Below are 72,089 nucleotides of genomic sequence, written 5' to 3'. Positions count from 1 at the left end.
TGAGAGCAAAAAGCTCTGCAGAGATGCAGGTGAGGGGGGCCACAGATGTATTTAGGCCAGCAGAGGCTTAGAGTTGATCCTCATCTCCTCTACCTCCTTATCTGGTAGGCAAAGAAATGGAGGCCCAGGATGGCAGGGACCTGATCAGGGCAATGTAACTGCTTAGGAGAGAGCTTTCTCCTCACCCAGACCAGGGCTCTGCTACAGCGTCTACTTTCTCTGAAGTCCCCTAATACTCACTAGGGCCCCTATCCGAGCCCCAGCCCTTCACACCGAAAGCACTTGTCTCCTCTTAGGTAGATGGAGAGCCCCTTAAGAGAACTGCCCTCTTCTCACCTGGCACATAGTAGAAGCTGAGAGAGTACCTGATAAATGGTGATTGAATGGACGAATGTCATAGGCTGGGCAGAATGGCTTGCACTATTTAAATCATTGCTTCTTAAATACAAGCAACAGGGCTTAGCTGGACCCAACTACAGGAAAAAAATTGTCTTCATTTAAAAAGTAATGTTAACAAGTGAAAAACGAGATTTGAATTTCCTTTCCAAATATTCGAGGAGAATTAAGATCATGCCCTTTTGCTTCTTTGGCTCCTCTTACCCTCTCAGCCATGCCTCACCCTCAGCCCCACAGTCCTATTCTCCGGGACACTCATATCCCAGTCTGGCAAGTGGGATTGGGGGAGCTGGGCTGAGTAAAGGACTTATTTCCTGGCTGTCTCTCTGACTCTCTTTCAATGGTTAGGCTGGACCTGTCCACTTGGCCTTGAACCGGAAAGAGGAAGTAAGCAGCTTAGAGGCACCGTGGGGAACAAGAGCGAAATTATTCCAGGCTTCTATGAAGCATTGTCTTGTAAGGCTCCTGAAGGAGCTAGGACCCCCTGCTTATCCACCCCTGAGGAAACAGCTTCCCAAGGAGGGTGAGAAGTGTGGGTGAAAAAGCAGCTATATACTCAACCTGACAAACTCGGGGGAGGCCTGCATGGTGGGCCTTACAAACCCAGAGACCAAAGTAACCACAAAGGATAGTCTGAATGTGAAAATTCCTAACTAAAAGTAGGTCACAGTAGGTAGTCACTTCCTAGGCCTGTATCTTCCTTGACAAAGGTCAATCTTTAACTTTGAAATTATCGATTGTCTTTGTGCATCTGAGATAACATACCTTTGAAATGTCAAGGTAATTTTCTTTTCCAGGTCCCTCAAAGGTACAGTCTCCAGCACCATGTCTTATTGCTATATTAGGCAGTTAGACAAAATGAGCAGAGTAGGAACTACAGGTCAGGGGCACAGGGTCACCAGGGTTGAAAGCCCTGTGTACCTAGCAACAGGCAAGACTGGGGAAACAAGTATTGTAGGGTGGGACCTTGCCCCGGAGTGACCGTTCTTCCTGTAGCATATCATTGGTCATGAGGTTTAGACCCCCCTGACCTTTAATATAGGGGATCATGTGCTTCGGATCCTCCCCTGCCCTTTCCTCCTCCAGCGCATCGTCAGTCCTGTGGTAGACCCCCTTAGTGGAGGAAGAAGGGACCGGGAAAATAGCTTCATCAGAGCCATGACATGACCACTCCCTTAAGCGTTAAGCCCTCAGGACAATGAGGTTCCGGCCTACATCAAATAATCTTAAGAACAAAGCCTCTGGTCTATTGACGAGAGAGACAGAGTTTTGGTTAAACTAAAGATCAAATCTGGGCCTCATTTGTATTTTTAGCAAAACCAGGTGAAGCGTTGCCATGGCTGACATCAGGACCAGATGCAATGACTAATGACACTCTCCCTAGTGCCAACCAATCAGTGGAGAGCATGCCCTGAAAGTGCACACCTAAGAGGCTGATGAATACTCTACTGAGATCCTTCCCTGAGACCTCCCCTAAAATCCCCACCTTTGGAAAACAGGTACAATCCCTCAAGACAAAGGACCCAGCGTTCTCTCTCTCTCTCTCTCTCTCTGACCCATGCCTTACCTTTCCCCTTTCTTCCCCTTGCTTTCTTTCTCCTAAGTTCCAAGAGCCCTTCTTTTGCCTCTGTAACTTGTTTTACTGAGTCCATGCAGCCTAGCTGGCTCACTTCTTCTACTGATGTGGCATTCTAAATAAATATTCTCTTAGAGTTCTTGGCTCTGAATTCTCTCTGAGCCAAATTCAAGGACTAAGGTCTAACTTCGTCAGCTGTAACATCTGGTGCCATTCATCATTAATATTATCTTCTCTGCATAACACCACTATGTCTGTCTGTAAATGTTAACTATCCTGTACCCATCAATGTAAAAGAAGTATTTGTCTCTCCCTGTTGTGTTTTAGCTAGTCTTAGAGATTTTGCTGCTTTGCTTTCTCCTGCCTCCCTAATCTACCACCAATGAATTTCATGTAATCTTTCTTATGTCTCTTATTTTGATTCTAATGTATAACATAAGCTGCAAAACCATTATTCTCCAGAGCATTTTTCAATTCATTGAGATCTTGCTTCCTGGCAATTGTCAGTCTGAATTAAATAAACATTTATAAGACATTTTCTTAGGCTGGATTTTCTTTTGTCAGCAGAAGGGAGAGGAGGGAAAGGAGGAAGGGGTCAAGACCCCTGCCACGTTGCCAGTACTCTCCCTTTTGCATGTCTTAACCCTCTGCTTCAGTTCTGACACTTTCAGCACTGCTGTGGTAAGTTCTACAGGAAACAGGAAACATGGTTTAGCAGACATCCACTTTCGACTCAGTAGAGCAGTGGGACGTACTGCTATAGCCACACAATGGAACGAAGCTTTGCATACTGTGCCCACACCAGAGTGCTTGCCCCAGAGACTCTGTGTGGTTGGCAGCTATTTGGTACCTTGTGGGCATGTGTATATTTTTCTGACTTCTCAGGAAATGACCTTTACAGGTATTAAAAGCGAGAGTACTTCACACTGGCAGGGCAGCTCAGCTGGTTAGAGTGTTGTCCCAATACTCCGAAGTCGCAAGTTTGATCTTAGGTCAACCCATGAAGCATCAGGAAGCAACCCATGAATGCGTAAATAAATGAAACAACAAGTTGATGTTTCTCTCACTCCCATCAATAAAAACCACCCCCAAATCTTAAAATACCAAGAGTACTTCAAGTTCTTTTGTGAGCCATTTTGGCAGTGTTAAAAGCTGAAAACCAGTCCTAGGAACAGATGCTGGTTTAGAGTTTCACCCCTCAAAAGGTGGGCCCTGCATTGTTCACCTAACAGGTAGAAGTTTCTGTTGGGGAAGAGGAAAGGGTCAACTCTGAGCAGCTCTGGGACTGCGGCAGGCACAGTGTTCATGCACAAGCACACAGCAGAGCTGTGGGGGAGGGGGATCGTGTATCTTCCTGAAGATGACAGACACGAGCTTTGGCCTGGGGCCTGCAATTCTTATCCTTGAAAAACACATTTTACAGATTGCTGGCAAAAACAGCCAACCCAGATTAAGCTGCCAGACCTAACTATTTTTTATTTCCTTCTACTCCTCTGGAAAGAATAGGAGAAAAGATTTTCTAGGATGCTTCTTCCCTGGTCTTCCCAGGTCTTCCCAGAAAGAGATGAGAGGCACTGGGAAAGCCTAAAGCTCCCTCAGTGGTATGGAGCCTTCAGGAAGCCCAGTGTCAAACCTCAGGACAGTTTAATAACAAGGAAGTATTTGCATTTCAGAAATATCCTTCAGTTTCTAATAGGATGCCTTCAAATGGCATTTTCCTGAGGACATTTAAGTATTTATTTACAGATTGTTAACTTATTGTCAGAGAAGCTTAAGGGTAGAAATTCTGAGCAGACATTTTGGGAGTGCCCTGTGATGATCGAGCAGAAAGAAAGATAAAGTGCTTTTGAAATGATAATGTGAAGTTCTAGGGACAAGTATTTGTTTCATAGACACCATCTTACCATTTCCAGGGTAAGGTGAAGCCCGCATGTCTCTCTCTAGTGATTATATAATTGATATCTTGGTGACTGACAATCCTCAACTGTACCTACAAAACTTTTTTCTAGAAACCACCAATTAAATTGGATCATCAAGAAACAGATTTCTGTAAGGGGGATTATATATTTTTTCATGAGAACAAGGTTATAAACTTGGGAGTTACATTCCTGATTAGGGACTTAACATCAAATACATCAGATTTGATTAAAATGATAGGGGACTCAAGAGTTGGAAAATTTTAGCTTAAGGCAAAAAGTTATAAGTCTAGCAAGTAATGTATATGTTAAAGCTTTTGTTTCAGAAACTACAGATAAGGCCTGTCTTGGCTCCTGGGAAAGCAGCTGACTTCCTGGGGCACTGCTGAAGATTACCACCTGGGGACAACTGGAGGCATCCTGGCCTTTGTGTTCCAGGGAGAGACAGATGACCACCACCCCTGGGAACAGCTAACTGCCCAGGACAGGAATGTTGCAGTTCCTTTCACCTTATCCTCCCTGAATCTCAAAGCCCTCACTGCACCTTGTTTATTCCTTGCTATAAAAATATTGGCCTGGAAAGAAAAGACAAGATGGTCTGTTAGGGTATGAACCCACTATCTTCTCAGATCGCTGGCCATCTGAATAAAGTGCCCAAAAAGATTCTATCGCTGTCATTGCTTATTGGGTTTGGTAGTGACAGGCATCCCAAATGCCAGTATCTTTTCTGGTTTCAAAATGACTTCTGTCACATATGCCAAAATAAAATTGCTCTAAACTCCATGGTCATTATAAATAGTACAACCATACTCCAGTACAATCCAGTGGGTGTAAAGGCACTGAATACATTCCAGTAGTCTCCTGTCACCACCCTCTGGCCTGCTGACTCTTGTTTGACTATTGACTGTTGATATATGAGGTCTGTCTGGAAAAAGTCCAGCCATTGTTAATATAATGAGAATAGTTTGGACGACATCTATGTAACCTGGCAGCCAAGGAGAGTGGACTGGAATGTGTATGCATGAACAATAACAACTTCAGTGGGGGCAGTAGACGCTGTTGAGTGAGCATGTGGACTGTGTGGCTGTCACATTCAAAATGACTGAGCAAGTAGAGCAACAAGTACACATCAAATTTTGCATTAAGCTTGAACATTCCTCCATAGAAATTATTCGGATGATTCAGAAGGCTATAACTATGGGCAACTGGTGATGGCAGCTTCATCATGAAAATGCACCTACTCATGCATCACATCTTGTACAGAATATTTTGGTGAGACATCAAATCATCCAGATGACTCAGTCCCCCTACAACCCAGATGTAGTGCCCTGTGACTTCTGGCTTTTCCCAAAACTAAAATCACCTTTGAAAGGGAAGAGATTTCAGGCCATCAATGAGATCCAGGAAAATACCGAGGGGCAGCTGATGGTGACTGAGAGAACTGTGTGAGGTCCCAAGATACCTACTTTGAAGGGGACTAAGGTGTCATTGTCCTATGTACAATGTTTCTTGTATCTTGTATCTTCTTCAATAAATGTCTCTAATTTTCACATCACATGCTGGATACTCTCTGGACAGACCTCATCATACACTATGTCATCACACTAACCAGAAGGTAGGGAAGGCAGATATTAGTCCCTGAGTTCAGCAGATGAGGAAATTGTTCTATGCTCACCACCAGTAGGAATTGTGGCTCTTAATGCCAAAGTTTGATAAAAAGGAAAGGAACTATTTAGTTAAAAGTTATACAGATTTAGGTAGATGGTGGGATTCTACCATTAAATCTCACTCCCTTTAGAAACGAAGATACACCCACAAACACATAGTCTTGCCCTCTCCCCTTTGCCAAGTCAGGCCAGTCTCAGAGTATGCCAGTCAGAAGTACTGCCTTCCATAAAAAAAATAAAAAAACAAAAACAAAAACAACAGAAGTCTGCAGCTTACTTCTCTCATTTCCTCCCAGTAATCCATGCTTCACTGTGCAGGTCTCTTGAGGTTCCCAGCACTATCAGCTGTGTCGCTGTGATATCCAGTTCTTCATCAAAAATCACGTGGCACCTTCTTATGGCCTGCCAGCAAGAGTTCTTTCACCCCTTTTCTTCCCACATGGTCCCACATTGTCCTACACTGCCTCCCATTTTCCCCATCCCACATTGTGGCCTGCCTTTTTGTTCAAATACCAGACTGGAAGCTCTTCTATAACCCCATTTCCGACTCCTCCCACAATCAGCTACACCTGCTAGCACTCCCATATTCTCTGCCTTTCTTGGCTGCCATAGTTAGTCTGGGCAGGCATGGACCCCATGGTGTAGGAAGAACCATTTCTAAACTCTCATGCAGACACTCTAATGGGCGGGGGGGGGGGGACTACCTTCCAGATACATCATGGGTCAAAGTCATGTTCATCTCCCTGGCTCTGTGCAGGCTCTGAAGCTAGCCTGCTATTATTGATACACAAAATACCTCTCAACCCCTGTGCTACTGCTTTTACCAGGCAACTAGGGAAGCTTGTGGGGGGCCCTGGAACCTCACAGAGCATCCCATTACAGAAAGAGGTTCATAAGTTCACAGTTAGCTGGAACCACAGCAGGGACTCCTGATACGGGTCTTCTTTCTGCTGCTAAGTCCAATCAGTCTCTACTGTACCAATGTCCCCTTGAAGCACAGCCTGTGAGATGGCAGACACTGTATGTGCTTGTCTCATATCTCAGGGGACACTGCTTTAAATGTACACACATTCCAGCCTCCTAGATGTCTTTTTTGGGTTGTTGTTTCTAAATCAAATGTATTTCTATGTTTTTATGTGGAAACTGAGGGCTGTATACATTTATTTTATTCTGTGTACACAGAAGAAAAGTGTGAAGTGTTACAATATAAATGAGACCTAAAATGCTGAAACTTAAACATTTACTTTGCAGTATTCTTATTTGTTTTTTGGGTTTTTTTTAGAATTTAAATGAGACTTTTGGAACCAGATTTTTAAGAAAAGCTAAAAACTGTCCCTGAAGAGCCTGAGCTGACACCTTCTTGTTTCTTTCCTTACATGCCTAGCCCTGGTTTTCCAAATCCTTCTCCTGACCTCAGAGCTCTGGGAAGTGACACCACAGTGGCCCCAGTTTGTTGACAAGAACAGCAATACTTCACTTCATACTGCATCAGAAGGCTACAAAAGTATGTTCCAGGTCATGAAACGAGACTTCTGAAAGGAGCTGCTTGCTGCATTTGGGTAGTGGGTTTAAGGAAATTTTCTTTTATAACTTTCACACACTTCTTAAAAAATTGTGAAGAGTAAGAAATTTTTACCTTCCTTTCTACGTTCTTCTGGCGAGCCTAGTGATTCAACATTAGATACACTCACAAGAGACAATAATCAAATTGAATAACATACATATTTATGGGCACCCACCCCCAAAACACACACACACAAGAGAGTCAGAGACCCCCACATACAGAAAGGTAAAATGAGAAATAAAAGATATTCTGAGCCCAGGAATGGGGTCGGGTTCCTGGGACTTCAGAGGGGAGAAAGGTTATTTACAGGACAAAAAAAAAAAAAAAAAGTGCAGATACTCAATAATGAGATGTTTGCCCTACCATATGGATACGTCATAAAAAGTTATTTCTGGTAATAACTTTTATTATGGGCAAGGACCCTAATTTAGATTCTTTAAGGAAGAGGTAAAAGTTTCTCTTTGTTTTCCAGGATCTCTGTTGCCTTCAGACCAAAATAATCTACATGACAAAGTAGCACATCTTCAGGGGTTTGTTCTGAACTCCTTCAATGTTACAAATAAATTTCAAATGCACAGGATGAAATTATTTGAATTTCTTGATTCATGGCATCCTCCCACCATTGATCAAAGCAGGACCTTATTTGTCTTCATGTTTGTTTTATTTGCTAATAGATAAATACTGAAACCAATACCCAACTAAGAGCTACTATCATTTTCACTTGACCTCAGGACACCCTATCTATCCAAGCTCTCTCCCTTTCACATAGGTTACTCGTCTTTAGAATTTACTCTTTATCTTCACCTGAGGACACGCTTATGATTTTAGAGAGAGGGAAAGGGAGAGAGAGAGGGAGAGAAACATTGTTGTGAGAGAAATATCAGTTGGTTGCCTCTCACACATGCCCTTACTGGGAACTGAACCCACAACCTAGGCATGTGTCCTAAGTGTGAATCAAACCAGTGACCTTTTGGTTCATAGGACAACACTCGAACCAACTGAGCCACACTGGCCAGGGTTCCTCTCTTAAATTTGATGTCTGTTATTCCTTTGCTTTTTAAAAATGTTTTACTGGATCCTTTTGTAGCTCATAAGCATGATAGGGTATTCACACTCTTGTGTAATATGTGCCTCCCACAAACTTTGTTACGACATCAGCCCATCTGACATGAAAAATTTTTTCAATGTTTTACCAAATATGCTTTGCATATAACAATACGTAATTACTTATGATTTGTTTGGTTAATAAAATTAATATCATACTATGGTTAGTTTTCTGTATCCTGTTCTTTTTACTCAACATTGTTTTTGAGACATCTTGTGGTTAACAAAACAGTAGTTCATTATTTTCACATCTGTATTATAATCCATTGTGTGACTCTACCAAATTTTATTTATATTTTCTTCTGCCAATAGGTATTTCTTGTTATGAAAGTCTCCTATTTCATATTACACAGGCACTAATGTTTCTTTTGGATCTCTACCAAGATGTGACATTAATGGGTCTTAAAGCATGAATAACTTTATAATATAATGACAAATTATTTTCCAAAGTGATTCCATTAATTTACACTCCTCCCAACAATCTGATCACATTGATTCACATTTCCTATAAACTTAATGTTGTCAGACTTATTCATTTTTTTTCAATATTAGCAATAATAATGTTTTATATTTGTTTTTAAATGTAATCTTTATTGTAACTTTTTATTACCATTTAGTCCCCTTAAACCCAGTTCCTTCCAGCAATCACCATGCTGCTGTCCATGTCCATGAGTCTTTTTTCCTTTTTGCTCAGTCCCTCCACTCCCTAACTTCTCTGCCCAATAGCTGTCAGCCTGCTCTCTATCTATGTGTCTTTCCCCATTTTCCTTGTTAGTTCAATTTTGTCTATTAGATTCCACACATGAGTGAAATCATATGGTATTTGTCTTTCTCTGACTGGCTTATTTCACTTAGCATATGTTCTCCAGGTCCATCCATACTATCACAAAGGGTAAAACTTTCTTCTTTTTAAAAGCTGAGTAGTATTCTACTGGTAAATGTTCTATAGTTGTTTTAACCACTCATCTGTTGATGGACACTTGGGCTGCTTCCATGTCTTGGCAATTATAAATAATCCTCAACAAAAAACATAGGGGTGTTTATGTTCTTTCAAATTAGTACTTTGGGTTTCTTCAGGCATATTCCCAGAAGTAGGATTGCTGGGTCGAAAGGAAGATCCACTTTTAATTTTTTGAGGTATCTCTCATACTGTTTTCTGAAGTGGCTACACCAATCTGCGTTCCCACCAAGAGTACAAAAGGGTTCCCCTTTCTCCACATCCTCCCTCCCCAGCACTTGTAGTTTGTTGATTTGTTGATGATAGCTATTCTGACAGGTGTGAGATAATATCACATTGTGGTTTTAATTTGTATTTCTCTGATGATTAGTGATGAACATCTTTTCATATGCCTATCAGCCATCTGTATGTCCTTTTTGGAGAAGTGTTTATTCAGGTCCCTTGCTCATTTTTTAATTGGGCTATTTGTTTTTTTGGTGTTGAGTTTTCTAAGTTCTTTATAAATTTAGATATTAACCCCTTTTCAGATATATCGGTGAATATGTTTTGCATTCTATGGGTTGTCTTTTTATTTTGTTGATGATTTTTTTAATGGGCAAAAACTTTTAATTTGATGTAGTCCCATGTATTTATTTTTCTCTTGTTTCCCTTGTCTGGGGAGATAAAATTTTATGTCTGATAAAATATTGTTATGAGCAATGCCTGAGGTTTTGATGACTTTTCTTCTACTATTTTTATGGTTTCAGGTCTAACATTTAACTCTTCGATCCATTTTGAATTTACTTGAGTATGGTATGAGAAGGTGGTCTAGTTCCATTTTTCTGCATGTATCTGTCCAATTTTCCCAACCCTACTTGTTGAATAAACTGTCTTTAGCCTATTATATGTACTTGTTTCTTCTACTGAATTCTAATTGACTGTAAAGGTGTGGGTTTATTTCTGGGCTCTCCATTCTGTTCCATTGATCTACATGTCTGTTTTTATGCCAGTGCCATGCTGTTTTGATTACTATTGCCTTATATGATAGTTTCATATTAGGCAGCATGACTCCTTGAACTTTGTTCTTCTGACTCAGGACCTCTGTTGCTATGTGGGGCCTTTTGTGGTTCCATATAAACTTTTGATATATTTGTTATAGTTTTGTGAAATACATCATTGGAGTCTTGATAGAAATGACATTGAACCTATAGATTGCTTTGAGTAGTATGAACATTTTAATGATGTTAATTCTTCCTATCTAAGAACATGAGATGTGCTTCCACTTATTTGTATCTTCTATTTCTTTCTTCAAGTCTTATAATTACTCAAGTACAAGTCTTTTACATTCTTGGTTAGGTTTATTCCTAGGTATTTCATTCTTTTTGAGCAATTGTGAATGGGATTGTTTTCTTAATTTCCTTTTTCGTTAGTTCATTATGGGCATATAAAAATGCAACTAATATTCTGGGTATTAATTTTGTATCCTGCTAATTTGCTGAATTCATTTATCAGTTCTAGCAGTTTCTTGGTAGAATTGAGTAGAATCATGGGGTTCTTTTTTTTAAGGACTTTATTTATTTATCTTCAGAGGGGAAGGGAAGGAGAGAGGGAGAGAGGGAGAGAAATATCAATGTGTGGTTGCCTCTCGTATGTCCTCCAATGGGAACTGGCCTACAACCCAGGCATGTGCCCTGACTAGGAATTGAGCCATGGTTGTTTGGTCCACAGGCCCGAGCTCAATCCACTGAGCTACACCAGCCAGGACATGGGGTTCTTTATGTACAGTACCATGTCATTTGAAAATAATGACAATTTTACTTCTTCCTTTCCAATTTGGATGCCTTTTATTTCCTTTTCTTGTCTGATTGCTGTGGCTAAAACTAACAATACTATATTCAATAGAAGTGGTCAAAGTGGACAACCTTGTCTTGCTCCTTAGTGGAAAATGTTTTAGTTTTTGCCCATTGAGTATGATGTTGGCTGTAGGTCTCTCATATATGGCCTTTATTATATTGAGGAATACTCCCTCTATTCCCACTTTGCTGAGTGCTTTTATCACAAATGGGTGCTGTACCTTATAAAATGCTTTTTCTGCATCTATTGATATGATCATGTAAGTTTTGTCTTTGCTTTTTGTTTATGTGATGTAATACATTTACTGATTTGTGAATATTGAACCATCCTTGCATCCCTGGAATGAATCCCACTTTGTCTTGGTGTATGATCTTTTTAATGTATTGTTGGATGCAGTTTGCCAATATTTTGTTGAGGATTTTAGTGTCTATGTTTATCAGTAATATTGGCCTGAAGTTTTCCTTCTTTGTTGTATCTTTATCTGGTTTTGGGATTAAGATGATGTTGGGTTCATAAAAAGAGTTTGGAAGTCTTCCATCATTTTGGATTTTTTGGAAGTCTGTGAAAGATAGGGGTTGGCTCTTCCTTAAATGCTTTGTAGAATTCTCCTGTGAAACCATCTGGTCCAGGGCTTTTGTGTGTCAGGAGTTTTTTGATTACTGCTTCAATTTCATTTGCTGTTATTGGTCTGTTCAGGCTTTCTGCTTCTTCTTTATTAAGTTTTGGAAGGTTATATTTTTCTAGAAATTTGTCCATTTCACCTAGGTTTTCAAATTTCTTGGCATATAGTTCTTCATAGTAATTTATTACAATTCTTTGTATTTCTGTGGTGTCAATTGTAATCTCCCCTCTTTCATTTCTGATTGTGTTTATTTGGGTCCTCTCTCTTTTTCTCTTGATGAGCCTCTTAAAGTCTTGTCGATTTTGTTTATCTTTTCAAAAAACTAGCTCCTGGATTCATTGATCCTTAGGATTGTGCTTTTAGTCTCTATGTCATTTAGTTCTGCTCTGATCTTGGTTATTTCCTTCTTTCTACTTGCTCTGGGATGTCTTTGTTGTTGTTTCTCGAGTTCGTGTAGGTGTGGGGTTAGGTTGTTTGAAATGTTTCTATATTTTTAGGTAGGCCTGTATTGCTGTGAACTTCCCTCTCAGGACTGCCTTTCCTGTGTCCCATTAGTTTTGGGCTTTTGTGAGTTCATTTTCATTTGTTTCCAGAAACTTTTTTATTTCTTCTCTCATTTCATTCTTGACCCATTCACTGTTTAATAGCATGCTGTTCAATCTCCATGATTTTGAGTATTTTGTGTCTTTTTCCTTGGGGTTGGTTTCTGGTTTCAGTCCCTTGTGGTTGGAGAACATGCTTGGTATGATTTCAATTTTCTTGAATTTGTTGAGACTCGTTTTGTGTTCTATTATGTGGTCTATCTTTGAAAACATTCCATGTGCTTTTGAAAAGAATGTGTATTTAGCTTCTTTGGGATGAAGAGCTCTCTATATATATCAGTTAAGTCCATTTTATCTATTGTTGTTCAATGCCACAACATCTTTGTTGATATTTTGTTTGGAAGATCTGTCCACTTTTGACAGTGGGGTGTTAAAATCCCCTACTATAATTGTGTTGCTGTCAATATCTTTCTTGAAGTCCTCTAAAATTTTCTTTATGTATTTGGGTGCTCCTATGTTGAGTTCATATATATACTTACAATGTTTATGTCTTCTTGGTGGATTCTTCCCTTGAGTATTATGAAATGACCTTCTGGATCTCTCTTTATGGCCCTTTTTTGAAGTCTATTTTGTCTGATATGAGTATTGCAACCCTGGCTTTTTTTCCCCCTGTTGGTTTGCTTGGAAATTTTGTTCCCAGTCCTTCACCTTTAGTCTGTGTAAGTCTTTTGTCCTTTTGTCTTCTTGTAGGCAGCATATGTGTGGGTCAAGCTTTCTTATCCATTCAGCTATTCTATGTCTTTTGATTGGAGCATTTAATCCATTTGTGTTTAATGTTATTATTGATAGGCACTTATTTGTTGACATTTTTGTACCTGTGTTCCTCTCTGTCTCTCTCTTTTCCTTCCTTTCCTTAGAGCAGTACTTTTAGCATCTCCTGCAGAGCTGGTTTGGTGGAAGTGTATTCTTTTAGACTTCTTTTGCCTTGGAAGCTCTTTATTTGGCCTTCTATCTTGATTGAGAGCCTTGCTTGGTAAAGTAGCCTTGTTTGCAGGCCTCTGGTTCTCATTACTTGAAATATTTCTTGCCATTCTCTTCTTTCTTAGAGTGTTTCCATTGAGAAGTCAGCAGCTGATCTTATTGGGGCTCCCTTGTATGTTACTTTCTTCTTCTCCCTTGCTGCCTTTAATATTCTCTCTTTATCTTGGAATTTTGCCATTTTAATTATGATGTGTTTTGAGGTGGGCCTCTTTGGGTTCCTCTTGATTGGGAGTCTCTGTGTTTCCTGGATTTGTGTGACTTTTTCTCTCATCAAATTAGGGAAGTTTTCCATCATTCCTTCTTCAAATAAATTTTCTATCCCTTGCTCTTCTTCTCCTCCTTCTGGTATCCCTATTATTTGGACATTATTATGTTTCATATTGTCTTGCATTTCTCTTAATCACTCTTCATTCTTTTTGAGCCTCTTTTCCCTTTCTTGCTCTTTCTGGGTGTTTCTTTCTACATTGTCCTCCAACTCACTGATCCAATCTTCTTCATCAATCCTGCTTTTGATTCCTTCCACTGTGTTCTTCAGTTCAGAAATTGTATTCTTCATTTCCTCTTGGCCCTTGTTGATAGTTTCTATTTTCTTTTTCATGTTGATATAGTTTGCAGTGAGTTCATTGTAGTTCCCCTGTAGTTTCTGGTAGCTCGTTGTGAGCTATTTGAACTTCCTGATAACCAGTGCTTTGAATTCAATATCTGATAGTTGGTTTGCCTCTATTTCATCTAACATTCTTTCTGCGACTTTCACCTTTTCTTTCATTTGGGCAATGTTTCTTTGTCTTCCCACTGTTTGTGAGACTCTTCTTGTTAGCCTCAGCTTCTTAAATTGATCTGTTGTTACTCCCTGGGTTTATGTGTGAACTTCTGTGGTAGAATACCTGTGAGATTCAGTGGTGTAGTCTCCTTGATCTGCCAAGCTCACTGGTCTTGGGCTGTCCTTTAGGTGGGCTGTGTGTTTGCCTTTGGGTTTTGTTTGTTTTGGGGTCTTTCTTTTGTGGGTCCTTCCCACCAGCTGGTTAACTGATGGTCACTCTGTCCACCACCTTTTGTAATTTGTTGTGCTGGTGAGGGCAGGTTGTGTTGAAGCTAGTTCTTCTGTGTGTACAAGATTTTGAGGATTCTCTTTTGTTCTTGTTCAGTTGTTTATACTGGGTAGTTTCTCCACTATTTAGTTGTATTTCCAGATAGGTCCTGGATTGAGATTTGTGTGGTTTCCACTCCCTCCTTCACCTTCTTCTGTTGTTATCTGTTGGTGGTTCCTTTGTTGTTGGGTTTCTTCTTCCATTGGGTATCCTGGTGTTCACTGCTTCCACCTACTCTTTTTCTGTGATCAGTTGAAAGGGAAGGCAAAATGGTTTATAACAGAAGGAGAGTATTCTATGATACTTATAGTAGCAGCTGGTAGAGAAGAGATAGGAGATACTTTGGCTATGTATAGTTTTAACCATGATCTTCCACCCAACCAGCCACTTTTAAGAAAGAATAGAAAGAAGATAAGACTCTTATTAAGGAGGGAAGGATTGTGAGTTGGATCTAGAAAGCAGTGAGGTTATGGGAGGTCAGATTCTGAGGTAAGGTGAGAGTAAAGGATAGTAAGTAGGTGTAGTGTGTGAGAGAACAGAGTTAACCACTACAGTAATAGATTTCAGGAAACTGTGAAGTTGGCTAAGATCCAGGAGGGGTGTTGTGTAGTATTTACAATGGTATGGAACAGCCATTATTTACAATAATATTAGAGCAACAATCATGTCAGAATCTATGTGATCTGGATTACATGAATGGGGGTATAGAACTTTGAGTAGTGTGCTAAAGGAACACAAATGACGTGAAGGGTTGTAAATTAGCGATACACTGTGGAAGAGAGAATAGGGGAAACCTGTCAAATGATACAATATACCCAGCCATGCAAAGAAGACTATACAGAAAGAAGAGGAATACAAAAATACTACTGAAATAAAAGATGTAAGATTAATGAAAAACTACAAATATGCAGTAACTTATAGTTTCTCTGCAATAGCAAAGTGAAATTTGTCCCACTGTCTCAACTGTTGGGATGTCTCCTCTCTGGGTCCAACTCTGGTCCTTTCACAGTTCCAAGTTTTTTGTCTTACTTGTGGGTATTTAAAAAAAAAGGCAGGAGAAGGGAAGTAGAAGAGATAAGATTGGAAAGAAAGGAAGAATGAATAAAATAAGAAAGAAGGAAAGAGAGGAAAAGGTATTGAAAGATAAAACAATAATACAAATTAAAAAATAAAAGATTACTTAAAAAAACCCACCTCTTGTTGGTTTCAAACTGGTCAAACTGGTTTTTCTGGTTTTGGTGGCTGCAGTAGGCTCAGGAGAGATTGGTGTGGCCTTTCTCCCTTCCAGATGTGTACTCAGCTAGTCTTGCAAACACTTTCTCAAGAACTATTCTGGCACTTCTCCCCAGTGCCCTAGGCGGGGGATCCAGGTCTTCTTTAGAGCACTCTTTCCCCAGGGGTCATCACTGTGCACTGGGGTGCAGGCACGCTCACCTGGCCAAGCTGCCTCTGTCCCTCAGGTTTGGGCTGGAACTCTTCCCAGTACTTTGGGGGAACACAGGGCCTTCCGAGGAACCTCAGGATTGCTACAGCCTGGCTGGGTGGGAAGTAAGTTGAGCGGCTGTCGCAGGAGAATCCCCTAAACAGTTTTACTTTTTGAGAAATTCCTCCTACTAAAGCCTGCAGCTCAGTACAGCCCAATTCTCTAGCCAGACCGGTGACTATAAGGGTCAGTGCGTGTCACTGCGGGACTCTCAACTCTCCCAAGCCAGTGACTACAGCCTCCACAGGTGATCATGGCCCTTGTGTGTTTGCCTCTTTGTCCTTATTCCCCTCTTTGCAACTTCAAGCAACAGGGTCTCTCCTGGTGCTGCTCAAACCCTGCTTGGCCAGAGAGGGAGGGAGCAGTTGACCTGGCTCTCTTCCAAGGACTCTGTGGCAGATCTGTGGCTCCCAAGTAGTCTGTGGTAGGCCCAGTGCCCGGTGGCCACAGCTGCCCCTGTCCCCACGATAGTCCCTGGGACCTTATTGTCCTGCAGCAGTCTCCTTACCATCTGTTTTCTCCTTACACTTTCTCAGTGTCTGCTACAATTTTGGGTCTCTTATTGTCATATATGCTGGGGCACTGTTGGCTGTTTGCTCTGTTCCTCCACACATTGGCCAGGTTTTTCTCCCATGTGTAGGGAGAAGTGGAATCTGCTCCCCCCTACTCCATCACCATCTTCCAGGTCTCCTCCCCCTCCCCCTCCTGATAATGTGGTTGAGCTGTGTTTCATGTTCATTAGCTGTATCTATTTCTTCTTCTGTGAAATCTCTTTTTAATCCTTTGCAGTTCTCTATCATTTTTATTTTTCTAATATGTTTGTAGGAATCCTTATATATTCTGTATGCTAATTCTTTGTTTTGTAATGTCTCCAAGTTGTAACTCTCATTTTCATTAATAAATTACACAAATTGATCACATAAATTGATAATTCATTTTAATGTATCTGATTTATTAATAGCTCCTTTTTAGGATTAGCATATTTTATCTATTGTTTAAAATTTATACCCATCTTAAGATCAGAAATGTGTACATTATAATTTTTTCTAAAAGTTAAAATTTAATTTGGACTATTAAGCTGTTAATGCCTCTAAGTTCAATTTTTGTATACAATGTGAAGATGTGATTTTATTTATTTACTTTTTGGCTCTATTTGTTGTTTAGTGTTTCTTCCTCCACTTCTTTATTTCTAGCATGTGTTAAAATTTCAAATATATATGGGCCTGATTCTGGAGTACTATTTCCATTGGTTGGCTCATTTATTTCTGTATCACTACCATACTATCTTATTTACAAACTTTATAATATATCATTATATTCCCCCTTATGATATTTTTCTTCAGAAATATCTTGGTTACTCTTGACCATTTGCTCCTCCATATATGTTAGAATCAACTTGTCATATTTTATAAAAATTGTTGAGATTTTCATTGTAATGTTTTTCTATCCATAAAGATAGGACATTTCTCTATTTAGATGTTCTTTATTTTTTTTGTGCTAAAATTTTATGATTTTCTATGTACAGATTTTGCACATCTTTTATTAGTTTTTCCCCCTAAAACTTTTGTAGTTTTGTGGTAGGAAGTTAGACAGACATGAGCAGAGCAAGGACATGAGCCAAGTACAGAAGGCCACAAGGATGGAAATCCCTGAGTGCCTAGCAATGGGCAAAAATGGGAAAAGAAGGACCTTGTCTGCAGGGTAACATTTCCTCCCCTAACATATCACTAGTCATGCAGTTTGGAACCCTTGACCTTTCATATCATTGGTCATGAGACTTAGATGCCTGAACTTTCCTCCCTGAAAATAACATGTAGGCCTCAGTTGTATTTCAGCTCCAGACCCAGAAAAGAAGCCGTGGCTATGTCAGGACCAGCTGCATTGACTAATGACCCCCTGCCCTGGCCAACCAGTCAGTGCAGACCATGATCCTGAAAGGACATCCCTGCCCTGGCCAACCAGTCAGTGCAGACCATGATCCTGAAAGGACACACCTGAAAAGCTGATGAATAGTTTATAGAACTTTTCCCCTGAGACCTCACCTAAGATTCCCACCTTTGAGAGAGATAAAACCCTGAAGAAAAATGACCCAGCAAGCACTCTTCCTCTGGGGAGCATACCCACACCATTCCCTTCTCTTCTTGTTCCTCCACAGGCACACATCTCTTAAACTCTAAGATACCTCAGGAGACTTGCAACCAGGGGAGCAGTGGGGAGTGGCAGTTCATCCTGGTCTAACCCTGGACCTGTCTCCCAGGCCCCCTTTTCTCCAATTTCCCGGTGAGCTAAATCAGCCCAGCCTCATCTCCCCTCTTCCTTCCTCTATGCTGAGCCCTTCCTTGTTTCACCGTCCTCAGTGTGATTTTTCTGTGGCCAATAAATTCTTGCTTGCTTTACTGCACTTTGTCTATTGACTGAAATCTTTCCTTCGAGAAGACAAGAACCAAGGTCTTGTTTTGCTGGTAAAGTTTTATGGTATTGTAAATTGATAATATTAACATTTAAACATAAATTAGGTTTGAAATTTTACCCTTTGCAACAGTATGGATGGACCTGGAGAACATTATGCTAAGTGGAATAAGCCAGTCAGAGAAAGACAAATACCATATGATTTCACTCAGATGTGTAATCTAACAAATTGAACTAACAAGGAAAATGGGGACAGACTCATAGATGGAGAATAGGATGACAGCTGGTGGAGGGATTGAGCAAAAAAAGAAGAAAGACTGCCCTGGCTGGTGTAGCTCAGTGGATTGAGTGCAGGCATGCGAACCAGAGGATCGAGGTTTGATTCCCAGTCAGGGCACATGCCTAGGTTGCAGGCCAGTTCCCAGCAGGGGACGCATGAGAGGCAACCATGCATTGCTGTTTCTCTCCCTCTCTCCTTCCCTTCCCCTCTAAAGATAAATAAATAAATAAATAAATCTTTTTTTAAAAAAAAAGGAAAGACTCATAGATGTGGACAAGAGTTTGGTGATTTTGGGAGAAGGGGGTGTAAGGGGACTAAATGGCAATGGAAAAAATACAATAAAAATTAAATAAAAATAAATAAATAAATAAATTAGATTTTTAAATTGTGTTTAGTATATAAAAATGAAATGGAATTTTAAAACATTGATTACATCAAATTTTTCTGTTATGTTTAATAATTTTAGATTCTTTGGGGGATTTCCACTTAGACAAATAATAAAAAGTTTTAAAGATTTTATTTATTTATTTTTAAAGAGAAGGGGAGGGAGGGTGAAAGAGAGGAAGAGAAACATCAATGTGAGAGAAACATTGATTGGTTGCTTCTCATATGAGCCCTGAATGGGGAATAAACCTAAAATCCAGGCATGCATCCTGATGGAGAATCTAACCAGTGATATTTCAGTCTGCGGGTCAATGCCTAAACAAACAAGCCACACCAGCCAAGGCAAATAATATCAGTTTTATTTTCTTCTTGTCAATTTCTAGTGGTTAATGTCTTTTTCTTGACTTCTTGTGTTGCACAGGATCTCTATAAAGTGCGGAATAGAAATGATGAGAGCAGGCACCTTTACTTTGTTCCTGACCTGCAAAGGCAAACTTCCAATGTTTTCCTACTGAGCATGATTTTTGTTGTAGGAGTCTTATTTAGGATTGGATTTTTATGAGACTTTGGAGTCTCACACAACATCCTATTTTCATTCTATTTGCAAGAACTTAGCCATCAAGCTACACAGAGCTACAAGAGAGACTGGAAAACATAGTCATTCAGCTGATGGGAAAAGACAAATAGAGTTCTGTAAATTTTAGTTAAGAGGAGGAATTAATATTTAGTTGGAAATGAGTAGGCTCTATCCTATTTGGGGGATGTTGCCTAGAAATTAAGATAGGCAGTTAGGCTAGTATTACACCGATATCTTTCAAGATATAAAATCTATAAAGTACTTCTTTAACCCACAAATAATCTTACCTACTTTCTGATTTCAGAGCTTCATTTTGGGCCAAACCAAAGACTTTCCTCTTGTCAGGGAGGGAAGAGTAGAAACCACATCACTAATCATTTCTTTTAAGATACTCAGAGTGGAATTACCAGAGACAAAGGTATAAACATCTTCATGGTAGAAGGAAAATTTGAAATCTTAACCAGTTCTAATTATCAGTGTCATATACTTTGAGGGCATTCAACCAGCCCAGCAAATCAAGACACTGTACTTGGTAGGTTGTTTCCAGAGAAATGTAGAGGGAATCAAATGAGTTAATGCTCAGGTACCATATATTCAAAATATATTTTTGCAGATTTGGTAGAGAAAAGGCTTAAAGAGTACCCCCTGCCTCCCCACATACTGGGTTTGGTACTGGCATTAAAAAATTTCCAACTCTGGCTGGTGTGGCTCACTGGATTGGGCATTGTCCTGCAAACCAAAAAGTCACTGGTTTGATTCCAAGTCAGGGCACATGCCTAGGTTTTGGGCCAGGTCCCTGGTTGAAGCCATGTGAGAGGCAACTGTTTAATGTTTCCCTCATATGCCAATGTTTTTCTCCCTCCCTCTCCCTTCCTTCCTCTCTCTCTAAAAATAAATAAAAAAATATTTTTAAATGTCCTTATGAAAATAAATCAGAATAAGAAATCCAGGGTGGGGGAAAAGACAACAGAAACTCTGACACTCCCAAATGTCTCCAGGAAGAGGTGGAAGCTTTGTTTGACATGTCCTGGTGAGGACATGTGGATGAGAGGTGGCAGAGTTCCAGAGGTTCCAGAGTTCCAGAGTTCCAGATGAGGGCAGAGAGCGCCTGTGTCTGTTCCCTGGGTGGGACTGTGGGATGGAAATGCTGGTAAGGTTGTGTGGGCAGAGGGAGCCAAGGATAGTTTTCAGTCTCTTACGCTTCTGAGCAGTGAAGGAACATCCAGAAACAAGTGGAAAAATGGCTGAGAGCACTCAACAGACCTGCGGAGAACTTGGGAGTGAGGTGAGAATGAGAAAGACCAAGCTCTCAGGACTAATTACTGGCCCCAGAATTGTGTCAGTGTATTTGATGTGGGGTTATGGTGGTCTTCTCCAAGACCAGACAGGGGACGAGGCCACCAGGGACAAGTGGCACCTTTCAGGGCTAAGATGAAGTGCAAGCTCCCCAGAAGCGAAATGCAACATTGAAAAGGAAGAGTGAAAAAAAATGAAGTAACTGAGTTTAATATGAAAAAAATTTACCAAGAGTTTATCTAAGATATATTAATAAAGCCTCAAAGTGGATGAGTTATAATAAATAGGAAGTTACATTTTTATATACCTGACTCTATAGTGAGAAAATATTTTACCTTTTGTAATTTCAAGACTCCAGCTATATATTGCAAAGTAGTTTAGCAGACTATGGGCTCTTTAACCACAGAGATGGAACATTCATCATGTTTGTATCCCCTGCATATAACAGAGTGCCTAGCACCTAGCAGATATTTAGTCAATATTTGTTGGATAAAATTATTTTCCAGAAAGATTATTAGCCATTTGTATTTCTACTTTAAATATCATGCATTTACTTATTCAATCAATCTAAATTTACTTTGGGGAATTGTATGAAAATCTAACTTGCTTTTCCTTACAAGTCCAGTTTTCTCACTACTGATTATTGAATGACGCTTCCACTATCCTTTGATTTCTGACATTTCCTTTTATTGTAAGTCATTGTTTATAAGACAATATATTTCAGAGCTAGCTATTGTACTATGTCATTAATAAACTGCTTAGCTATTCCTTTTAAAAGTAACAACTACTCCTCAGCTCAAAACCCTGGAACAGGGCCCTAAGTAAAAGCCCAATTCTTTACAGAGCCCGATAAAACTCCTGATGACCTGGATCTCAATACACATCTCTGACTTCCTCCTTTACTACTTTCCCCCATGCTCACTGGGGTCTGGCAACACGGGCTTTCTTGCTCTTCCTCACTGTGATTTTAAAGTGTGTGAACTTAGTAGTTTGAACTACATGCCCCAGATTCCCCATCTCTTCCTCTTGGCAATGGTTTCAAGAGAACTTGGTGTGGTATTGGGAAGGCAGCGACGAAGCAGCAACCCGGATGCTGAGAAAGAGTACAGTGCCAAGTGCTGCTGCACTTCATGTGTGTCTTCACTGATCTGCTGGCTCATTTGGTTGATGAGGGCCAGCTGCCAGGTATCTTTCATCTCCTCTGAGGCATAAGCAGCTCTGCAGTAAAGGGCAAGGCTGCTCTACAGTGCACCTGAGCAGACGAGGTGGGAAGCAGAAAGAGAACGGGGTGGAGTAGGGGTGTGTGTGTGTTCTGGTTTGGTATCACAGATTACAGTTGTTCTCCTCTCTCCCGTCTCTCGTCTTGTGTTCAGCTTCCCTTCTTGACTGCTGGTCCTGCTGGTCTACCATTACTTCATATCCACCAGCAGATGCAGAGAACCTTCTTTCACAGGTTTTTTCCACCAGCTTCTGAGATCACAAGAGGCCCAATCTTTTAAATAAATCCCTTATTCCATATCATTCATAGCGATTCTGCTTTCCTGACTAAACTCCATTATACTTACACAAGTGAGGCATGGTCCCACCTCAGCATCTTTGTTTTGGTTGCTCTCTTTGCTTGGACACCCTTCTCTCAGACAACAGCCTCACTCTACCTTTTCAAAGGTTGTGAGTTAGATCCTGGTTGCGGCATGTATGGGGTGTGGCCAATTGGTGTTTCTCTCTCACATCTATCTCTTCTTTCTTTTCTCCCCTCTCCTTTTCTCTAAAGTCAATGGATAGCTATGACTGGTGTGGCTCAGTTGGTTGGGTCTTGGTCTGGAAAAGTCAAAGGTTGTTGGTTCAAGTCCCAGTTGGTTCTGGTCAGGGCACATTTCTGGGTTGTGGGGTTTAGTCCCACGTTGGGGTGCATACAAGAGGCACCCATAGATATTTCTCACATTAATGTTTCTCTCCCTCTCTCACTCTCTCTTCCCCTCTTTTAAAAACAAATATAAATCTTACCAAAAAGAAGTCCATGAATGTATACTTGGGTAAAGATTTTATTTATTTATTTTTAAAGATTTTATTTATTTTTTTAGACAGAGGGGAAGGAAGGGAGAAAGAGGAGAGAAATATTAATGTGTGGTTGCCTCTTGCAGGGGACCTGGCCTGCATCTGAGGCATGTGCCCTGACTGGGAATTGAACCAGCTACCCTTTGGTTGGTGGGCCAGTACTCAATCCACCAAGCCACACCAACCAGGGCAAGATTTTTAAAAAATCCTCAAAGACCCTGGCTGGTGTAGCTCAGTGGATGAGCGTGGGCCTGCAAACCAGAGGATCGCGGTTCAATTCCCAGTCAGGGCACATGCCTGGGTTGCAGGCCGGTTCCCTGAAGGCCAACTCCCAGTAGGGGATGCACGAAAGGCAACCATACATTGATGTTTCTCTCCCTCTCCTTCCTCTCTAAAGATAAATAAATAAAATCTTAAAAAAAAATCCTCAGAGTCAGGTTTTAACCATCTGACCAAAGAGTTAAAAAGTTAATTCAACATTTCAGTCTCTCTTCTCCAAACCTCAAACTCTTGAACCTTGTTCTTCTCTTTTCTTTTATTCATCACAAAATATTATACATATTTAAAAAATTTTGCTGAAATGTGTATTCTTTATTTGTTTCTCCTTCTAGAATGTAAACACCATGGAGCATTTTATCTGCTTTGCTCACTGATGTATCCATGGCACAAAATACTTAAATATTTGTTGCATATATGAATTATTATAGTACTGTAGTTATATTTTAAAATTATTATGGGGAGTATGGAACCTATATAAAGGATACATGGACAACAACTGAGAAGGGTGGAAATGGGAGGGAGGGGGGAGAATGGGGGGTGGGATGGGATGGGAGTAATAGACAGAAAACTGTACTTGAAAAATAATTAAATAAAAAAATTGAAAAATAAAGAAAAAACAAAAAAAATAAAATTATTATGGGGAGTATGGAAACATATTCTTTACTTAAAAAAACTCAAAGCCACAACTTTAAAGAGGATGATGACTGGCTGAACAAATCACTACAAGACTTTCTTCTTTCTGTTCCATATTTCTTCTAGTAAATCATCTAATCATCCCAGCCATGTAACATAATTAACTACACCCAAAATTTTACACATATGTGTAGGTAAGGAATTTTCCTTTTTTCCCCAAAGTAAATTACAATGGGTATATTTTTTTGTAGGGGGGAAGGGTGGGAATCAGAGTGATTGTGATCCTTTGCTACTGAAGGCAGAACTCAACCCATAGAGAAGGAAATATGTGTATATATGAAGGAGGAGAAGGCAGAACTAAGTTCCTGCTGTCTCTAGGGCAGCCAGAGAGAAACACTGTAACTCAAACCTAATGCCAGGAACAAGAGTGGTTTTGGCAGTAATGAGGAGGCTGCCATGGAGGTGAGACAGAATTCATGCAGGAAGGCAATAGGACAGCCAGTCCCTTGCCTTGCACAAGGTGGTAGAAGAAGCAGAATGATGCATGATGAGCCAACAGTGTTGATTAGACAGTAAACAATGAGCTAGGATTTGTGTTTATTACTGTATGCAGTAAAAATTAGTTAAGCTGAAAAGAGCCATAGATGAGCATTGCCTCCATTCACAGCAGTTGTCTCCAAGTCTCATTTGGCATATTTTACCCTGCATTTTTACTTTGTTTTTCCCCCTTAAATATTTTTATTATGTAATATTTGATACATTCCCAAAAGTTTATGCACCATCTTTCATAATGAAGTATAATACTAGATTTATAACACATAAACCTACCACCCAGATTATGAACTAGGACCCTACCAGTGCTGTTGAACCCCCCACATGTTCTTCCTCGCTCCCAATCCTCTCGCTCCAAAGACAGCATGTTTTGAATTTTGTATCATTCTCTCGCCTTTTAAGAAATTTTTTTTTTTTTACCAAATGTCAAAGTATACCCATACAGTAGTTTCCTTCACTTCTTTTTGAGCTTAGTAAAATTATTCTTATTGCAGTCCTCTGTAATTTCTTCTTTTAACTTAGGTTTCTGAGATGTGTGTTGTTTCATGTCAATATAATTCATTCATCTTCACTTTAATATAGCTGAATTTATTATATCATTTATAATGAACAATTTTTTGTCTAAGAAATCCTTCTTTACCCTAAAGTCCACATATTGTTCCATAGTCTTTTCAAAATTTTAAAGTTTTACCTTTCACATTTAGGTTTTCAATAATGTAAAATTGATTTTAATTATAGTCTGAGGGAGGAACCTAGTTCTTTTTTAAAATATGGATAAGCAGTTATCTCAGTATAAAGTATTACAGATTACTTTTTTTTACTCATTTATTTATCCCAAAGCAAGTCAATATATATACTGAACACCTATTATGTGCTAGGCACTTTCTGGACATTGAATCTGCAGTATCACCTATGTCATGTTTCAAATTTACATATTTGCACATGCTTCTTTTTAAAACATTTCTTTTATTCTATTGGTCAGTTTGTTGTTCTTTAACATGTTACCATATTAAGGTAACATGTTACCATATTACCATATTCTCCCACCACTAGGTGTGTCTTGTTATTTGGGAGATTTTGCTATTCCATAAGAAAAATCTGTAACACAAGAATCAGCTTGTCAAAGTTTTCCAAAACTTTGGAATTTTGATTGGAATTCAACTAAATCTATAACTCAGAGTTTTATAGTTTTCTTAAGAAAGAATATTATATATTCTATTAGATTTATCTCTTCCTAATCTTTGTTACTTTAGATAACATATTTTCTTAAGCTTTATAACTGTTATTCTTGTATAGAAAGCAGTTTTTGTACATTGATCTTATATTTAGCTATATTTCTAAAGTCAGTAATTCTAGTAATTACTTAGCATATCATTTTGGATTTTCTACATGGACATATATTATGTGTTAATAACAGTTTAGTTTCTTGCTTTCTAAAATTTGACTTTTTTCTTTATTGTGTAGGTTAGGACCTCCAGTAAAATGTTATTTCTCTTTTATGTATTCCATTTCATATGTTCTCTTCTCTGCTCAAAACTCTACACACACTTCATCTCTGCTCATTCTCAGTTGATGGCCTTGCTTATTTCACCAAGAATACAAGTGCAATTGAAGAGAACTTCCTTAGTCTAAGTACTGTCACATCTACCAACAAACCTTTAAAAGTTCTGTTTTTCTATAATATAATGGATAAACTGTGTTTTTGACTTTACCAAGATCAACCTTTCCTCTTGGGTACCAGGTCCCTTCCTCTCTGTTTCTCAGACTCCACTTTGCAATCATCCCTCCTCTCCTTGCATTATCATTTTTTTCCATCCTAAAGTGAATCAATACTCTCTGCTTAAAAATAATGCTGTAATAGCTTAAATCCTAAGCACACAAGAATTTCTCCCTTGACTTCTGTTCTCCTTCATCCCTTCCAGTCTCTGCTCTCGTTTATAGCAAAACATGAGGCATTTATACTTGCTAGTTTCACTCTCTCACTGCATATCATTGTTACTCCTTGAATTAGGCTGTTCTTCCCAGAATTCCACTGAAATTGCCCCTGTCAAGAACAATAAACTCCAAATCATTGAATGCAATGGTTAATTCTCAGTCCTTATTTAACTTCTCAGCAGCATTGGACAGAGTTGACCTTGTGTCTGTGTATGTGAAGGGGGTGTAAATACATGAGGTTTGTGCACTGATTTATTTATTCACAATTTACTTTTTCAGAGGTTAAAGCATTTGGCTGCATGATACAGATACACCTCTATCTATACTACAGGACTTTTTGTTATTTGCAACCAAATGCATTCCTTGCTGACGTAAGTTTATACAGTCAAACCTTGGTTCTCAAATGTCTTGGTTCTCAAACAATTCAGTTCTTGACTAAGTTGTTCATGAAAAAAATATCTTAGTGTGTTAACAAAACTTCAGGTCTTGATTCTCTACATGACAATCTTTCGTGCTGATACCTATGTGATCAATCATCCATGTCTCAGGCAGCAAAGATTTGGTTTTTGAACAAATCACTTCTTGAACAGTTTCCCAGAATGAGTAAAGTTTGAGAATTGAAGTTCCACTCTATCATCTTCCTGAAAATCCCAACAAAAGAAAACTGTTACTAGAAGTAACATGGTTCAACAGGAAAAAAAAAGTCCAGATTTGCTTCTGATTTGGAACTAGAGTGAATGTTGTTTCCACTCTCAAACTTGCTACTCTTCTGATCCCATTTATAAAGTGAGTTTTATCTCTAATAAAATAATTTTTAAATGTCCAATTATCTCCTCTCAGATTATAGGTAAAACTGAGGGCATCAACACAACCTCTAATTTAAAATGAAATTACAAAGTGACCATTTGGTTTGAGTTCCTGGAAAGGGAAAAATTTGTGTCAGAACAACTTTCATACTTTGATGATTTTAGCACTTCCGGTCATTGTACTAAGCAGGAGGAAACCAATGACTAAAAGAGAGATAACAGTATTTTTTTTTACTAAGTCTTCCCTTTCCTCACTAACTAAAAATGTAGTTTGGTGAGTAAGAAAACAAGGAGAGATTCTGCTTCCTAAAAGATAGACTAGATGTACTTTCCCTGTTTCTCTCATTAAGTACAACTGCAAACCTGGGACATTATATATAAAACAAAAGTTTCTGAAAGGTAGAGAGATAAAGAAAGACTGGCTAGGAGCCTTGGGACCCAAGGGACACACAACACGAAGTGAATTCTCTGGATTTACTTTTTACCTCATAAATTTCAGACTTGAAGCTGAAGAAGCTGGCAATCTGGAAACAATAGGTGCAGACCCACTCCCCGTCAAAACAAACAACCAAACCCAACACCTGACCCTTTCGAGTTAAAGAACAAGAAAAAGCCTAGCCAAAAAACAAACAAACAAACAAAAACAAAACCAAAAAAAAAACCCCAAAAAAACCCCACCCCCAAAACCCTTTCAGACAATAATCATTGTACTTTGGCCAAACACCACAAAAAACTGAGGTCCCACTGCACACACACACCAGCAATGGCTAATGAAGAGCCTACAGTTCCATCCACATTTGGCTCTAAAGAGGTGGCTCTCCCCTTCTTGGAACGGCCTCAGAAGCAGCCTGCTAAAACAGAAGACTTAAGTCCCAGAGTCTTCTAATATAATACCCCAAACACTCAGGTTTCTAGGAAAACATCACGCACCATACCAACAACTATATTACAACAATTATATTACTGTGGATTTCTCCCTTTCTATTAACAATTGCTTTATACTGTATTGCTAGGTGCTCCTATGTTGGGTATGTAAATATTTATGATTATATCCTCCTTTTTCGTTTTAAAGTCTATTTTGTCTGTTAATCCAACTTTCTTTTGATTACTATTTACATATCTTTTTTCTATCCCTTCACTTTCAGTCTGTGTCTCTTGATTTGAAGTGAGTTTCTAGTAAGCAGCATATAAATGGGTCATGTTTTAAATCCACTCAGCCTATGTCTTTTTATTGGAGCATTTAATCCATTTACATTTAAAATAGATAAGAATTGCCATTTTGTTCATTGCTTTTTGGTTGTTTTATAGTTCTCTTCTGTTCCTTTCTTCTTCTCTTGATCTCTTCGTTTGCTGTTTTTCTTTAGACTTTGAGTTCCCTTCTCTTTGTTCTTTGTGTATCTTCTTTAGGTTTTTGGTTCATGGTTACCATCAGGTTAATGTATATCATTCTTCATCTGTAACAGTTTATTTTAAGCTGATATATATGCTACACAGACTACATTTTTACTCCTCCATCCATGCTGTTTTTGACATCAGACTTTTTGATACTTCTATGTTGTTTATCTCCTAACTACTTTCTGTAGTTTGAGTTCATACTTTTTCTTTAAACCTTTATAGCAGCTTTTAAAAAAAATATTTCATTTATTTATCTTTAGATAGGAAGGGAAGGAGAGGAGAGAAATATCAATGTATGGTTGCCTCTCGTGAGTCCCCTGCTGGGAACTGGCCTGCAACCCAGGCATGTGCCCTGACTGGGAATCAAACTGTGATCGTGTGGTTAACAGGCCCGCGCTCAATCCACTGAGCTACACCAGCCAGGGCCCTTTATAGCAGCTTTTAAAATGTCTGATCTGTGTTTATTAAATATTTGGCTTTACTTGTAAGGTTTTTCTGTTTCTTATGTTTTCTTATTTCTATGTATGGCCCTCNATATTTCATTTATTTATCTTTAGATAGGAAGGGAAGGAGAGGAGAGAAATATCAATGTATGGTTGCCTCTCGTGAGTCCCCTGCTGGGAACTGGCCTGCAACCCAGGCATGTGCCCTGACTGGGAATCAAACTGCGATCGTGTGGTTAACAGGCCCGCGCTCAATCCACTGAGCTACACCAGCCAGGGCCCTTTATAGCAGCTTTTAAAATGTCTGATCTGTGTTTATTGAATATTTGGCTTTACTTGTAAGGTTTTTCTGTTTCTTATGTTTTCTTATTTCTATGTATGGCCCTCCCTTTTCTACTTAAATTTTCTACTTAAAATTCGACTTCTTTTTTATTGCTTTTAGAATGAGGGAAAAAAAGAGAAGAGACCTGTTGATTTGAGAGAGAGACATCAATTGGCTGCCTTCGCGAATGTGTTCCAAACAGGGATCAAACCACAGCCTGGGCATGTGCCCTGACTGGGAGTCAAAACCATGATCCTTTGGTCTGTGGGATGATGCTCCAACTAACTGAGCCACACCAACAATGGCTCAGCCATTATTTCTTTAAAGTTTCTGCTCCTTTCAAAGGAGGCAAGGATATATAATGGGGTAAAAACAGTCTCTTCAGTAAGTGTTGGCAAAACTGGACCAATATATGCAAAGAGACAGAGACAGAGAGACACGAGACACACACACACACAGAGAATGAGAATCACTTTCTTACACCATGTACAAAAATAAACTCAAAATGGATGAAAGGCTTAAATGTTACACCTGAAACAATAACACTCCTACAAGGAAACAGGGGCAGTGAACTCTTTGGACACTACTCATAACAATATCATTTTGGATATATCTGTTTGACCAGGGACACAAAAGAAAAAATAAATGGGACTACATCAAACTACAAAGTTTTTGCACAGCAAAGGAAACCATCAACAAAATGAAAAGTTAACCTATCGAACAGAAGAAGATATCTACAAATGATGACCCTTTATCGAACATCTGATAAAGGGTTAATATCCAAAATATATACTAAACTCGTACAATGAAGCACAAAAAACCCAAACAATCCAGTTAAAAATACGGGCAGGGAATCTGAACGGACATTTCTCCCAAGAGCATATTCAGATGGCCAAAAGACATGAAAAAATGTGCAACATCACTAATCATCAAGGAAGTGCAAATTAGAATCACAAGATTATTACCTCTCAGTTGCCAGAATGGCCATCATAAGTGTATCAACAAACAAGTGTTGGAGAGGACGTGGAGAAAAGGGAATCCTCCATATACTATTGGTGGGATTGTAAATTAGTGTAGGCACCATGGAAAACAATATGGAGGTTCCTCAAAAGATTAAAAATATAGCTATCACACAACCCAGTAATTCCACTTCTATTTACCTGAATAAAATGAAACCAGTAATTCAAAGATATATGCACCCCTACATTCACTGCATTATTTACAGTAGCCAAGATATAGAGGCAACCTAGATGTTCATCAATAGATGAATGAATAAATAAGATGTGGTACATATACATAATGGAATATTATTCAGCAATAAAAAATGGCACCTTGCCAACATAGATGGATCCAGAGGCTATTAATGCTTAATGAAATGTTAGATATACAGATACCATACAATCTTATTTGTGGAATGTAAAAAAATGAATAAACATAACCGAAACAGAATGATATATATAGAGAACAAGCTGATGGCTGCCTAAGAGGAAGGTATGGGGGAAAGCAAATATAAAAAGTAAATTATGATGGCCATTCTAACCCATGTGAGGTGGTATCTCAGTGTGGTTTTAATTTGCATCTCTCTGATGGCTAGTGATGCTGAGCATCCTTTCATGACTCTGGGCCCACTGTATGTCCTCCTTGCAGATAAGCCGGGCAGTGAAAGACAAAAACCATATGATCTCACCTATAAGAGGAACCTAATAATCAAAAGCGAGCAAAATATAAGCAGAAACATTGAAATTAAGAACAAACTGACAGTAACCAGAGGAGAAATAGGAAGGGATATTGGAAGGATTAGGGGGATTGTCAAAGAACATGTATAAAGGACACAAGGACAAAGCCAAAGGGTAGTAGGATTGAGGGTGGGAGGTGGAAATGGCTGGGGTGGGGGGAGTGGGAGGGAGAGAATGAAGACAACTGTACCTGAACAATATTAAAAAAAGTAAATTTAAAAAAGATTAAAAGTTGGCATGGTCAGTCTTTTTCATTTTAGCCATTCTAATAGGTGTGTATTTCACTGTGGATCTAATTTGCATTTTTGTAATGGCAAATGTGGAGATTCTTTTTATGTGCTTATTTGTATCCCTTAGGTAAAGTAGCAATTCAACTCGTCAACTTTTTCATTTTTCTGAGTTTTGTTTGATAGTGTAGGTACAAGTGCACTATTGGACTTGTCATTTCATTTAGTGTTTCAAAGAACAGACATTTTAGATTTGGAATTTCAATTTATCAAATTTTCCTCAGGGATTGTGGTTTTGTTATGTATCTATGAAACCTTTGCATAACCCAGTCATAAATATATTTTTCTTGTCTAGAAGTCCTTATAGTTGTACATTTTACATCTTGAACCATGCTCCATTTTCTTTTAATCCTCACCTGAGGATGTTTATTGATTGTAAAGAGGAAAAGAGAGAAACATCAACCAATTGTCTCCCATAGGCACCCCAAATGGGGATCAAACCTGCATCCTAGATATATGCCCTGACCGGGAACTGAACCTGCAACCTTAGTGTATGGGTAGATGTTCCAACTTACTAAGCCTCCAGGCCAGGGCTAATGTTGATTTTTCTATGTGGTGCCAAAAAATTGATCAAAGGTTTTTGTTTGGTATCTAGTTATATAATGGTTCCATCATTTCTTAAAAAGCTGTTTTCTCCACCAAACTGCCTATGTAACTTTGTACAAAAATAAGCTAACCGTATAAGGTGTGAGCTAATTTTTATGTATTTTGTTCCACTGACTCATTTCATTTATCTTGATGCTAATACTGCATACAGTCTTCATTGCTGTAGCTTTGTCTTGAAGTCAGTGTTAGTCCTACAACTTTTTCAAACTGTTTTGGTTATTAGAGGCCTTTTGCATTTCCTTATGAATTTTAGAAATCAGCTTGTCAGTTCTTTTAAAAAAGCCTTTTGGGGTTTTTACTGGAATTTTATTGAATCTGTAGATCAATTTGGGAAGAACTGACATCTTAATACTGAATTTTCTGACTCATGAAAACATACAACTGCTTATAGAGGTTTAACTTCTCTCAGCACTGTTTTGTAGTTTTCAGTGTACAGGTTCTATACATTTTGTTAGATTTACCTCCAAGTAGTTGTTTTTGATGCTACTTTATTATATAGAACGAATTGATTTTTACAAATTTATTATGTATGCAACAACTCTGCTAAATTCACTTATTGTAGTAGGTATAAAGTAACTCATTGTTTCCATTTCAGTTTGATTCCATCATAACCTGCAAATCTGTGGGTATTTACCACACTCCATTTGCCATCGTCACAATCCCCAAAAATCAAAATGACAAATTTCTCATTTTGGCAAGATCACTTCCAAATGAGCTGTGCTTTTAATGATCATGTTTTTAGAGAAGAAAATATATATATATTTTTAAAAGATTTTATTTATTTATTTATCTTTAGAGGGGAAGGAGAGGGAGAGAAACATCAATGTATGGTTGCCTTTCATGCGTCCCCTGCTGGGAGTTGGCCTGCAGGGAACTGGCCTGCAACCCAGGCATGTGCCCTGACTGGGAATCGAACCGCGATCCTCTGGTTCGCAGGCCCGCGCTCAATCCACTGAGCTACACCAGCCAGGGCTGAGAAGAAAAAATATTTTATAAAGATTTATTTACTTCTAGAGGGGAAGGGAGGGAGGAAGGGAGAGAGGGATGGAGGGAGGCAAAGAGGGAGAGAAACATCAATGTGTGACTGCCTCTTATGCATCTCCTACTGGGGACCCAGCCTGCAACCCAGGCATGTGCTTTAGACTGGGAATCAAGTAGGCGACCCTTTGGTTCGTAGCTGGCACTCAATCTACTGAGCCACACCAGCTAGGGCTAGAGAGGAAAATATTTAATCTAATTCATCCACTGATTAGCAGCTGTCAGCATCACTTTGGAGCCAGGAGAAATTAGAATTTTAGGCCTCACTCTGGACCTACTGAAGCAGAATCTGCATTTTAACATGTTCCTCAGGTGATTTGTATGCATATCAAAGTTTGAGTAGCACTGCTTCATATTGATAAAAAGTATCACAGAGCTTTTATTGCTTTGTTCTGTGCTGGAAATATACTTAAATTGCTTAATCCTTTAATGTTGACTCAAAATGAGAGAGTGAAAGGCAACAAAATGGACTCCATTCTAGACCTACTGTAATCTCAATGGTAGTTAAGTTAAAAAAAAACTTTATTTACTTTGAGAGAGAGGGGAAGGGAGGAAGGAAGAGCAGTAGAGAAACAGCGATGTGCCTCAACCAGGGACTGAACCTGCAATTTAAGTGTGTGCCCCAACCAGACTGAACAAGTGACCTTTATGGTATGTGAGACAATGCCCAACTGAGCTACGCCAGTTCCTCATTAACCTCATTAACTTTTAACCTCATTAACTTTACGTGTATCTATCACAAACAGAAAAATAAATACCAAAATAAACACCAAAATATCCCAGACTCTTTTGAGGAATATAAAGGGAGGCCCATGTAATCCTGAAGTTTATCTTGCCCTTCTGTCCAAGACTACCACCCTTCCCCTGTCTAGCCCAATGGACTCCAGGTTAAGAGTCTGTATACTAGATGCTATCAACTTAGTCATCTTAGTCAACACTTAACAAACAATCTGCTATATGCTCAACACAGTTTCTAAGGATTTTACATTTATTAACTCACTTCATCTTCAAATACTCTTAGGTCAGCAATATTCTTATTCCCATTTTTTAAAAAAATTTTATTTATTTTTAGACAGAGGGGAAGGGAGGGAGAGAGGGACATAAACATCAATGTGTGGTTGCCTCTTGCACACCCCCCATCCGGAACCTGGCCCACAACCCAGGCACGTGCCCTAACTGGGAATCAAACCTGTGACTACTTGGTCCGCAAGTTGGTGCTCAACCCACTAAGCCACACCAGCCAGGGCCCTATTCCCATTTTTGAAATAAGCAAATTGAGGCACACAGAAGATAAATAATTTGCCCAAAGTTAGTTAGAACATGGTGAAGCCAAGATTAAATTTCAGTTTTGCTCCCCAGAATACACAATCAAGAAGTTCTAGCCCTGGCTGGTATAGCTCAGTGGACTGAGCGCAGGCCTGTGAACCACATGATCGTGGTTAGATTCCCAGTCAGGGCACATGCCTGGGTTGCAGGCCAGTTCCCAGCAGGGGACTCATGAGAGGCAACCATACACTGATATTTCTCTCCTTCTCCCCTTCCCCTCTAAAGATAAATAAATAAAATCTTACCAAAAAAAAAAAAAGAAGTACTGTGCCTAACTGAAGTCAATTAGAAAAGGCTTATAAAAACTTAACCTGAAAGATATAAATGAACATTTTTAAGATGAAATTAAAAGAAAATGGATATGACCAGGGTCTCCAAAGTACTTTTTGTCTCTTTATTCCCTGCTAAATATTTTTACACTTGATCTTAGCCTAAAGGCCAAAAAATGACCCCTGCTAAATATTTTTTTAAAACTTGTGTGATATTCTATTACTTGCTTTGGAAATTAATTCCATTTTGCACTGCTCATACCTTTAAGATGAAGTTTTCTTTGTAATATAACAATCAGTGCACTCTTTCTTTTAACTTCTTTATTAAGTTGGTTGCATAATAGATATTCTCAATACTGACAATTCTTGTCATGAATAAAATCAACAGAAATAAGGCAATAGCAAGGTGTGCTTCACAAATAAACAATCAAGTGGTCAGAATAGGAAATCTGGCCCTGTACAATAAAAAGATTAAGAAGCAGAATGTGAATAAGCCCTGAATTCAGAATATACCTACAGACACAAAAAGCACAAACCATGAAGACGAGCAGGTAATACAGAATAAGATAAACGTAAGTGGCCAATAAATAGAAAGAAAAATCACCAACCTCAATGGCAATCAGATTAAAAATATCAAAGGTTCCTTGTTTATAATACACAATTCCTTAATCATTCATTTGTGATATAAGAATAAACATTAAGAAACATGAAATCTGAGTTGCATTTATATTCGCAATATCAATATAAATTCAAAATACCAACTTCATTGAAACTAAGTGTTAAAATGTTCCAAAAGTAAAAGGCAATCTTAATTTTTTAAACTTACGAGTAGGGTCTTCAAAAAAAAAAAAAAAAAAAAAAAAAACAAAAAAAAACTCGGGTTATTTCATCCTACTTTCAAGAAGAACAGGTCTCATCCTAAACTTAAGTGGTACAAGCAACCAAGGATAGCAAACAAATATCACTAAGAGTAATGCCCATATATATCAAAGTATCTAGTTGAACCATGTTATTTCTTCTTATATAGCAACTCTATTACATTAAACACTCAGCATAATGGAAGTTTACATCTCATGTGACAGAATTACTAAATTAACTATAAATCTATTAGAAATTTTCAATCCCCACTCCCAAAACACTTTAGCATATCTATTAAGTACTGAAGGTCCTTAATAGAAAAACAGAAGTAACACACACAGTCTCTGCAATTAAAAGCTTTCATAACACATAAACAATGTTCAGATATAAATTCTGGAATTATGAACTAAATGTTTATTTCTAAATATGATTTATGTAATCAAGACTTTCTTAACCAGATAGGTCACAGCTATATAATCTGTACAAACTGACAGTAGTGTATATTCCAAATAGAGACTTTCTTCCTATTATGATAATTAAGTCTTTTCTGAATGAACATATATTTCAAGGCTTAAGATGTAAACAACCTAGTGATGAAATTAATGTTCATTTAAAAATGTATCACCTCATAATAGGCCCCTGAATTTTTAGATTTACATGTGAGAATACATTTACACCTTAAATTTCTAGGAAAGGCACAGGCTTTATGTAAAAAAAGCAGCAAAATTTTAAACCCACCAATTTACTGAAAAAGTCATTACTTTTATTAGAAACAAATAGTGTGTCTCAAGATGTTGGCAACAGGTCATAGTATAGATGTACATTTCATACAGTGTATTTCTCCCTGTAATTATATTCCGGAAGGAGGTGGAATACCTCCTTGGTTGTGGGAAGCAGAAGTATTTGATGGACTGTGTAAGCTGGTCTCCTTGTACACAAACCATGCATTTCCTCCCCAAAGTATCATATTCAGAAAGCCAAAGATCTAAGAAAGAGAAAAATAAACATGAAGGTCTAATATCTTCTTAAAAATCATAGCTATCTTAGTTTTCCTTTAAATATTTAACATTTCTAGGCAGTATATCATTATTTCATTTAAAGCTTAAACTACATACGAAGTAGAATAAAAAAGGAAGACTTTACATTTCAATATCAAATTCAGATATATAATGACTTATTCCCAATGAAATAAAGGTAAATCTCTAAATCTGTAATACATAAAACCATGACTGGTGGTTTTATATTTCCTATTTCCTCACTTTACCTGCCTATATTACCTACCATCTTTTCTACTCCAACAGCTGCAGCCAGGAAAGGAGTCAGAAGAACTTTATTTCACATCTCACATTAGTCAACCTAAAAGAAACTAGTCTTCCCAGCTATAAATCTGACAAGAGGAAAGTCTCAGAGATGGATAAATTGAAGCTACCTTATTTTCACAGTTTTTTCTAAAGACAAGAAATGTAATATATTCTTAGATTTATAAAAAAACAGAGAGTAAGATAAGAAGCTTTAAACTATCATCTAGTTGGCCTTCTGTAGGCCAAACATTTTATATCTTTTTGCATATTTGTCTATAGAAAATTTCTGAAACTGTCCATCTCAGATATCATCAGTAAACTATTAAAAACTGACTTTTCAATTACAAAGTTATAAAGCAAAAATATGGCTAAATTAGTTTATAAGGCAGTGCTGATTTTACCCAAGACTTTCTGGAAAAGACACAAGATCTCCTTAAATATAATATATTCTCTCCTTTAATATTATATTTAATAATACATTTATAAGTGTTTTGGTAGAATAGAGGACTAAAGAACACATACATTTATGCAGACCTAACTTTTTAGGTGATTTAAGAAATCATAAAAATTATTATTTTCATAGACTCAGAGTGAGTCCAATTAGAGAACAAGCTCTCAAGTCAGATGTGGTTCAAACCTTGGCTTGCTGAGTTACTAGTTGTGTCCACTTGGATAAAGTAATATGAGCTACATTTGTTTCCCAGCTGTAAAAATGAAGATAATAACACCACCTCCTGCATTCCTCTTAGGATTGTTGGATAATTTAACATATAAGTCTAATGTCCTTAGTGTAATGCCAGCATATAGAGTACCTTTCAGGTAAAAGTCTTATCTAGTCAATTTCAATGAAAAGAAAGACTCAAATATAATCTTATTCAAACCTGTTTCCTAATTTTAAAAAACTTTTCTTTGTTGTTATAAAGATTATAGAGTGACCAGGATTCTGACTGTTTAGTAAAAATAAAAACCAACACACCCAGAAATCATTAAAAGCTGTTGTTTTCTTAAATTACTAGTAAGGTTTTTCAAATAAGTAAAATAAAATATTTTATAAATACTGCATACATACCACAGATACATTTAGGGATCCCATACTAGTCACAGAGCCAAAATAACACATCACTTTTTGGCAGGGTTTGAGTTCCTGGACAATATTGTGACCAGTAGCTACTTTAATATCTGTAAGAGCTTTTGCCCAGGCTGAAGTGCTCACCAGCCACAAGAAAGTGGCAACAAGAGTAATGATAAAGTCCTAAAGTAGAAAGAAGTGTGAATTAATAATGAATAGTTAATTTAAAAATACTAAATCTAAACCTATAATGAAGGAAATGAGATTACATTGAATCCCATGGTACTGAGAAACAGTCTTCATGATACACTTTATAGAAAAGGGCATAGTCAACATCATAAACATTGCTGTGTATTATCACTAGCCAAATCCTGAGCTACAACACAAAGTAAGACTTAATCATCTCTTTAGGAGTAAAAGATATTTACACTAGAAGTCAAGGTTTTACATAGCCCTTACACAATCATACCTGAACCACTCACTCCCACGCTCATACTTTAGACCCTGCTATCACCAATAACTGTCCTTCCTTAATCTCTACTTCAGTGATCTCACTCCTCTTTCTGGCTCCCTCCCTCTGGCACCCCAACCTCACAAATACCTCTTGACCCCATCAAGACCTACAATCTGATCTTACCACTTGTTCACTGTCTCTCAATCTCACATCCGCTCTCATTTCCCTCCTTAACTTAGTATATTCTAAGGTCCTTCCTTACATCCCTTGCATATACTCTTTGCTCCCTTACCCTTCTCCTGCTTTTTCATATTGTTCTAGCAAAACTAACTTCAGTTAAATTTAATTCTCTGTGATACAGACAATGAAATGGTGAAAAGCACATATCCAGAAGGCTTCTGTTTGATTCATGATCACAAAATTTTAAGAACGCTCATTATAATAAGAAAGAACAAGAAAGAAATCTCTCTGAAAATACCTTACCCTAGTAATTTTCTACTAAATCTTTGCTACTTCTTACATTTCTAAAAATAGGACTGAAGCTTTTAACATTTTAGATAGTTTTTTTATTTTACTAACATGAATAAGGAAAAAAATTACTCTTTTACCTATTCTGTTGGAAAACTAAAATTTTGTCAACTAGTATTGTTACAAAGATCTAAAAGCCACTTTTTAAAATATGCACTTGTTATAATATAAAGTATAAATTCCAACTTGTTTGATCTTCCTTTAATGATCAAAGTGGAAATAATGTAAAATTTGTATCTTTTAATGTTTTTTATATATTAAGCTACATGCAAGGCTATGAGTTTGTATACAACTGCAGCAAAACTCTCTCCAAGCTCAAGAATGGGCTCTGGAGCTTAGCGCAGAAGTGTTTTGTTCTTAAAATGAGTCTGATTACTTTTTATCTAGTTTTGCCAGCCAGCTCTTATTTATTTAGGATAAACACCAATGACTACTTAGGAGATATAGAAACTGTGTTATGTATAGATTGTCTACCTGGCCAAGATGACACTGAATAAAAATCTTGATTAGGTAACCAAAAACAATATAATTAATGACGAACATGGAAAGTACTTGCATTTTGCATTTGAACTCTCCACTGTTACAGGACCTCTTAAAAATGCAGATCAAAGAGAAAAGGACAGAAACACTACAGCTTAAATTTTTGCAATAAGGAAGTCCTTTCCTTTTTGCTGCTGTACTTTTGTGGCAGGTACTTTTGTGTTTATTGCCTAAACACTTGCTAGAAATACAATGCCTTTTGGAGAACTGATAAATAGTGTATATGAGGTTATTATATGTTAAAATGGTATCTCTGAACTAAAGTTTACAGCTTTGACTAACATATATCAAATCATCTTAATTTTCAGGTTTCTTCCCTCCAAATTTGTAATTAAAAATAATGCCGTTTTTCCCCATCGTGATTATGCTCTTTAAATCTATTTTGCTGATGGCTTAAGGCACCACATTCTCAGACTTCAAAAACTTTTCTCAAAATGATGCACAAAGTAACCCTAGGGTGAGAAGTGGGAGAAATATGGGGCTCTGAAGATAGCCTTTGTCCTACTCAGAACTCCAGTAAAGATGCACCACGCATGCCTGGAGTTCTGCAGTTTACAACCTGCAGCTGCCTGTGGCAGCCCTAGTCCTACCAATAATCAAGAACATGATTAATAACAGAGTTTTAGGATTTGAGACAACCTATCTTTGTTTGATTTTGTTTTACAATATTTCTGACTCTCCATATGGCCTAGAGCCCTTAAGCTCCTGCTATTTAACACAGAAAAGTACTACATTTACTTAAAAAAGGGAACTAAGTTGATATAAAATATCATAATTGAAAAGGTCTTAGAAACACCTTAGCAGAGAATTGAGAACTCTGCTAAAAACATATATCCTATCCTCATTAACAAACAGTACTTTAAAATAAATATGTCATATCTAGCTATATTTAAAAATTTGGGTATCTCAAGAAAACTTTACATTTCTATGTTCAAATTTGGCTCTCATCAGGAGAGCCAAAAATCAGAATTCAAAATTTAATTTAGAAGCTGAACTTTTACAGACAAGAAGCATCTATTTTATATCAGGTTGCCCAAAAGGTCTGGGTAGTTTTTTCTGTAAAATAAAAGACATTTCATTTTCACCAATAACTTTATTGATCTGGATATTTTGAGTATGTCGGCCATCTCCTGCGTTGTATAACGTTGATTGTTCCCAATTAAAGTCTCAATTTGATTGCTACCAACTTCAACTGGTCTACCTGGACTATGGATCATCGTCTAGCAAGGTATCTCCAGCACGAAACCTTGCAAACCACTTTGGACAAGTTCGATCAGTCACAGCACCTTCTCCACACACTATACAAATCTCTTTTTTTTTGTTTTTCAGTTGCGTTTTTACTTTTCTTGAAATAATAAAGCACAATATACTGAAAATGTCAAGTATTTTCTTCCATCTTTAATACTAAAATGTCTACACAAAAATTCACTGATTTTGATTGTTTTAAAATGCACAGTGATGACAGCTGTCACAATACAATCCAACAAAATTGTTTCAAATGAGGTAAAAGACAACTAAACACTACGAGAGCCATCTTACAAAAAAACAAATGTTTTGGCCAACCCAATATTATATGAATAAAAACCACTTAAGGAACTAATTCTGGATTCTTTCTCTATAGGACCACTATTTGATCACTCTGAGGTGAAAATGACTGAACTTTTTGAATGATGCAAGTAGATCAGTTTTATAGTTTTATTAGACAGAAAAACCATGTACAAAAAAATAGATTTGAATGCCACTTTTAAAAGGGTAGTCATTTTAAAGCTTACAAAGCAAAATATAAGAAATATAAGAATCACTAATAAATTTAACTTAAAATTTGTTGAGATAATGACATAAGGCAAGAAATGTCTTCATTTAGAATTTAAATTATTGAGAATCATCATAGTTTCTTTTTAGATAAGGCTTTAACGCCCAAAAGTTAGAGATTTCTAATAAATAATTTTTATTGATTAAGTATTCCAAATAAGTAATGTCTAATTTTTTTGAAAGGCACCTAAGTACCAAGAAATATTTTATGAAACAGTTAGGTTTAAGAATCTCTTCTCAGATATAAGAAATAAAATAAATATGGATAAAAAAAGACTGTTTTACTCCTTACTTACCATTTGTATTCTTATGATCCAGGCAGCAAAAATAAAAAATAAATAATAAATAAAACCTGTTATCTTATTAGATAATTTGCTTCATAAATAACCAGAGATGACCAGTAACACCTTTGCTCTCCTTTCAAGTCAGTAACACTAATAGTGCCTTCATACTTATTTTTCTGTAGTGGAGGTCCAGCTTAAACCCATAGACTACCTTTCAATAATAATCTTCAACCAATAATCCAGGGCAGATTCTACAAACTAAATATTAGAGATTATTTGAAGCCAGGAAAGGTGCTAGGCCTTCAAATCCAAATTCTTGTTGCCATCTAAAGTCTCCAAATTAGCTCATGAATACCACTAATGATGAATTCTACAATTCTTACAGAATTATCGGGATTAGTTTTTAAATTAAGAAATTGAGTCCATGAGTCAGCAAACTTTTCCTGAAAAATTCCAGACAGTGGGTATTTTTTACCTGTATTACAACTACCTAACTTTGCTACTGTAGCATGAAAGCAGTCATAGACAATTATGTAAATAATGAAATGTAGCCATGTTCTAAAAAAACATTTTAAAAAAGCAAAACCATCAGGACTTTGTTGGATATAGCTCAGTTGCTTAGAGCATCTACCAGATAGGCCAAGGCTGCAGATTCAATCCCCAGTCAGGATACATACAATTATCAACCAATGAATGCATCAATAAGTGGAACAAGAAATCAATGTCTCTCTCTCTCTCTCCCCTCCTCTAAAATCAATAAATAAAATATTAAAACAACAACAAACAATGAATTAGATTTGAGTTGTGGGCAGTGGTCTACTGATTCCTGAGTCTTAACCTCAATAAGACACTGTAGAGGGTCTTTGAGAAGGGAGAAAAAAAGGTAAGAATTAGTAACACAGTTATGAGACTACTAGTATGGGTAGCAATTCTACTTATTTTTCTCTGCTGCTTACAACCAACCTAGTATGCTTTATCACATATTTGAATTTTCCCCCAGTGAAAACCATCTAAAGTCTCCAAGTTAGCTCATGAATACCACTAATGCTGAATTCTTTAATTCTCAGAGAATTATCTGGATCACATTTTAAATAAAAAAATTTAGACCAGAGTACAGAAAGAGTACTGAAAACATGCTAAAAAAAATTGACTTAAACATGACAACAGGAAAAAGCTCATGGCAAACAGGTCAAAATACACTGAACTAGCTTATGCCAAGAATTTTTATTTCCAGCGTAAGGACCTCTGTATTTTACTACAAGTATAGTGTATATTTATCTCATACAAATTATTCTTGTATAAAAAGAAAGTAATTACTTACAATCATGGGAAGTTTTCGATTGTCCCGATACATGTTTATGTAACCAACATAGACCAGAAGAGCAGCAATGCAGTACAGGAAAATAAAGACTGCGAATGTAACGTAGAACTGTGCAGAAGAAGAGTAATCTCCAATAAGGAAATAATGTTTCCAATCTGTATCACACACATTTACACTTGGAGGTGCCTGAAATGATGCTTGATTCAACCTATTAAAAAGGTTCAAACAAATTTATTAATTACCTGGACGTTCCCAGCAGAGACAGAAATATGTAGACAGAGTATTGAAATGACATTTCAAAAAGTACTCCCCTAAAACAGGGTGGGCAAAGGAGGTGTCCAGTTGTCTCCATGAAAAATAATACAATAATTAGCAAACAATAATACAAGAATAAACTGTGTTTCGTGTACTCACAAGTGTAAAACTATTTTTGGCCCACCCTGCATATCAAAAACACTTTCCTTTTGAAAAAAAGAAAAATTAAAATATTTAAGTAAATTAAAACATTCATAAATCATACATAAATTGTAAATTACACCTGGTAATTGATTTGTGATAAGCTGAATAGACAGAATTTAAATACTTACAAACCCAGATGCTATCTTCCTGTAATAAAATTTTAACAGATTAAGAGGGCTAATGCAAAATAATTTACAATTTGAGACATGACATTCCATTCTAGGAGACAGAGTCTATATGACTAGCATCAGGAGAGCCAATTATAATAATTCACATTTTAACCCTGGATTTAATTACTCACTAACTTCACACTGTCTTTTAATCTTCCCTATCCATAAATCACAAGAGCACTTATTCCTAAAGATGCAGTAACAGTTCCTTGTACAAGAAATTTATTAGAGAAGGGTTGGGAAATGGAGAGGCAATAATACTAAGCATTTACTACCTACTGTATCTTTAATGTAAGATTTCATTTAATCATCAAACAACCTTAAAAGGTAATTTTCAATATATTGGACAGAAAAATTGAGTCCTAGAAGGTCGAGTAAGTAGTTCGTAAGTGAAAGAGGCTTTATACCCTGGCTTAATTAAACACAGGACATATTCAATAAACTGTTCAATGCATATTAAAGTCGAACAGAAGAATTCACAAAAACATAATATTTGGTTTAATTTGAGAGAAAGAAAATAAAGTTTTATGCTAATAAAAGCAAAGGAAGTCACTTCACATAATAAATTCATGTCCTAAAACTACATCAAGAACACTATTATTTAGGAATAGCAAACACATGAGAAATCTGGAGTTTTAGTAAGCTGTGTTTGCTTTCACATCATGGTTTTTCACACTATGGTGATAGGGCAGTTTCTGCTTTGTTTTTGCATTTCTAGTCCACTGAAGAATGACAGAATAAAAATGTCAAATAATAGTTTCTAAATGCTTACTCCTGTTTTCTATACTTATTTCACCACAGACCAGGAAATTAGTTTGCAGACAGGCACTGGTCTATGTACCACGGTGTTTGAGTAGCAATGATCACTATCCACAAATGAGGGTGCAATTTAAAACTTTCTATCCCCAAGATTAATTGCTGGAAATCTTAAAAAGTCAATATGAAAGTAAAAAGAGTTGTTAAACCATACAAACAAACAAACAACTCACCTGAATGGATAAGCGAAAGTAGCTGTAACTGTTTTATTCTCAGGACTTGTAGGACATTTCACGAGAATTTCTGTTTTGCCCTTATAACCTCCACAGGTGGCAAAAGCAAAGATAGCAGAAACCTAATCAAAGTAAGACAAATGAAAGGCAGGGAGGGAGGAGAAGCATTATTACACTCAAAACATGGGTCATTAAAACTTAAATTACTGTTAAAAACTGGATCACTTAACATTATAGAAATACATATTACAGAAAATATGAAAATTCTTAAATACAAATTCAAAGGTAGGTCGTGGAAAACATTTAAAAATTTACTTGCAACGTTCAACAAATGTGATTTTATTTTCCCCTGAATATAATATAGAAATTAGTATACCAGCCCGCATAAAAATTCATTTGCTCATACTCCACATGTACATACTAAATATTAGTATGAAATTCAGAAGAAGTCTTATTTATTACTATCAAAATCAAAATGAGTAAATTGGAGATATTTTTATTTGTAATAAAAAGGTAACTTTTAAAGCCAAGACACTATGCCAAAAAGGGATGCTATTTCATGAGCCTATGAGGTCTCATTGTGGGTATCCCATATTTCAAAAAGTAGCTGGAGATTTGTTTCTGTAATCATGCCACACACACACACACAAAAGTAATGATGCTCTCTCAAATGTCATCCATAACAAAAAAATTGGAAGCACCCTAAATGTTGACGGGGAACCAAATAAATTATAAGTCACTCATACAATGAAACATTGTATAGTCATTAACGTGTTAGGGAATAGCTAATGATACAGAAAAATGTTCATTACATATAAAGTTTGTTTAAACAATGCATTGTGTGTGTGTCTACATTTCTGCATTTACATGCAACAAAAACTAGAAAGGTTATGCATCAAAATTTTAACGGTGGTAACTTCTGAACAGAAGCCAGAAGTTAATTCCTTTTTCTATTTGTATCTTCTAAATTTTCTATAAAACAAAACACAAAACACACCACAAGAAACCCAGATATGATATAGTGACCAAGAGATCAATCTTTCAGCAAATGCTGATGGCTCTATTCTCTATTTAAAAATATACTTGGGCTCCAGCTGGCTCAGTTGGTTGGAGTATCGTCACATACAACAAAAGGTTGTGAGTTCGATTCCTGGTCAGGGCACATACCTAGGTTGCGGGTTTGATCATGGGTTGGGGTGCCTATGGGAGGCAAATGATCGATGCTTTTCTCTCCCTTACCCTCTCTAAAATCAATAAAACATATCTTTGTGTGAGGGTTTTTTAAACTTTTTATTTATTTATTTTTAGAAGAGAGGGAGAAAGAGGGGGAGAAACACATCAATGTGAGAGAAACATCAACAAGCTGCCTCTAGTACATGCCCCAACTAGGGACTAAACCCGCAACCCAGGCATGTGCCCTGACCAGGAATTCAACCAGCTAGCTACCTGTCACTTTGCAGGACAACACCCAACCAACTGAGCCATACCAGTTAGGGCTCCTTGGGTGAGGATTAAAAACAAAAACAAACAAAAACAAAACAAAACAAAACAAAATATATATATACACACACACACACACATATATATAATCAGATCACTTCTTACCACCGTCACAACATCCTGTTCTAAACCACTACTGCTTCTTGCCTAAATTATACATTGAAAGCCTTCTAAATTGATCCAGCTTCTGTCCTTGCCACTGCTTCAGTCTATTATCAATATATTAGCCAGAGTAATTTTTAAAAATATAAGACAGAAAATTCTATCCTCTGCTCAAAACTCTTCAATACCTTCTGAGTTGCCTCTGAATAAAAACCAAAGTTCATAAATGGTCTACAACAAGACCCATTCCTCCCTTAATATTTCTGACCTCGTGTTGCTACCTTTCCCCTGCCAAAACTCTTTACATAAAATGGTTTTCTTACTATTCCTTAAAGATGTAGGAGAAACTCTTCCTCCGGAGCCTTTGTAATGGCTATTCTCTCTGTCTGGAATAAAGTAGCCTACCCTTACCCATTTGCCAAACTCAGTAAGAAAACATTAAATAGAAAATTCCATAAATAAACAATTCATACGTTTTATTTATTTATTTTTAAATATATTTTATTGATTATACCATTACAGTTGTTCTATTCCCCCCCTTCATTCCCCTCCACCCACATACTCCCCCCCACCATTCTCCCCCCCTTAGTTTATAACCACGTGTCTCAAGTTCTTTAGATTCTATATTTCCCCCACTATTCTTGCCCTCCCCCCTATCTATTTTCTACCCATCCTCTATGCTGAGGTTCCTAAGCCTCTCCTCATTTTTTTGAATTCTCATTTCTTCATTCCTTTCTGGTTGGATGTTCCATTCTTCCTTCTGGTCCATTCCATTGATTTGAGTTCCAGTTTCCTTTCCATCACTATTTCTTTCCTGGACATCTCCCTTCATTTCAATTAGTTTACCTTTCATATGTTCCTCTAATTTGTGACTATAATCAACCATTTCTGTGAGCATCCTGATAAACAGTGTCTTGAATTGTGTTTCTGAGAGGCTGGCAATTTCTTGGTCGCTGAGAGTTATTGGCTCTGGGACTTTGAGTTCTTCTTGCGCCATCTTTTGGGCTGTTCGTGCCTGTTCTGTAGCAGGATCGGAGTCCTAAGGTGTTCACTAGAGCAGGGCAACTAAGTCGCTGGGTTGTGACATTGTATGTGGGGGCGGGGTCAAAGAGGAACAATGGCCTGCTGTCTGCCGTCTGCCGCGGCGGCCCCCACTGGCGCCGCAGCTGCCACTGTCACTGGGCCCACTTGGTTTGTCCCACTGAACGCGAGTGTGCCACCACCGTCAGCCCTCGCCCCCTGGGGCCTGTGTGGTCCGTCTCACTGTGCTCGAATGTGCGACCTCGGTCAGTCTGCCCCGCACCCCAACTGGTTCCGGGCTGCCTGCGTACCTAGGTCGGCGGATCTGTCCTGCCCAACCCTGCTCCGCTGCTGGCTCCGCCCCTCTTACCGTCCCTGTTGAACGGTTAGATGTAGTCGGACTTCCATATAATTCAATTTTCTGTCTTTTGGCTGTGTCTTTGTTCTCCAAACCTTAGTTGTATTCAAACTTGGTTGTGGGAGAAGGCACAGTGTTTCCACCTATGCCTCCATCTTGGCGGAAGTTCCCAATTCATACTTTTTAAATTGCACGCCATTCTAAGTACTGTGATGAAATCTTGTGCCATCACACTCTGCCTGGGATGTGCATAATTCTCTCTGTTCAGGGTATTCTCACTGTATCTGCTACCTATCCATGGGTCACCTATTAGCCTAATTGGTTCTCAGATTCTGGTATCACAGTAAGACAGTGTTCAAATAACCCTTATTTTACTTAACAATGGCCCCAAAACTCAAGAGTGGTGATGCTGGCAATTTGAATGTTGAAGAGAAGCCTTAAAGTACTTGTAACACATGGTCAGAAGATCAACAGCCTCAGATTACATCACAATGCCTAAGTCTTTCACCTCACTTCATTTCTCACGTATACAGTGCATCATCTCACATCATTACAAGAAAGGGTAAGTACAGCCCTTCTGTAAGAACAGAAGAGGCCAGAAACAGACTTGTGTGCACGGACAAATTATATCTAACTGAGCTGGCACTGCAGACAGATCACCAAGGAAAGGAGTGCAGGATTTTGACTGCAACCTCGTGGGAGACGCTGAGCCAGAATCACTCAGCTAAGCTGCTCCTATATTACTGACCCACAGAAATGATGATAATAAATGTCTATTATTTTAAATGCTAAGTGTAAGGTAATTTGCTATGTAGCAATAGATAATTAATACAAAGAAGGACTGTTCAATAAATGATCCGGATGGACTAGATACTTAAATGTAAAAAGTCTTTAAAAAATTTAAAGACAATATAAAAGAATATCTGTGACCACAGAGAAGAAAAGAATCTCTTAAGATTAAAAAAAAAATGCATTATGCTTAAAGCTTGTTAAACCCAATTACAAAAACAACTTTTTTAAAATAAAAAGTCAGCTTTTGAACATAAAACAAGCTACAAACTAGGTAAAGGTATTTGCAATAATGTCACAATGGATTAGTGTCCACTTAGATCTAAGAGAAACTCTTGCTTATGAATACTACAGCACATGCATAAGAATATTCATGAACATTGTTTATAATATCAAAATATGGGAAAAGGGGGAGCAATAGGAAAATGAATAAAACATGTTAGTATACTCTTAGGATGGGAAGTTACATAGCAACGAAGACATACGAACCACAGCTGCTCACCTCAACACAGAGGAATCGTAGAAACCACATGTTCAGGGCAAAATGTTGCAGATACAACAGCACGATGCTACTCTTTTAAAAGCTCTGTTTACTTGTCCTCATCACTCCCACCACTATTTTTGTTCAGGCCCTCACCATTTTTCACTGGGACTAACCCAAAAGATTCTTCCTCTCATTTCTAATCTCATTCTTATCATCATTCATCTTCTATAGTGTGTGCTCAAAAGCTGCAGTGTCTAGTAAGGTCATCACAAGCCACATGTGGCTATAAACAGTCTGAATTGAGATGGCTGTAAATGTAAAATATATAAAGGATTACACAGATTTAGCAATCTGTATATTTAGCAATCAGTATATCCATTTATACTGATTAGTTGTTGAAACAATATTTTGGATATACTTGGTTTAGTAAAATATATAATTAAAACTAATCTCACCTGTTTCTTTTCACTTTTTTAGTGTGGCTAGTAGAACGCTTAAAATACTATGTTGCTTGCATTTGTAGTTTGCATTGTGTCTCTACTGGGCAAAGCTCCTTTAGTGATGTCATACTGAAGTAAAAATCTAGTCATGTCATCCCTCTGTTTAAAGGAATTTCCTCAATGACTTTCCACACCTAATTTCAGAAAAGGAAAAGAAAAACCACAACTTCTTAATTTGGTATAAGAAGTATGGCTGAGGTAGTCTCAACTCTATCTTTCCAGATTTATGTACACTATATTCCCTGCCAGGTACTGTACACTGTCACACTGTACTACTTATTATTCCTGAAACACACAACGTGTTTATGTCTTGGCTGTACATGTTTCTTCTGTCAGGAACTGCCCTACCCCCTTGCTCTACTTGGCTCATCTTTTAAGATGCTACCCAATTTTGTGTGGTAGAACTATTCTGTCTTCTTGGTCTGCCATAGACTTGGGTCATGAATTCTACCCTAAGCATTTCTCTTGTGTATCTTGCTTTGTAAAAGAAAAACCAACTCCAACACAAAAATAATAAAAACTAGCCTCCCACTTAATACAAAAATCAGTGAATGGCATACTGTACTACAACTTGTTGTTTTTTCCCCCCCAAACTATGTGTTTATCTTTCTCTTGACAGATTGACTTGTCTTTGCACTTGGTCTTACACAGGATTTTTGGTGCCTCCCTGGCAGAATGCTGGGCACATATAAAATGCACATAAAAAAACTATTTAATTAAAGAAAAAGGTCAACTTCCAATGATCTACAAATAAAATCATATTTTGAGTTTTACATAGCCATCATTTTGAAGCTACTTCTTTGTTAGGAGGATAAATGTCACATTTGCAATTCAGGTTCTTATCTTACGGAAAAAAAGGACAAAGTACACACTTTTATTAAATGGAGGGCAAAACAATCCGAAGGTAAATTATTCAGTTATCTCACCTCTCCCATTCTATTTTTATTTAGATTTGAAGTGATATACTGGGTGAAGCCTGGCCTACAGAATATATTTATGTGGTCTTTCCAGGATTCATAAAAAATTTGAGTTTGTTGTCAATATTTTAATATCAGCACACTGTACAGAAAAATTTGGATATCCTGCTTTTCCTGACTGTAGGGAAACTGAAGATATGGTGACATCAGACTCATAGTCCAATAAAGCAAGTCGGGCCATGTGCTTTCCAGATTATCACTTCTCTAGTGCCTTGATAACTGTCAGGATGTGTGTCCGGGTTTATAAGGAATCAATTAACTTATACTGCTGGTTTTTTGGAGAAGCTTGTTTCACTCATTTGTGTACTTTATGAGGGTGGTTTCTATGAGCACTTTAGTATCTACTAATCTGAAATGAAGAGCACTGCTATGCTAATCTGTATTTCTTTGCCACTTGCAAAATTCATTTTCCATCTGGCTCTATCCCATGAAGAATGAAACTGCTGGCATGAAATTCTACCTGTACAATGACAGTAAGAATCCAGGACAAGATGACAACAAACTTCTCTTCAGGTCAAAAAGGTCCCGTATTCATTATGACAACCTTAAGTCACCAGAGAAACAACTTTACTTACCTCTCTGCCCAGTAGACGCATACCAGAAGCACGACAGCTCTCTCACTAATTTAGAGATCTGCAACTTCAGAGTTAATATTACAGCCTTGTTCTCTAGAAGACTACTCTCCAAAAAGATTATAGTACTAACTGATGTACAATAAGAAAATATCTGACCTCCTTATGTCTACTTTTAGACTTACACAAGGAATTTAAGCTTTATTAATTTATCACTGAAACCCATGCTGGGGCTGCAGGTCAGAGTCACATGTTAGCACAGTATGTTGGGTGTCCTAAAGGTATAGAGAGTCCCACAACATAGAAGGACAGACAGTGATATCTTCATCTATTCTTTCACTTTCAGTGTTCATGTATGACAATGTGAATGTACCTGGCCAAGTGCCTTTATGGAATAAATGATCGAGTTTAACAAAACCTTCACAAGATAAACTGGTAGCTTAACTAATAATAATAGTTATTAAACTAAACTAATAATACAAAAACTCACGTCCAAAAGAGAAAACAGAAACATTAATACCCTATGTGAGCTATATTCACTAGTCACATAACAAGGTGAAAATAGGTTCCACTTAATCAGATCACAAGAGGGTGCAGGGAAAAAATAAATCAATGAGTCTCTGAAGTGCAGATTTAAAAATATGAATGAAATTTACCTTGAGTATGTCAAGGTAAATTACCTTAAGATACTCACATGGTAAAATATGCATCTAGTTTATAGATGCATACTGGGGCTTTGTGCATAAAATAAATTTTAATGTCTATAAGTCTATGAACTGATAGGGATTCATGATAAAAGAAAAGTTTGATGACCCCTAGTATTTTCAATGAGTTATTTATCCTACAGTCAGAGCCCCAAACCTTGCACCTATTGCCAGACCTTGCTCTACACACTAAGGGTTCTGCTGAGGAACATTAGCACGCATCTAATTTATGAGTGTCTTTTATATGTTTCTATTTGCAGGGTACTCACTGCTATTTGCTTTCATCATTAATCTGATTATCATCTGCTTAAATTTCTTTCTGCCCAAGGGTTAGTCTAGGAAAATTATATTATAGTTTAAGAAAATGAAATGTATAATTGAAATCTCCAGAAATAGATCAAGAAGCCAAATACATGCTTTTACTAAAACAAATGATCATTTAGTATTTAAAATAAACTATCACAGCATGTTTGCCTTTATCATCACTAAGATTAGAGCCTAGAGCCAAGGTATTTATTTTTATGAGTCAAAGCCTGAAGGATTTACTTAAGATACTCATTTTTAAAAACATTTTGTTATTGATGCTGGTATTTTAGTTTACTTCCACTGAGCACTGAACAAAGAAATCAGTTACAAAGTCCTTCAGTTTTATCCTTCTACTATCTCCCTCTGCTTGTGAAATACAATCATAGAAAGTTCTAAACAGACTGTTAGTACAATTCTATAACCCTTAGGAATCTGGAGCAGAAATAAACCTGAGCTCCTGCTGAAATAAATAGCGAGAAGTTTTTTGTTAACTCTTACTATATGTTGAAAACATCTTTATGTCACCTTTTTTTCTTAAACTGTTAACCTGAGTATGAAAACAGAAATCTCTGGGGAATCAAGATATACTTGTTTTAAAATCATTTCAGATTGCTCTATTATTTTTATGCCTTTTGGAGTGAATCACTATCCCGACCGTTGACTTGGCTGGGTGTTTTGAGGTGAGTCTGTTATTTCAAAGAAAGCTAGTAATATTTGTTTCCACTGATAAATTGAGTTTTAGGTGAAAATAGTTTCCTTCATGAGTTTTTGGGTATTTTAGGATGTAGGCTCAACGTGAGAGAGTTTGCTATTGTCCCCTTTTCTTCCTCTGTCTAGTGGTTTCACAGTCATTTCCCTGTCTGGTAGTTTTATGATTGTTTCTACCTGGCCTTCTGTGTCTGCTAGCCCACAAACAGCACAAGTTAGAATGAAGCCTGCACCCCTGCTCCACCCAAGAACAACATGAGAATATTTGCCATCACAAATCCAGATCCTAAACTGGCAAGTGGATTGATTCAGGTCTGTTTCGAGGCTGTACCTCTTCTCCAAGAACTCAGCTCTATGTAAGGTTTATTTCCCAGAGCTGGGAAACAGTCCTCTTCCCACCCGTATCTTCTGTTCCACTGCTGGTCCCCAATGTCCCCAATGACACTTACCTTGTATGACTACACCAATCTTAGTTGTGGTCTGTGGACCCCTGGAAGTACCCAAGACCCTTGTACGAAATACATGAGGTCAAAAATATTTTCACAATATTACCGAGAAATTACTTGCCTTTTACACTGTGCTGGCATTTGCACTGACTTAAGTGAAATAATGGTGGGTAAAAACACTGCTGGGCTTTGGTAAAAATCTGCAAAAGCATCAAAATGTTATGCATTTGCAGTTTTAAAAAAGTCAATTTCACTTACAAATACTTTTGATGAAACAGTAAAAATTTTTATTTTATAAAGTCATGACATTTGAGTCTTCTTAATATTCTCTAATGAAATAGGATGTACAAATGTGGTCACTGCATAGCAAAATAATGGCTGTCTCCAGGGAAGTATTTAAACAACTGAATTGTATGGTGAACTACATTTTACCTGGAAAGCATAAGTAACAGGCAAAATATAGCTATTCAGACTTGGATATCTGGCAGATATTCATCTCAAAAATGAATGAAGTGACCCTTTAACTTCAAGGAAAACTGGCAGGACGTGTTGCCAATTATGTGATTGAAGCTTTCAAGTGATTTATTATTATTGTTTTTTTTTAAAGATTTATATTTTTATTTATTTTTAAAGAGAGGGGAGGAGGCGGGAGAAAGAGGGAGAGAAACATCAATGTGTGCTTGCCTCTCATGTGCCCCCCAACTGGGCAGAATCTGGCCTGCAATCCAGGCATGTGCCCTGATTGGGAATTGAACTGGTGACCATTTGGTGCACAGGCTGGCACTCAATCCACTGAGCCTTACCAGCCAGAGCCAGGATTGTTATTTTAAAATAAATAAATGTTTTTAAATGTATCAGCTTGAACTTCTAACATGTTAAATACTGATTGATATAACCCACCTAAACAGAAGCTCCTTCAGGTTCACAATATTTAATACCATAAAGGACTTCCCAGATCAGAGTGTTTGAGAAGCACTGTATGAAAGCTTCAGTCTGTTATCACAGATTGCTATTGTATGTTTGTGTGTTCTGAAAGTAGTGACAACACATGTATTTTGTCTCTGAAAATTACATCCTATCTACTCTATGAGAGTGTTCATGGTATAAATACTGAGTGGATTCCAGGTGGTAAAAACAGAGAGCAAAGGCATGAGTCAATAGGTCTATTTACAAGCTTTAAGCGTAAAAAATCCTTGTAAGCACAAAATGCTATATGAAATCCCTTTTCCCTTTCCATAATAGGGGAGGGAAATGAACACAAATGGCAGCACTGACAAAGGCAAGTTTTCTAAAAAGTAGTCTGTGTTAGGACTGATAGCCTAAAAAAGCAAATTGATGAAACAAGCATCATTTCATATATGTACCCCCACTCTGCAAAACAGTTTATATTTTCTGGGGTGCTTTCTGTGCCATATTGTAAACCACAAAATTAGAATAAAACATGGTTCCTGTTTGCAAAAATCTTATAGTCTACTTGGGATGACTAAACTTTGAATATTTTATATAAACTATTATGTACTTCTGGAGTGGTTTAAAGAAATTGATTTATGTAATGCTCAAAGTAGTACAGGTTTTCTTATGGTTTTCCACACTAATTTTCCTGAATAATAACTTATCCCAAAGTAATGTTTTTAAAGGCATAAGTTTAAAATCAAAAAAAAATTTCACTTGATAAATTAATCATGAAGATACTACTTATTTTAAGTTCTAAGACTGTATTATAAACATGCTTCTAACAAACAAGAAAAATATTTGCTCCAGATACCTTGTTTTCTAAACTTGAATTTTTTGGTAATCATTTCAATAATTTATTAAAAGACCAATTAGGGACTTCCGCCAAGATGGAGGCATAGGTGGAAACACTGTGCCTTCTCCCACAACCAAATTTGAATACAACAAAGGTTTGGAGAACAAAGACACAGCCAAAGAACAGAAAATTGAATTATATGGAAGTCCAACAACTAACCATTCAACCGGGACGGTAAGAGGGGCGGAGCCAGCAGGGGAGCAGGGTTGGGCAGAAAAGATCCCCAGACCTAGGCGCGCAAGTAGCCCGGACCCAGTCAGGGTGTGGGGCAGACTGACCGCGGTCCCACATTCACTCACAGTGAGACAGACCACACAGGCCCCAGGGGGTGAACCCAGTGGAGGGCTAATGGCGGTGGTGCACTCGCATGCAGTGGGACGAAACACGCGGGCCCAGGTGATGGTGGCAGCTGCAGCACCAGCCACCTGTGGGGGCTGAGGCAGGAGGTGGCAGAGGGGACACCATTGTTCCACTTTGACCCCGCCCCCACATACAATGTCACAACCCAGCGACTTAGTTGCCCTGCTCTGGTGAACACCTAGGACTCCGATCCTGCTACAGAACAGGCACGAACAGCCCAAAAGATGGCGCAAGAAGAACTCAAAGTCCCAGAGCCAATAACTCTCAGCGACCAACAGATTGCCAGCCTCTCGGAAGCACAATTCAAGACACTGTTTATCAGGATGCTCACAGAAATGGTTGATTATAGTCACAAATTAGAGGAACATATGAAGGCTAAACTAATTGAAATGAAGGGAGATGTCCAGGAAAGAAATAGTGATGGAAAGGAAACTGGGACTCAAATCAATGGAATGGACCAGAAGGAAGAATGGAACATCCAACCAGAAAGGAATGAAGAAATGAGAATTCAAAAAAATGAGGAGAGGCTTAGGAACCTCCAGGACATCTTTAAACGTTCCAACATCCAGATTATAGGGGTACCAGAAGGGGGAAAGACACAGCCATGAGTGGAAAACTTATTTGAACAAATAATAAAGGAGAACTTCCCCAGTCTGGCAAAGGAAATAGACTTCCAGGAAATCCAGGAAGCTCAGAGAGTCCCAAAGAAGTTGGACCCAAGAAGGAACACACCAAGGCACATCATAATTATACTAGACAAGATTCAAATGAAGGAGAGAATCCTAAAAGCAGCAAGAGATAAGGGGACAGTCACCTACAAAGGAGTACTCATCAGACTGTCAGCGGATTTCTCAAATGAGACCTTACAGGCAAGGAGGAGCTAGAAAGAAGTATTCCAAGTCATGAAATCCAAAGACCTACAGTCAAGATTGCTTTATCCAGCAAAACTTTCATTTAGAATGGAAGGACAGATAAAGTGCTTCTCAGATAAGGTCAAATTCAAGGAGTTCATCATCACCAAGCCCTTATTATATGAAATGTTAAAGGGACTTATCTAAGAAAAAGAAGATGAAAAATATGAACAGTGAAAGGACAGCAAACTCACAGTTATTAACAACCACACCTTAAACAAAAGCAAACCAGGAGGACAGCTAGATCAGGAGTGGAACCATAGAAATGAAGAACACATGGAGGGTTAGCAACAGGGGAGAGGGAGGAGGAGAAGAGGGGGAGAAGGTACGGAAAATAAGTAGCATAGATGGTAGGTAGAAAATAGATAGGGGGGAGGGCAAGAATAGTGGGGGAAATATAGAATCTAAAGAACTTGAGACACGTGGTTATAAACTAGGGGGGGAGAATGGTGGGGGAGGGAGTGTGCAGGTGGAGGGGAATGAAGGTGGGGGAATAGAACAGCTGTAGTGGTATAATCAATAAAATATATTTTTAAAAAAAGACCAATTAGAAACACAAAGGTAAATTATTAAAATGCCTAAGCACAGATTGTTAAAAGAGTCCTGGGTATTCTAATATTCATGGGATACTGGGTAAAGTATTTAATTTCTCTATAAACTTCAATAACATGGGGATAACAATCCTCATTAAGTTGTCAGAGGATTAGATGAAAAAATATAGGTAAAGCCCCAGCACATGTATTGTACTCAATAAATATCGTATTAATAGTGAGAATAAAGTTGACCAACACTGACAAAAATATTCAGAGATGGTTAATAACTCTAACATTCAAGTTCTTTAGTCTGTGATTCCGTATGTACTCCTCCAACAGTAGTATCTCTTCTCTAATTTTGTGTGTATGGAATTAGAAAAGCATATTACTTGGATTCCTTTAAGGGCTAAAACATTTGTTCAGTGTCTACCTTATGCAAGGATAACAGCAAAAAAGTCCAGTGTTCAATATTAAAAGAAGATATCATTTTAATGAAAAACTTTGATCTAAATAGTAGGGATAACTAAATATAAAGAACCAAATTAAAATTTTTGACAGAAATATTAAAAACTTTAAAAGCTACTTTGATAAAATTAATTCTTGACTATTACTTCCTTGTTCAACTCTTACACATGCGGCATCTATTCTTTTTTTTAAATCCTCACTGGAGGATATGTTTATTATTTTAGAGAGAGAGGAAAGGAGGGAGCAGAAGGGAAGGAGAGGGAAAGAAGGAGAAGAGGAGAGGGAAAGAAAGAGAAGAGGAGAGGGAGAGGGATAGAGACAGAGACTGAGACATTGACGTGATGGCTGCCTCCCATATATGCCCGATCTGTGATCAAATCTGCAACCTTTTAGTGTACAGGACATGGCCTCAACCAACTGAGCCACCCACACAGGGCAGGGCATCTGTTCTCACCTATATTTTATACTGTCACTAAGATAGGCTGCTCAAGGCAGGAAAACATGTTGGAAGACAAATGAAGATCATACAATATGCCATTTCTAAAGTTTAAAATATCTAATAGAGAAGAGTGATCTTGAAGGACCAGGAAATATGTATGTTACTCATATAGGGCTCAATTCTATGCCCCCCCCCGGGTATAGTCTTTTAGAAACACAGTATCTCAGTCTTGGAGAAAACCAAGAACTGTTCAACTGTGTTATCATCATTCACATATTTATATATTAACTCAATCACTGCAATAGGCCTGTATTGATAGTCCCATATAAATGTAACAAAAATTCAATTTTTGCTGAATTACACAAAGAGAACTAAGGCAATGCCACTGCCAGGCACTGTACCTAGGGGCCAGGAGTACATTAAAAGTATATATTTAAAAAACTTGAATTATATTTATCTTTATATATAAATAATATGGTAGTTGCAGTTTAGAAACCAAGTGAAGATACATCTGCTTCACCAACTATATTTTTATTCTGCCAATAAATATTTACTGAGCATCTTGCCTTCATGTCTATGAGACATTCAGATTTGTAATCCCTGAAAGGTACATATTATCAGGTTATATATAAGCCTAACATCATCTAGAACCTTGCTAGTAATAAGCTGATTTGGAGAATCATTCTTTTAGTTATATGATAAGCAGCCTTTATCTGGATTTTAGATTTGTTTTCAAACTTATTTATTGACTATTTTTAGGGGTAACCCTGCATCAAACATACACCAATCAGTGATTTATGAAGCTTTTCTAAAATCCTAATACAAGGACATGCTTACTGATTTTAGAGAGAGAAGGAAGAGAGAGAGAGAGACAGACAGACAGACAGACAGACAGACATCGATGCCAGAGTGAAACAGCCATTGGTTTCTCTCACGTATGCCTGGACTGGGCTGAACTTGCAACCTAGGCATGTGCTTTTTGACCAGGAACTGAACCCACAACCTTCTAGTTCACAGACAATACTACAACCAACTGAACCACACCGGCCAGAGCTGAAACTTGAATATTTCACCCCAAACACATTTAAAAATCTCTACAGCCCTGGCTGGCATGGCTCAGTTGATTGAGCACTGGACTGGGGAACAAAGGGTTGCTGGTTCCATTCCCAGTCAGAGAACATGCCTGGGTTGCAGGCCAGGTCCCTAGTTGGGGGCGCAAGAGAAGCAACTACACATTGATGTTTCTCTCCCTCTTTCTCCCTCCCTTTCCCTCTTTCTAAAAATAAATAAAATCTTTAAAATTTTTAAAAATCTCTACAATGGGCCTTTCTCCTCTAGAATCTTGTTTTATCATTCATTCCCCTCTCTGCCTGTTTTTAACCTCCAATAATTCTACTCCCAAGTCTCTTCTCTATAGTGCACAAACCCATTCAGTCTTTCCCATCTTTAAGACAGGTTACCACCAAATTTCTCCCATCTTCCATCAAATAGTGGTTTATTCTCTCTGTCTTCACTTTCTTAACACAAATCTGTTCAGCTTACCACCACCCTGTTTTCTGATTTTATTGAAACTGCTCTTCCTAAAGCCATCAATAGCCTCTTGATTACCAACACCAAGGGTACATTTTAGCCCTTATTTTAGTTAACTTCTCTGCTGTACCTGATAATGTTGAGCACTCTTTTCTTAAAATTCTAATATTAATGCCATGATGTTTTCTCCCCATCTTTCAAACCATTTCTTCCCTCCTTTGTTGGCAGATATTTGTTGAATGTCCATTTGTTGAATGTCATATTAACCTTTTAAAACCTAGGTCAATATATCTGTCTATATAGTACCTCCACTTATATGATCTAAAGAGACCACAAACATACCCAAAACCTTATTTATCTTCCACCGAAAATTTGTTTCTTTTTCTTAGTGATCTATCTTGGATAGCGGTGTCACTACCAAGCCAAGTCAGAAATATGACAGTCATCTTAACAGTCCTCCCTCTTCTTTATCCTATAGATATATTCTAATTTCTACATTTCTTTTCTTTATTCCCACTACAATTAATTTCAGGCCTCATAATTTCTCAAGCAACAGATCTCCCTTTCAAGTATGATGTTTTCAATCCCCTACAATGCTGACAAAGTGAAAATTTCTAAAAGGCAAATGTAATCTTATCATTCACTTGTTTAAAACTCTTAAATGAGTGAGTCCTCAACCTATGGTAGAAATTCTGGTTTTGAATGGAACCTATCCAATAAACTTCTCAAAATTATGTACCCTGCACACACACATTTTCCTAAGGAAAAGGCCCAGAGGTTTAAGAACCATTGGCAGATTTTTAAAAACTCCACAAACTATCCTGCAAGCCCTCTGAAACCTTTCTGAATCATTTCAAACCATACCCTCCCTCCCAGTTGATGTTGCAGGCAACCCCAAATACTTCCAAGCTTTCAAACAGAGCTATGCTGCTTCAACCCTTCACACCACTCAAAATAAGACTCCCTTTGTCTGCAAAGTCACTCCCCAGTGAACAAGTACTCATCCTTCAAGCGTTATTTCATCTGTGAAATTCTCCCTAGTTCCTCTAAGCAATTGATTTCTCCTTCCTTTTACTTACTACATCTTGCCTATACGTTTATTATAGTACTTATCACATGGCATTTTCATGTTTGTTTGCATGTCTTAACAGTTCATGAGGAAAAGACAATGTTTTATTCATGTTTGTGTGCTAGTGCTTAGCACAGCACCTGTGTATAATACATTCTCAAATATTTGTTGAATAAACATTCCCTACACCATTAACAATGAATAATCTTCTCATAAAAGGTTCTCCAGTGTAATAAGTAGTTCAAACTAACACTAGTATTTCCTTAAAAAGCTTTAAAAAGGATATTATCCAAAATACATAGGACTATAATCACTAACAAATTTACTGCTCTTTTGAAAATACTAAGATAAAAGTCAAATCTACACCTTCTTAATAAAGACAAATAATATAAACACAAATATAAACGACTGCCTCTTTGTGCAAGGGAAAATTTAAATTATAAATTTAACTACACTCTTCAATGCAACTGACTAGCTTAGTTAAATTTTCTCTTGCAATTTAAAATTTTTATATATTCAATTAATAACTTATATTTAAATCTGGACCTAGGTTTACTGAACCCTAAATGTACACAATTATGTGTCTTTAAAATAGTTATTTGTGTGAAATCGGCACGATTTCAGTTTTCAGAAAATACCAAGTGAAACCTTAGGGAAAAGGTAGGTAGGAAATTAGATTGAGTACCCATTAAAGATAGAATCTGAGTTTCCGTGTTACTTTAAGAAACATCCTGGGTAGGTTATTTATAACAGGAAATCGAAAGTTCTTACTCTTCACCATTCTATCACTAAAATACAGGGTTAAAGAATCAAATGTAAATTTTGCTCACTACACCCTGGATACGAGCCAGCTGCCTACTAATAAGCGCCTGAAAATCAGCACTAAAGTATGTATGAGGCCATGCAGTCTGAAGAAAGTCCGCAGTGCCTGGTCTATTTCCTAACTCTTCCAAGTGACTTGATCATTGTCAAGGCCGAATTAATAAGTCTCCTTTGATGTTAATGATTGAGTGTTCCCAGGAAAATTCTAAAAACTGATTACAGGCTGTTGCTTGGAAATACTTAAAACAAACAGTGATGGCGATTCTTAGCATGTGTTTAAGTGATTCGGCTTGAGAAGACGCGTATTGTTACGACCTTTCCACCCCCGCTCGCGTCTCCCGCTACCATCCCCGCCAGCTTCCCTGACACACTGATTATTTTTATCCATTTAACTTGGAGCTAATCTTTAAAACAAATTAGTAAGTAAGGGCTCCTCAAATTACTTCGACAAGGCGCAACTACAAAAGCTTTCGAGGGAGCAGCTTCGCCTCAAGTCAGCACGGGACAGAAAGGCAAGGGCCGGCCCTTTTCACGGGAGGCGCAGAGGCAGCCGCCCGGGGTGCGACTCCCGCCCGCCGGGTTTCAGTTAGACTGCAACAGGAAGTTTTCTCTTCCCTTGCGGCAAACAGAGAAGCCAAAGAGAAATTTGAACTCCCACTTCCTTGGGGGCACCCAGAGGTGAGCTTAAGTGTGGGAGGGCGGCTCCGCCCGGGACACAGGCCGCCTAGGAGCTACTGATTCCACGCGGACCGCGGCGTCCCCGCCCCGTGCGGGCCCAGGCCGCGGCCTCTCGCGTCCTCCCCGCCCATCCATTCCGGCCCCGTCCCGGGGATGGCGGAGACTTCGGGGCCAGCGCGAGCAGGGCCGCGCCCCCGCTCCCGGGGCTCCCCGCCTCCTCCCCTAGGGCGCCGGCCGGGCCGGAGCCGGTACGGGTACACTCACCCACTCGAGGACCTTGATGAAGCCGAGCGGCTCCTTGAGCGGGTTGAGATTGAGCTGAAAGGAGGACATCCTCTGAAGGAAGGAAGGAGAGACAATCAAGACTACGGGGCAGAGGAGGAGGGGGACCGACGAGACAGAGCAGTTCGGCGGTGAAGACGGGCGAGCGGGGAGGGCTCCAGGGGGCGGGCCGAGGAAGCCACGGGGCGGGGCAGGGCGGTGGCGGTTGAGCCAATGGCTTAGGCACTGGGGCGGAGACTGAAAGGGGCGGTAGCGGTACGCGAGGGATGGACAGCGGCTATGAAGGGGAAGAACCTCCCATTGCTGCACCTGGCCCAGCCGGCTAATCCGCTGGCGAACCAAATACTTGTTGGACGCCATGTTGTGTGTGCCGCGCCCCCTGGACAAAATTCGGCCTCTGGCGCGCCCTGTCTTCTGCGCATGCGCACACCCACCCCCGCGTCTGCGCAGCGAGGGCGGCTTCCCCACAAAGAGACCCGGGTTTGGCTTCATTGGGCTTCCACCTTGCAGAACAGCAATCCTTTTACACACGCTTTTCTTCTGAGTTTCCAACTTTTTGATGGATTAACAAAATGTTGGTGGAGACGAAGCCGCGTTTTGAATCTGCTGTTAGAGTCCTTTCACTAAAATGGTGGAGAATTACTGCAGAACAACGGACTTTGGGCGACCATGATGTAGGTATCTCAGAAGCGTCATTCACCAAACATTCTTAATCAAATAACTCTATTGTCAGAGTTATTATTGAAGTCAGGGTTGAAGGTATAGGAGAAAGGTTATACCTAATAGGAAAAGGCTTGGCCAACAAGCTACACCTGACCTAACTACTCACCTCTCCTACCCTGCCATTCATGTCTTCTACTTGAGACATTCTTGATGTCTTTCTATAGAAGGCTAATCCTGCTCCCCCTTCAAGATTCAGCTTAGGTGACACTTCCCTCCTGGCATCCAGTTACTACTGGGAGCTTGAGGTAGTGATCTTACTGGCGTCTCCAGTATCTTGGAAGTTTATGGAGAGCTGGAATGATGGCCTAATGCTATATGTGGATTGTAAAGTAGTCAACATCATATAAACAGTAAGTAAGGAAGAAAGGAACTTATCATAATGGAATCTCAATGCCAACTTCCAAGTACTTGCCTTCATGGGGGTCTGTCCAGAAAGTATCCAGCTATGTACTATGAAAAAAGAAAGACATTTATTGAAGATATAAGAAACATTATACGTAGGACAGTGATGCCTTGGTCCACTTCAAAGTAGTCACCTTGGGGCCTCACACAGTTCTCCCAATCACCATTAGCTGCCCCATCATGTTTTCCTGAATCTTACTGATAGTCTGAAATCTCTTTCAAAGGTGATTTTAATTTGGGGGAAATGCAAAAGTCATAGAGCACCAAATCTGGGCTGTAGGAGAGGGCCTAGTCCTTAGGTGATTTAATGTTTCACAAAAAAACTGCAGGAGACATGATGCATGAGCAGGTATGTTGTCTTGATGAAGCTGCCAATCACCAGTTACCCATAGCTGTAGCCTTTTGAATCATTCAAATAGTTTCCATGAAGGAATGTTCAAGTTTAACACAAAATTTAATGCAGATTTGTTGCTGTACTTGCTCAGTCATTTTGAATGTGACAGTCACACTGTATACATGCTTACTCAATGGTGTCTACCACCCCCACTGACTAGTACAGTGGTCTTTTTTCATGCGTGAGCATTCCAGTCCTCTCCTTGGCTGCCTGGTTATATTGATGTCATGGAAATTGTTCTTATATTAACATGGGTGGGCTTTTTCCAGACAGACCTCCTATACTGATTTTCCAAGCATTTATCTTGAATTACGAAGTTTCTTGTAATTGAAGTTATTCTAAAGGGTTTGACAACTTATTGAAGGTCTTTCTAGGAAGCTATCTCTTTCTCTTTTGAGACCTATTTACCTTCTCATTTGCTTCTTAGAGAGAGCAGAGAACACATTTCAATTTCCTCGCCAACAGAGACAGTCCTACTCTTTTGTATCCTGACTCCCATTCCTCAACCACAGCACGGTGCCTTATGCTCAGTGGCACCTAGTGGATAAATGCAGATTCCTCTTACTAAATAAGACAGTGATTCCTCTTACTAAATTAGTAGAAAGTGACTGTCGTGGACTGCTCTGCCTGGTTTCAGGAATTGTAACACTCTACCCCCTGTGGCTAAGTATGAGCCAGTGACCTCTGGTATGCAAGCTGCAGGAGACAAGGCTTGTCTCTCGTAGCAAATGCTGCCTCAGTTTCCTCCTTGCCCCCAAAGCATGGTCGGAAGTGCTTGACAGGTAAGACCCCTCAGAAGAAGGGCAACCTAGGCCAGACAACGATCACTTGGGAGGCCATCATGGAAGGACTGGGCGGGAAGGGGGTGGGGTGGGGGTGGGGGGCTGCAACTCTCCACCCAGCTTTGTGATAGCCTGAGTCTCCATGTCCTCTGGGAGAAGTGCTTCCTGGCTCTAATACCCTTAAGCCTGAATACCTGATGGGGAGGGGTGCAGCTCCTTGTCTTGCTAGAGTGTGTCCTGGGGAAAAATCTGGCATCACAATGACTTCTTGAAATCTGCTCTGAGCTGGAAACCCTAAAACTCTGTTCCTGACAGACTCTAACTCAGAATAAGCCCTCAGATTTCTTTGAAATGTTATGTACTGTTTGATCCTAGCTGCCCTGTATTCCCTCCTTTGGAGGAAGGGGCTCAGCACCTTTTTCCCCTGAGAAACTGGCCACTGCTCAAGGCCTTTTTCCTCTGGGCCACCTTTTCCCTCTGGGCCACTTCCTCAAGGCCACCTCTCCTCCCCAAGCAGATCGAATCATGTCTCTGTCATGTTTACTCTCATCTGTGGCACACAGGGGGACTTGGGAGGAAAGTTGCCTCCACAAGTGACCATACCTGACACCCAGTATACCTGAGACCACTGTAAGCTGTACTCCAAGTCTTAATGGTATTTTTCTTTCTTTCTATTTTGTTTCTGCTTTTCTCATGACACCTAGTTATGGGAGTCCCAAGATAGTGCTCTCCTTACAGGCTTCCTGGCTGCTCTTTGTATTCTCTTTAGTTTTTTAAAACTTTTACTCCCATTCTGTTGAGGCTTTTTGGTGGGGCATCTGACGGTGGGTTTTGGATAGTAGTTCTATTTGGCTTGGCCTTCAATATTCACAAAAAATTCAAAATAGACTCCAATGTTACTTCCAAATGAGATATACATGACAAATGAGGACAATGTTTTCTTTGCAACATGACTTATGGCTTTTAAAAATGTAACTCTGAGCCCTGGCTGGCGTAGCTCAGTGGATTGAGCACAGGCCTGCGAACCAGACAGTCGTGGTTCAATTCCCAGTCAGGGCATATGCCTGGGTTGCAGGCCAGTTCCCTGTAGGCCAACTCTCAGCAGGGGATGCATGAAAGAAAGGCAACCGTACATTGATGTTTCTCTCCCTCTCTCCTTCCCCCTCCAAAGATAAATAACTAAATAAAATCTTTTAAAAAAAGAAAAAGAAAACTGATGAGCAAAAAAAAAAAAAAAATTAAAAATGTAACTCTGAATCTATAACTTTAAAATGTAGATTATACTGTAATTTAGTAACACAGCTTTGGCATTTTTTGGAAACCTTTTGAAAGTATCAGAAATAGGCCCTTTCTCAACTTCTGAGATTAACTTTCTATTTCCTCTCTTCTGACTCTTCTTTCTCTCCTGCTTCTTGTTCACTCCAACCAATGGAAGGCATGGTTGTTCTCTGAAAACATTTAATACTAGAGTACACACCTTCAACTTTAACAACTTTTTTTCCTTGACCATGTGCCAATAGTTTTTAAAAGATAGAAACCACTAGACCACTCATAGTGAGCAGATTATCAAGTCACTGGTCAGAACTCATTCATAGGATCTGATTGGGGGAAAAAACTCCCCCACACCCCTGCCCCCCAAAAAAAACAAAAACAAAAATGAGCTATAGTTTTTTCCTTCCATTACATATAGCCCAGCACTACTTCTGCCAGTGAGCTGAGCTCAGTGGAGTTCATACTTTCCTGAGGAGCTGGTAGTGGCTGGCAGGGAAAGAGAGATCTGATTAGGCCACCAGAGGGTGGTGAGTTTTTTTAATTTTTAAAAATTTATTGAGGTGACTTTGGCTTCAACTGCACAATTCTATAATACATAATCTATACATTGTATCTTGTGCTTACCACCCAAAGTCAAATCTATACATTGTATCTTGTGCTTACCACCCAAAGTCAAATCTGTTTCCATCACGATTTATCCCCTCTTTTTAAAAAAATATTTTATTTATTTATCTTTAGAGGGGAAGGGAAGGAGAGAAGGAGAGAAATATCAATGTATGGTTGCCTCTCGTGAGTCCCCTACTGGGAACTGGCCTGCAACCCAGGCATGTACCCTGACTGGGAATCGAACCGCGATAGTGTGCTTTGCAGGCCTGTGCTCAACCCACTGAGCTACACCAGCCAGGGTGATTTATCCCCTCTTTACCTTCTTCTATCTTTCCTTTACCCTCTTCCTCTCTGGTAATCACCATACTGATGTTTGTGTCTATGAGAACATGGATGTTCTTTTTTTCTTAGTCCTGTCACCTTTTTCACTCAGCCCCACAACCCCCTCTCCTCTGACAGTGGTCAGTCTGTTCTCTGTATCTATTTTGTGTGTTATTTTGTTCATTAGATTCCACATATAAGTGAAATCATACAGTATTTGTCTTTTTCTGACTAGCTTATTTCACTAAGCATAATACTTTCTAGGTCCTTCCATGCTGTTGCAAAAAGTAAGATTTCCTTCTTTTTAATGCCAAGTAGTATTCCATTGTGTAAATATACCACAGCTTTTTTATCCACTCATTTACTGATGGGCACTTGGGCTACTTCCAAATCTTGACTATTGTAAGAAAAGCTGCAGTGAAACATACAGGTTCATATATTCATTCAAATTAGTGTTTAGAGTTTCTTCAGATATATTTCCAGAAGTGGAATTGCTGGGTCATAAGCAATTCCACTTAAGTTTTTGAGGAAACTCCATACTGTTTTCCTCAGTGGCTGCACCAATCTGCATTCCCACCGATAGTGCACAAGGGTTCCCTTTTCTACACATCCTCACCAACACTTGTTATTTGTTGATTTATTGGTGATAGCCATTCTGACAAGTATGAGGTGGTAGCTCATTGTGGTTGTAATTTGCATTTTTCTGATGATTACTGATGTGAAATATATTTTCATATGTCTATTGGCCATCTGTATGTCCTCTTCTCCAAAGAGAAGGACCTGTATTCACATCCTTGGCTCACTTTTAAATTAAATTTTTTTTTGTTTTGAGTTGTACAGTATAAGTTCTTTATATATTTTGAATATTAACCCCTATCAGATGTATCATTGGCAAATATGTCTTCCCATTCATTGGGTTCCCTTTTCATTTTGTTGATGGTTTCCTTTGCTGTACAAAAACTTTTTAGTTTTATATAGTCCCATTTCTTTATTTTTTTCTTTTGTCTCCCTTGCTGAGAAGATATATCAGAAAAAAATTGCTAGAAGAAATGTTCAAGATTTTACTGGCTGTTTTCTTCTAGTCCTGTAGGACTAGAATTTTTCTAGGATTTTTATGGAATTTTACATTTTAATCTTTAATTCATTTTGAGTTTATTCTTGTGTATGGTGTAAGAAGGTTTGTTTAATTTCTTCTCCATATACCTGTCCAATTTTCCAACACCATTTATTGACTAGACTGTTTTTACCCCATTGCATGTTCTTGCCTCCTTTGTCAAATATTAATTGACCATATGGGCATGCGTTTATGTATGGGTGCTCAATTCTCTTTTTTAAAGATCTTATTCATTTACTATTAGAGATGGGGGAGGGGAGGGAGAAAGAGAGTGAGAGAAACATCAACATGTGATTGCCTCTTGTGCAGTGGTGCCCACCCCCGATGTGGCCTGCAACCCAGGCTTGTGCCCTGATCAGGAATTGAACTGGTGATCCTTTGGTTCACAGGCTGGCACTCAATCCACTGAGCTATACCAGCCAGGGCGTGAACTCTCAATTCTGATCTATTGATGTATATGTCTGTTTTTATGCAAGTACCATATTCTTTTGATTATTATGGCTTTGAAATATAGTCTAGATATCAGGTATCTAATATTCCTCCAACTTGGTTCTTTTTCAGGATTGCTGTGGCTATTCATGGTCTTTTTTGTTCCAACATAAATTCTTGAACTATTCTGTGTAATATGCAATTGGTATCTTGATAGGAATTATGTTGAATCTATAGATTGCTTTGAGTGGTGTGGATATTATAATGATGATAATTCTATGTATCATGAACACGGTATATATTTCCATTTATTTGCATCTTCTTCATTTTCTTCAGTGTAATATAATTTCTTGAGTACAGGTTTTTTATCTCCTTGGTTAAATTTATGCTAAGGTATTTTCTTTTTTGATGCAATTATAAATGGGATTGTTTCCTTAGTTTCCCTTTCTGGTAGTTCATTATTGGTATATAAAAATGCAGTTAATTTCTGGATGTTATTTTGTATCATGCTACTTTACTGAATTCATTGATCTGTTTTAGTGGTTTTTTGGTGGAATCTTTAGGGTTCTCTATATACAGTATTGTATCATCTGAAAATAAAGACAGTTTTACTTCTTCCTTTCCAATTTGGATGCCTTTTATTTCTTCTTCTTGTGTGATTGCTGTGGCTAGGATGTCCAGTACTATGTTGAACAGGAGTGGTGAAAGCAGACATCCCTGTCTTTTTCCCAATCCTAAGGGAAATGTTTGTAGTTTTTGCCCATTGAATATAATGTTGACTGTGGGTTTGTAATATATAGTGTTTGTTATGTTGAGGTATGTTTCTCTATTTTTACTTTGCTGAGTGTTTTTTTATCATACGTGGGTACTGAATATTATCAAAAGCTTTTTCTGCATCTATTGATATGATTATATGATTTTTATATTTAATTTTGTTTATGTGGTGTACCACACGTATTAATTTGTGGATATTGTACCAACCATGCATCCCTGGAATAAATCTTACTTGATCATGGTGTATGATCTTTGTAATGTATTGTTCAATCCAGTCGCCTAATATTTTGTGGAGGGTTTTAGCATCTATGTTCAACCGGGATATTGGCTTATAATTTTCTTTCTTCGTAGTGTCTTTATCTGATTTTGGAGTTCAGATAATGCTGGCCTTGTAAAATGAGCTTGGTAGTCTTGTCTCCTCATGGATTTTTTAAATAGTTTGAGAAAAATGCGTGTTGTTTAAATGTTTGGTAAAATTCACTTGTGAAACCATCTGGCTCAGAACTTTTGCTTGTTGGAAGTTTTTTGATTACTGCTTCAATTTCATATAGTTGTAAATGGTCTATTCAGATTTTCTGATTTTTTCTGATTCACTTTTATATGATTGTATGTTTCTAGGAATTTATCCATTTCATACAGGTTGTCCATTTTGTTGGCATATGGTTGTTTGTAATATTTTTTATAATCCTTTGGATTTCTGTGGTGTCAGTTATTACTTCTCTTTCATTTCTGACTATATTTATTTCAGTCCTCTCTCTTTTTTCTTGATGAGTCTGGTTAAAGGTTTGTCGATCTTTTTCATCTTTGCAAAGAACTAGCTCTTGGTTTCATTGATCTTTTGCGTTGTTTTTTTTTAGACTCCATTTATTTCTGCTCTGGTGTTTAATATTTTGTTCTACTCACTTTGTTTTTTTTCTAGTTAGATTGTTTATTTGAGAATTTTCTTGTTTTTAAGATAGGCCTGTAATGCTATGAGTTTCCCTCTTAGGACTGCTTTTGTTGTCTCCCATAGATGTTGCATAGTTATGTTCTCATTTTCATTTGTTTCAAGGTATCTTTTGATTTCTTCCTTGGTCTCATAGTTAACCCGTTCATTGTTTCATAACCTCTTATTTAGCCTCCATGTGTTGGTGTGTTTTTCAAGTTTTTTTCTTTGATTGATTTCTAGTTTTATACCATTAAGGTCAGAGAAGATGCTTGATATGACTTCAGTCTTCTTACGTTTATTGAGACTTGTTTTATGTCATAATCATAGAAAATATTCCATGTACACTTGAATGTATATTCTGCTACTTTGGGGTGAGATGCTCTGAAGATATCGACTAAATCCATTTGATCTAGTGTGTCATTTAAAGCTGCAGTTTCCTTTTTTATTTTCTGTCTGGAAGATCTATCCATTGAAGTTAATGGGGTGTTAAAATCACTACTGTAACTGTATTACTATTGATCTTTCTCTTTATGTTCATCAAGATTTGCTTTATATCTTCAGGTGCCCCATTGTTGGATGCATGAATGTTTACAACAGTTATATCCTTTTGTTGGATTGCTCCCTTTGTCATTATGTAGTACCTTTTTTGTCTCTTAATGTAGTCTTTGTTTAAAGGCTATTTTAATCTGATAGCCTATTTTTCCTTTCCATTTGCATGAAATATCTTTTCCCAACTATTTGCTTTTTGTCTGTGTACCTTTCATTCTGAAGTGGGTCTCTAGGAGTCAGCATATATATGGGTCTTGTTTTTCTTATCCATTCAGCTTCCCTGTTTCTTGATTAGAGTATTTAAGCCTTTTATATTTAACATCATTATTGATGGGTATGTATTTACAGCCATTTTATTATTTATAACTATGTTTTTATGTTTTTTTCTTCTTTTTCTTAAAGAAGACCCTTTAACCTTTCTTGAAATACTGGTTTGGTGTTTGGTGGTAATGGATTTCTTTAGTTTGTCTTATCTGAGAAGCTCTTTATTTCTCCTTCAGTTTTAAATGATAACCTTGCTGGGTGAAGTAGTCTTGGTTGTAAGTCCTTACTTTCTTTCCTTTATTAATGTTAAAATGCGATGGGTTTATGTTATTTTACTGTGATGCAAAACCAAATATTCCACTGATGCATGCACTGGCTCGCAGTGCCTGTGGCATCATGGATGAGACATGAGACAAATTCACATGGACTACTGAGTCCTGTGGAGAAAAAGGAATGGCATGGCTACTTCCTCAAGGGGGGAGCACCTCAGAGCAGCCTGGCAACTCTCTCAAGGGGAGAGTGTGCTGACCCTTGCGTAGACAGGCTTTTATTGGACTTTTTGCACAGGAGTTCTGGTATAACTTATTAATCATTGTCAGGCAGTAAACAGTAGCTAGCATACAGAGAACTATTAGGGCTTCTTCTGAGTCAGGGTCTAGTAGCTAAAGGGCTACAAGACTTTGGGAAAATAAACTCATTTTCTGCTCGGGCCTTTATCATTTAACTAAAAACATTCTTAGCAAAGCAGGCTTCACAGGACTTTTAGGAATTCTTTTTTATGCCAGATCACCCTGGATCCTGTTCTAGCCGGGCAGGGGGCTACACCCCCTCTACCATTACAGGTTTTCAGGCTTAAGTGGATTAGAGCCAGGAAGCACTTCTCCAAGAGGATATGGGGACGGGGCTATGTCAGAATAGCCGGGGTGCGAGGTTCCATCACTCCCTCTTTGTTGCAGCCCCCTGAGTCCTTCCATGATGGCTTCCCAAGTGATTGTGTCTGGCTTAGGTTGCCCCTCCTCTGAGGAGTCATACCCATCATGGACTAACCGACTGTGCATTGGGGGCAGGGGAGTAAATAGAGGCAGTGTTTACTACCAGAGACAAGCTTTGTCTCTCTGTGGCTCACATTCCAGAGGTCGCTCACTCATCTTTAGCCATGAGAGGCAGTTACAATTCCTGAAACCAGGAAGAGCAGTTCCCAACATTCCACTACAGCACAGATACCAATATATTAAGAGGTTGTGAAAAAATAGTGTGGGGCATGCAGGAGGTGATATTATGTAAAAACTGGAGGCTCGGGCCGTTCCTTTATAGCATGGCACTACATTATCACTGAGGAACACATTTAAAATAATGCTGCAGAACTGAACTGAAATATGGCCTTTCATCACCTCCCTGAGGATGAACTCATGATCTCTAGACTTCGGTGTTCAGGGGAATTACAGGTTTTTTGAACAATAAAAAGTCCACACTTTGAAATTTCAGGGAAGAATTTTAAGGCCAAGAAGTAGTGGGTTCATTTCTCTTCATCTCCAGGGAGAAGTCTGATGCTGTATTCAAAACCACATTAAGCTTCTGGTTCATATCCCAGCCCAATCTTGTGACATCCTGCTTTGAAGTTCTTTCCATCAGTTAAAGCTCATAGGGTCAGTTTGCGTCCTGGCTGAAGAGTCTGAGTATAACCCAGCCCAATCAGGCTAGCATTATTTACTTTAGCAGAGAAAATAGAGTTCTACAATCTCACTTGTATTTAGCAACAATGCCAAAATGGGCATTGTTGCTGCCAGCTGTCCAAGCAAGGTTTATTGACATTTCAGTCTTCTCATTATCTTCTGGTAGATATATCCTCCAAATTCAGTGCCATTGTTAACATCGGTGTGCAGCTGGAAGTCTGCACTGTTGTAACCCAGGGTTATTCTGTGAGAATTTGGATTTGGCTGTGTCAAAACTCATCTGATAGCCAGAA

At 38.2% G+C, this 72,089-nt stretch overlaps 1 protein-coding gene and 2 pseudogenes across 1 annotated transcript; 1 reads left to right on the top strand and 2 right to left on the bottom strand.

Moving 5' to 3' along the window:
• The first annotated feature begins 8,194 nt into the window (after window positions 1-8,194).
• LOC118994451 (uncharacterized) lies at window positions 8,195-8,288 on the top strand (annotated as a pseudogene).
• Window positions 8,289-34,719: 26,431 nt separating this feature from the next.
• Window positions 34,720-61,731, bottom strand: SYPL1 (synaptophysin like 1). The gene is made up of 5 exons (XM_037057046.1): window positions 61,548-61,731; window positions 44,204-44,325; window positions 42,586-42,793; window positions 37,647-37,829; window positions 34,720-36,261 (listed from the first exon to the last, which is right to left on the bottom strand). The coding sequence occupies exons 1-5, from the start codon at window positions 61,614-61,616 to the stop codon at window positions 36,127-36,129; spliced, it is 717 nt and encodes a 238-aa protein (XP_036912941.1). The 5' UTR covers window positions 61,617-61,731; the 3' UTR covers window positions 34,720-36,126.
• Window positions 61,732-71,690: 9,959 nt separating this feature from the next.
• LOC118994403 (voltage-dependent anion-selective channel protein 3-like) overlaps window positions 71,691-72,089 on the bottom strand; it is an 884-nt pseudogene continuing 485 nt past the window's right edge.

The sequence above is a fragment of the Sturnira hondurensis genome, unplaced genomic scaffold, assembly GCF_014824575.4.
Source record: "Sturnira hondurensis isolate 20B ecotype Veracruz unplaced genomic scaffold, ASM1482457v3 Scaffold0009314, whole genome shotgun sequence".
NCBI classification, from domain to species: domain Eukaryota; kingdom Metazoa; phylum Chordata; class Mammalia; order Chiroptera; family Phyllostomidae; genus Sturnira; species Sturnira hondurensis.
The sequence above is the reverse complement of the archived record's forward strand: the minus strand, read 5'-3'. Positions and strand labels throughout refer to the sequence as shown.

Bases quoted from the DNA above. Each gene is read 5' to 3' on its own strand.
- SYPL1 (XM_037057046.1), bottom strand. From the start codon at position 61,616: ATGTCCTCCTTTCAGCTCAATCTCAACCCGCTCAAGGAGCCGCTCGGC. The intron at 44,326-61,547 runs GTGAGTGTACCC...TACTTTGATTAG, and splicing joins TCATCAAGGTCCTCGAGTGG to GTTTCTGCTATCTTTGCTTT. The intron at 37,830-42,585 runs GTAAGTAATTAC...TTTCTACTTTAG, and splicing joins ATCGAAAACTTCCCATGATT to GACTTTATCATTACTCTTGT.